This window comes from Arachis ipaensis, chromosome B5 (assembly GCF_059453495.1).
Source record: "Arachis ipaensis isolate K30076 ecotype BB chromosome B5, ASM5945349v1, whole genome shotgun sequence".
Taxonomy (NCBI): Eukaryota; Viridiplantae; Streptophyta; class Magnoliopsida; order Fabales; family Fabaceae; genus Arachis; species Arachis ipaensis.
Genome location: NC_142440.1, coordinates 45,960,720 through 46,032,808, shown reverse-complemented (window position 1 = coordinate 46,032,808; position 72,089 = coordinate 45,960,720). Strand labels below are relative to the sequence as shown.

At 37.4% G+C, this 72,089-nt stretch overlaps 2 non-coding genes across 2 annotated transcripts; both read right to left on the bottom strand.

Moving 5' to 3' along the window:
• Positions 1-22,107: 22,107 nt before the first annotated feature.
• Positions 22,108-22,216, bottom strand: LOC148564058 (small nucleolar RNA R71). Its single transcript, XR_015884703.1, has one exon. It is a non-coding gene; the product is annotated as a small nucleolar RNA R71 (small nucleolar RNA).
• A 13,109-nt stretch (positions 22,217-35,325) lies between these two features.
• Positions 35,326-35,433, bottom strand: LOC148564057 (small nucleolar RNA R71). The gene has a single exon (XR_015885522.1). It is a non-coding gene; the product is annotated as a small nucleolar RNA R71 (small nucleolar RNA).
• Positions 35,434-72,089: the final 36,656 nt, after the last annotated feature.

The following is a 72,089-nucleotide window of genomic DNA, read 5'->3' as shown; positions in this document are numbered from 1 at the left end:
AAGCACCCTAATGATTCTGAAGGGTGTATGAAAATAGATGTCATTGAACCACTTGTTCAAGAGGTACTAAAAGCGGAAGTACTTAATGACATTCTGGATCCTATTTCTGAGTATGAATTAGTGCATTCACCACCCCAGAAGGCTATGGTTCACACGCCTAAAGTAGAGGAGGAAGCCCCCAAGCTTGAGCTCAAACCTTTACCTACTTCTCTGAAATATGTGTTCTTGGGTGAAAATGATTCATATCCGGTGATTATTAGCTCTTCCCTGAAGCCTGAAGAGGAAGAAGCACTTATTTCAGTGCTCAGGAGCCATAAAATAGCTATTGGGTGGACCATTAGTGACTTGAAGGGAATTAGTCCAACCAAGTGTATGCACAAGATCCTCCTTGAAGATGATGCTAAACCAGTTGTGCAACCACAAAGGAGACTCAATCCAACTATGAAAGAGGTGGTCCAAAAAAAGGTAATGAAATTATGGGAAGCAGGTATTATTTACCCTATTTTTGACAGTCCTTGGGGAAGTCCTGTGCAGGTAGTTCCCAAGAAAGGAGGGATGACAATGATCAAGAATGAATAGAATGAGCTTATTCCTATAAGAACAGTTACAGGTTGGAGAATGTGTATAGACTATAGGAGGCTCAACACTGCTACAAGGAAGGATCACTTCCCCCTGCCTTTCATTGATCAGATGCTTAAGAAGTTAGCTGGTCATGCTTTTTACTGTTTTCTAGATGGATATTCTGGATATAATCAAATTACAGTGGACCCTCAAGACCAAGAGAAGACAGCATTCACATGCCCCTTTGGAGTATTAGCCTATAGGAAAATGCCTTTTGGACTTTGTAATGCTCCAGCAACTTTTCAGAGGTATATGCTTTCAATTTTTCTGATATGGTTGAAAAGTTTATTGAGGTATTTATGGATGACTGATGAGCGGATAATTTATACGCTTTTTGGCATTGTTTTTAGTATGTTTTTAGTAGAATCTAGTTACTTTTAGGGATGTTTTCATTAGTTTTTATGTTAAATTCACATTTCTGGACTTTACTATGAGTTTGTGTGTTTTTCTGTGATTTCAGGTATTTTCTGGCTGAAATTGAGGGACTTGAGCAAAAATTAGATTCAGAGGTTGAAGAAGGACTGCTGATGCTGTTGGATTCTGACCTCCCTGCACTCAAAATGGATTTTCTGGAGATACAAAACTCAAAATGGCGCGCTTCCAATTGTGTTGGAAAGTAGACATCCAGGGCTTTCCATCAATATATAATAGTCCATACTTTGCCCAAGTTTAGAGGACGAAAACTGGCGTTCAACGCCAGCTCTTTGCCCAATTCTGGCGTCCAGCGCCGGAAACAAGCTGCAAAGTGGAGTTCAACGCCCAAACTGGCACAAAAGCTGACGTTCAACTCCAAGAATGACCTCTGCACGTGTAACATTCAAGCTCAGCCCAAGCACACACCAAGTGGGCCCCGGAAGTGGATTTATGCATCAATTACTTACTTCTGTAAACCCTAGTAGCTAGTTTATTATAAATAGGACTTTTTACTATTGTATTAGACATCTTTTGATCATTTTTAGATCTCTAGACCTCCATGGGAGGCTGGCCACTCGGCCATGCTTACCCTATGTTCACTTATGTATTTTTCAACGGTAGAGTTTCTACACTCCATAGATTAAGGTGTGAAGCTCTGCTGTTCCTCAAAGATTAATGCAAAGTACTACTGTTTTCTATTCAACTCAACTTATTCCGCTTCTAAGATATTCATTCGCACTTCAACCTGAATGTGATGAATGTGACAATCATCATCATTCCCTATGAACGCGTGCCTGACAACCACTTCCATTCTACATTAGATTGAATGAGTATCTCTTAGATCTCTTAATCAGAATCTTCGTGGTGTAAGCTAGATTGATGGCGGCATTCAAGAGAATCCGGAAAGTCTAAACCTTGTCTGTGGTATTCCGAGTAGGATTCAATGATTGAATGACTGTGACGAGCTTCAAACTCGCGAGTGCTGGGCGTAATGACAGACGCAAAAGGAGGGTGAATCCTATTCCAGCATGATCGGGAACCTCAGATGATTAGCCGTGCCGTGACAGGGCATCTTGGACCATTTTCACAAGAGGAGGGGATGTAGCCACTGACAACGGTGATGCCCTTGCATAAAGCCAGCCATGGAAAGGAGTAAGACTGATTGGATGAAGACAGTAGGAAAGCAGAGGTTCAGAGGAACGAATGCATCTCCATACGCTTATCTGAAATTCTCACCAATGATTTACATAAGTGTTTCTATCCTTATTTTACTATTAAAATTCGAAAACCCCATTACTATTTTATATCCGCCTGACTGAGATTTACAAGGTGACCATAGCTTGCTTCATACCAACAATCTCTGTGGGATCGACCCTTACTCACGTAAGGTTTATTACTTGGACAACCCAGTGCACTTGCTGGTTAGTTGTATCGAAGTTGTGACAAATTATGAATTGAGATTAGAGCACCAAGTTTTTGGAGCCATTTCCAGAGATCACAATTTCGTGCACCAAGTTTTTTGGCGCCGTTGCCGGGGATTGTTCGAGTTTGGACAACTGACGGTTCATCTTGTTGCTCAGATTGGGTAACTTCCTTTTGTTTTGTTTTCAAAAATTTCTCATCTGTTTTTGAAAAAAATAAAAAAATATTTTAAAATAAAAATGTTTTCAAAAATATATTTTTCTTCAGAATTTTTAAGAATGAATTCTAGTGTTTCATGAAGCATGGCTGGCTGTAAAGCCATGTCTAATTCCTCTGTAGGGCATGTCAGGCGTGTCATGTCTGAGTTACATACTAAAGCTTGGCTAGCTATTAAGCCATGCCTGACCCTTTGATTGGAGCTTTAGACTAAAGAGCATAAGATTCCTGGAATTCATATTAAAAATTTTGGAATCCTTATTTTTCTTTTTCAAAATGATTTTCGAAAAAAAATTAAAAGAAAATACAAAAAAATTTCATAAAATCATAAAAATAAAAAATATTGTTCATGTTTCTTGTTTGAGTCTTGAGTCAGATTTAAAGTTTGGTGTCAATTGCATATTCATCTTGCATTTTTCGAAAAATTCATGCATTCATAGTGTTCTTCATGATCTTCAAGCTGTTCTTGGTAAGTCTTCTTGTTTGATCTTGATGTTTTCTTGTTTTGCATCTTTTCTTGTTTTTCATGTGCATTTTTGCATCCATATAGTCTAAACATGAAAGATTTCTAAGTTTGGTGTCTTGCATATTTTCTTTGCATATAAAAATTTTCAAAAATAAGTCTTGATGTTCATCATGACATTCAAAGTGTTCTTGGTGTTCATCTTGACATTCATAGCATTCTTGCATGAATTCATTGTTTTGATCCAAAATTTCCATCCATTGAGCATTTTTAGTGTTTTTCTCTCTCATCATAAAAATTCAAAAAATCAAAAAAATATCTTTCCCTTTTTCTCTCTTAAAATTTCGAAAATTAGATTTGACTTTTTCAAAAAATTTTTAAAATCTAGTTGTTTTTATGAGTCAAATCAAATTTTCAATTTAAAAATCTTATCTTTTTCAAAATCTTTTTTAAAATTCAAATCTTTTTCATTTTTCTTAGTTATTTTCGAAAATTTTAAAAAATATTTTTCAAAAATATTTTTCTTATCTTTATCTCATAATTTTCGAAAATAACATCATCAATTAATGTTTTGATTCAAAAAATTTCAAGTTTGTTACTTGCTTGTTAAGAAAGATTCAAACTTTGAGTTCTAGAATCATATCTTGTGATTTCTTGTGAATCAAGTCATTAATTGTGATTTTAAAAATCAAATCTTTTTTTTTCAAAAACTAATTTCAATCATATCTTTTCAAAAATATCTTCTTATCTTATCTTTTTCAAAAATTTGATTTCAAAAATATCTTTTCTAACTTCCTAACTTCTTATCTTTTCAAAATTTGTTTCAACTAACTAACTAACTTTTTGTTTGTTTCTTATCTTTTTCAAAACTACCTAACTCACTCTCTCTCTCTAATTTTCGAAAATATCTTCCCTCTTTTTCAAAATTTCTTTTTAATTAACTAATTATTTTCATTTTTTATTTTAATTTTCGAAAATTACTAACACTTTTCAAAAAATTATTTTCGAAAATCACTAACTCTTTTTCAAAAATTATTTTCGAAAATCCTTCTCCCTCATCTCCTTCTAATTATTTATTCATCTACTAACACTCCTCTGCATCTCACATCACTGCTCCTATCCTTACCCTTGTGTTTGGATTCTTCATTCTTCTTCACCCCTATTCCTGTTCTTCTTCTACTAACTATAAGGAACCTCTTTACTGTGACATAGAGGATTCCTCTTCTTTTCTTGTTCTCTTCTCCTTCTTATGAGCAGGAACAAGGAAAAAGGCATTCTTGTTGAAGCTGATCCAGAACCTGAAAGGACTCTGAAGAGGAAACTAAGAGAAGCTAAGTTACAACAATCCAGAGACAACCTAATTGAAAATTTCGAACAAGTAAAGGAGATGGCAGCCGAACCCAACAACAATAATGCAAGGAGAATGCTTGGTGACTTTACTGCACCTAATTCCAATTTACATGGAAGAAGCATCTCCATTACTGACATTGGAGCAAACAACTTTGAGCTGAAATCTCAGCTAGTTTCTCTGATGCAGCAGAACTGCAAGTTTCATGGACTTCCATCTGAAGATCCTTTTCAGTTCTTAACAGAATTCTTGCAGATATGTGATACTGTTAAGACCAATGGGGTTAATCCCTAGGTCTACAGGCTTATGCTTTTCCCGTTTGCTGTAAGAGACAGAGCTAGAGTGTGGTTGGATTCCCAACCCAGAGACAGCCTGAACTCTTGGGATAAGCTGGTCACGGCTTTCTTAGCCAAGTTCTTTCCTCCTCAAAAGCTGAGCAAGCTTAGAGTGGATGTTCAAACCTTCAGACAGAAAGAAGGTGAATCCCTCTATGAAGCTTGGGAAAGATACAAGCAGCTGACCAAAAAGTGTCCTTCTGACATACTTTCAGAATGGACCATCCTGGATATATTCTATGATGGTTTATCTGAGCTATCAAAGATGTCATTGGATACTTCTGCAGGTGGATCCATTCACCTAAAGAAAATGCCTGCAGAAGCTCAAGAACTCATTGACATGGTTGCTAATAACCAGTTCATGTACACTTCTGAGAGGAATCCTGTGAATAATGGGACGCCTATGAAGAAGGGAGTTCTTGAAATTGATACTCTGAATGCCATATTGGCTCAGAATAAAATATTGACTCAGCAAGTCAATATGATTTCTCAAAGTCTGAATGGAATGCAAGCTGCATCCAACAGTACTCAAGAGGCATCTTCTGAAGAAGAAGCTTATGATCCTGAAAACCCTGCAATAGCAGAGGTAAATTACTTAGGTGAACCTTATGGGAACACCTATAATCCGTCATGGAGAAATCATCCAAATCTCTCATGGAAGGATCAACAAAAGCCTCAACAAGGCTTTAATAATGATGGAAGAAATAGGTTTAACAATAGTAAACCTTTTCCATCATTCACTCAGCAACAGACAGAGAACTCTGAACAAAATACCTCTAATTTAGCAAACCTAGTCTCTGATCTATCTAAGGCCACTGTGAGTTTCATGAATAAAACAAGGTCTTCCATTAGAAATTTGGAAGCACAAGTGGGCCAGCTGAGTAAAAGGATCACTGAAATCCCTCCTAGTACTCTCCCAAGTAATACAGAAGAAAATCCAAAAGGAGAGTGCAAGGCCATTAACATAAGCACCATGGCCGAACCTGTAAGGGAAGGAGAGGACGTAAATCCCAGTGAGAAAGACCTCCTGGGACGTCCAGTGATCAATAAGGAGTTTCCCTCTGAGGAACCAAAGGAATCTGAGGCTCATCTAGAGACCATAGAGATTCCATTAAACCTCCTTATACCATTCATGAGCTCTGATGAGTATTCCTCTTCTGAAGAGAATGAGGATGTTACTAAAGAGCAAGTTACCAAGTTTCTTGGTGCAATCATGAAGCTGAATGCCAAATTATTTGGTATTGAGACTTGGGAAGATGAACCTCCCTTGTTCACTAATGAACTGAGTGATCTGGATCAACTGACATTGCCTCAGAAGAAACAGGATCCTGGAAAGTTCTTAATACCTTGTACCATAGGCACCATGATCTTTAAGGCTCTATGTGACCTTGGGTCAGGGATAAACCTCATGCCCCTCTCTGTAATAGAGAAACTGGGAATCTATGGGGTGTAAGCTGCTAAAATCTCATTAGAGATGGCAGACAATTCAAGAAAACAGGCTTATGGACAAGTAGAGGACGTGTTAGTAAAGGTTGAAGGCCTTTACATCCCTGCTGATTTCATAGTCCTAGATACTGGGAAGTATGAGGATGAATTCATCATCCTTGGAAGACCCTTCCTAGCCACAGCAAGAGCTGTGATTGATGTGGACAGAGGAGAATTGATCCTTCAAATAAATGAGGACAACCTTGTGTTTACAACTCAAGGATCTCACTCTGCATCCATGGAGAGGAAGCATAAAAAGCTTCTCTCAAAGCAGAGTCAAACAAAGCCCCCACAGTCAAACTCTAAGTTTGGTGTTGGGAGGCCACAACCAAACTCTAAGTTTGGTGTCAAACCCCCATATCCAAACTTTAAGTTTGGTGTTGGGAGGTCTCAACAAAGCTCTGCACATCTGTGAGGCTCCATTGGTGCCCACTGTCAAGCTATTGACATTAAAGAAGCGCTTGTTGGGAGGCAACCTAATTTTTATTTAATTATATCTTTATTAGTTATATGTCTTTATAGGTACATGATCATGTGGAGTCACAAAATCACAAACAGCAGAAGAAAAATCACACCCTGGAGGAAGACCTTACTGGCATTTAAACGCCAGTAAGAAGCATGTTTTGGGCGTTCAACGCCAGAACAGAGCATGGTTCTGGCGCTGAACGCCAGAAATGGGCAGCATCTGGGCGTTTGAACGCCAGAAATGCACCCTGGAGAAGAGCTGGCGCTGAACGCCCAGAACAAGCATGGTTCTGGTGTTCAACGCCAGAAATGGGCAACAAATGGGCGTTCAACGCCCAGAACAAGCACTAATCTGGCGCTGAACGCCCAGAGTTGTGTGCAAGGACATTTTGCATGCCTAATTTGGTACAAGATTGTAAATTCTTGAACAACACTACCCTTTTTTCTCTTCTTGGCCGAAACACACCTCCCCCCTCCTCTCCATATTTTCTTCTTCTTCTTCATCTATTCTTTCTTTTCTTGCTTGAGGGAGAGCAAAATTCTAAGTTTGGTGTGGTAAAAGTATAAGCTTTTTATTTTTCCATTACCATTGATGGCACCTAAGACTGGAGAATCCTCTAGAAAAGGGAAAGGGAAGACAAAAGCTTCCACCTCCGAGTCATGGGAGATGGAAAGGTTCATCTCCAAAGCCCATCAAGACCACTTCTATGATGTTGTGGCCAAGAAGAAGGTGATCCCCGAGGTCCCTTTCAAACTCAAGAAAAATGAGTATCCGGAGATCCGATATGAAATCCAAAGAAGAGGTTGGGAAGTTCTAACAAACCCCATCCAACAAGTCGGCATCCTAATGGTTCAAGAGTTCTATGCCAATGCATGGATCACCAGGAACCATGATCAAAGTAAGAACCCGAATCCAAAGAATTATGTTACAATGGTTCGGGGGAAATACTTAGATTTTAGTCCGGAGAATGTGAGGCTGGCGTTTAACTTGCCTATGATGCAGAAGATGAGCGCCCCTACACTAGAAGGGTCAACTTTAATCAAAGGTTGGACCAAGTCCTCATGGACATATGTGTGGAAGGAGCTCAATGGAAGATTGACTCCAAAGGCAAGCCGGTTCAACTAAGAAGACTGGACCTCAAGATGGTTGGAGTTCATCCAACGCTCCATCATCCCCACTAGCAACTGATCTGAAGTTACTGTGGATCGGGCCATCATGATCCATAGCATCATGATTGGAGAGAAAGTAGAAGTTCATGAAATCATCTCCCTTGAACTCTACAAAATAGCCGAAATGCCCTCCCCTGGGGCAAGGCTAGCTTTTCCTCATCTTATTTTCCATCTATGTTACTCAGCTGGAGCTTTCATAGAAGGAGACATTCACATTGAGGAAGAGAAGCCCATCACTAAGAAAAAGATGGAGCAAGCAAGAAATCCCATTCATGGAGCTCAAGAGGCGCAGGAAGCTCATCACCATGAGATCCCGGAGATGCCTCAAATGCATTTTCCTCCACAAAACTATTGGGAGCAAATCAACACCTCCCTAGGAGAATTAAGTTCCAACATGGGACAATTAAGGGTGGAACATCAAGAGCACTCCATCATCCTTCATGAAATAAAAGAAGATCAAAAAGCAATGAGGGAGGAGCAACAAAGACAAGGAAGAGACATAGAAGAGCTCAAGGACATCATTGGTTCCTCAAGAAGAAAACGCCACCATCACTAAGGTGGACTCGTTCCTTGTTCTCACTTTCTGTTTTTCGTTTTCTATGTTAAGTGCTTATCTATGTTTGTGTCTTCATCACATGATCATTAGTAGTTAGTAACTTTGTCTTAAAGTTATTAATGTCCTATGAATCCATCACCTCTCTTAAATGAAAAATGTTTTAATTCAAAAGAACAAGAAGTACATGAGTTTTGAATTTATCCTTGAACTTAGTTTAATTATGTTGATGTGGTGACAATGCTTCTTGTTTTCTGAATGAATGCTTGAACAGTGCATATGTCTTTTGAAGTTGTTGTTTAAGAATGTTAAATATGTTGGCTCTTGAAAGAATGATGATAAGGAGACATGTTATTTGATAATCTAAAAAATCATAAAAATGATTCTTGAAGCAAGAAAAAGCAGCAAAGAACAAAGCTTGCAGAAAAAAAAATAGCGAAAAAAAAATAGAAAGAAAAAAAAAGCAAGCAGAAAAAGCCAAAAGCTCTTAAAACCAAGAGGCAAGAGCAAAAAGCCAGTAACCCTTAAAACCAAAAGGCAAGGGCAAATAAAAAGGATCCCAAGGCTTTGAGCATCAGTGGATAGGAGGGCCTAAAGGAATAAAATCCTGGTCTAAGCGGCTAAACCAAGCTGTCCCTAACCATGTGCTTGTGGCGTTAAGGTGTCAAGTGAAAACTTGAGACTGAGCGGTTAAAGTCAAGGTCCAAAGCAAAAAAAGAGTGTGCTTAAGAACCCTGAACACCTCTAATTGGGGACTTTAGCAAAGCTGAGTCATAATCTGAAAAGGTTCACCCAATTATGTGTCTATGGCATTTATGTATCCGGTGGTAATACTGGAAAACAAAGTGCTTAGGGCCACGGCCAAGACTCATAAAACAGCTGTGTTCAAGAATCATCATACTGAACTAGGAGAATCAATAACACTATCTGAACTCTGGGTTCCTATAGATGCCAATCATTCTGAACCTCAATGGATAAAGTGAGATGCCAAAACTATTCAAGAGGCAAAAAGCTACAAGTCCCGCTCATTTAATTGGAGCTATGTTTCATTGATAGTTTGGAATTTATAGTATATTCTCTTCTTTTTATCCTATTTAATTTTCAGTTGCTTGGGGACAAGCAACAATTTAAGTTTGGCGTTGTGATGAGCGGATAATTTATACGCTTTTTGGCATTGTTTTTAGTATGTTTTTAGTAGGATCTAGTTACTTTTAGGGATGTTTTCATTAGTTTTTATGTTAAATTCACATTTCTGGACTTTACTATGAGTTTGTGTGTTTTTCTGTGATTTCAGGTATTTTCTGGCTGAAATTGAGGGACTTGAGCAAAAATCAGATTCAGAGGTTGAAGAAGGACTGCTGATGCTGTTGGATTCTGACCTCCCTGCACTCAAAGTGTATTTTCTGGAGCTATAGAACTCAAAATGGTGCGCTTCCAATTGCGTTGGAAAGTAGACATCTAGGGATTTCCAGAAATGTATAATAGTCCATACTTTGAACGAGTTTAGATGACGTAAAAGGGCGTTGAACGCCAGTTCTATGCTGCTGTCTGGAGTTAAACGCCAGAAACAAGTCATAAACCAGAGTTGAACGCCAGAAATACGTTACAACCTGGCGTTCAACTCCAAAAAGAGCCTCTGCACGTGTAACATTCAAGCTCAGCCCAAGCACACACCAAGTGGGCCCCAGAAGTGGATTTATGCATCAATTACTTACTTCTGTATAAATAGTTTAGTATAAATAGGACTGTTTACTATTGTATTAGACATCCTGGATTGTATTTTTGATCCGGTGATCTCGTTTTGGGGGCTGGCCATTCGGCCATGCGTGGACCTTTCACTTATGTATCTTCAACGGTAGAGTTTCTACACTCCATAGATTAAGGTGTGGAGCTCGGCTGTTCCTCAAAGATTAATGCAAAGTACTACTGTTTTCTATTCAATTCAACTTGTTCCGCTTCTAAGATATTCATTCGCATTTCAACCTGAATGTGATGAACGTGACAATCATCATCATTCCCCATGAACGCGTGCTTGACAACCACTTCCGTTTTACTTTAGATTGAATGAGTATCTCTTGGATCTCTTAATCAGAATCTTCGTGGTGTAAGCTAGATTGATGGCAGCATTCATGAGAATCCGGAAGGTTTAAACCTTGTCTGTGGTATTCTGAGTAGGATTCTGGGATTGAATGACTGTGACGAGCTTCAAACTCGCGATTTCTGGGCGTAGTGACAGACGCAAAAGGAGGGTGAATCCTATTCCAGCATGATCGAGAACCTCAGATGATTAGCCGTGCTGTGACAGAGCATTTGGACCATTTTCACAAGAGGAGGGGATGTAACCATTGACAACGGTGATGCCCTTGCATAAAGCTAGCCATGGAAAGGAGTAAGACTGATTCGATGAAGACAGCGGGAAAGCAGAGATTCAGAGGAACGAAAGCATCTCTACACGCTTATCTGAAATTCTCACCAATGAATTACATAAGTGTTTCTATCCCTATTTTCTGTTTAATTAGTATTATTTTCGAAAACTCCATAATCAATTATTATCCGCCTGACTGAGATTTACAAGGTGACCATAGCTTGCTTCATACCAACAATCTCCGTGGGATCGACCCTTACTCACGTAAGGTTTATTACTTGGACGACCCAGTGCACTTGCTTGTTAGTTGTATCGAAGTTGTGACAAATTATGAATTGAGATTAGAGCACCAAGTTTTTGGAGCTATTACCAGAGATCACAATTTCGTGAACCAACAAGCCTAAGTGAAAAACAATAAATATCCCTTACTTTGGATCTTTGATTAGCTTAGGCTAGTGAGAGTGTTTATCATTTGATTTTGGGAAAGTTGGGAACATTGGGTAGAGATAAAAGTGTGTTTACATTTTTGTTGAAAAATCATGGGAATTGGGTACATACTCATGTATTAATCATGTGTAAACCATATGCATTGATGTTCTTGTATAAATATTTTAGTTTGAAAAGAAAAAAATTGGATGGAAAAAAAATATAATAATAAAAAAAAGAAATATATAGAAAAGAAAGAAAAAGAAAAGCAATAAAAAGGGGACAAAATGCCCTAAAACAAGGTTCAATAAAAGTCAATGCATATGGGTGGTGATCAAAAAGAGAATGCATGAGTGTGTGAAAAAGTGAAGAATGGGTAGTTAGGTTTGTTTAAAATTGTATAGGTTGTCATAGGTTAGGTGGGAAGTTTAAGTTAATCAAAGATTCAAATCTCAAGCCCACTTGACCATATGCATCCTACCTTGACCCTAGCCCCATTACAACCTATGGGAAAGCTCTCATGATATTTGTATGCATGCATAAAGTAATTTTTGATTGTTAGATGAAAAATAAATCTTGGAAAGCATGATTAGGGGAGAATTGAGTGAATCAACCCCATACACTTGAATGCCTAGAGCGGATACACATCCGGTGAGGGTTCGATTGCTCAATTACATGTTTCCACCCATAATCATCTCTTTTCTTGCAAGTTTGCAAAATATTTTTAATAATTCAATTCAATTGTGGGTTGAGTGATTGCTATTTCCTTAGCCCTTGTGTTTGTATATGTATTCTTGGAAATTGATTTATTTTGACTAAGTGGATGCATTCATATAGATAGATTGCATTTAGTTAGTTTGCATTGAATAAATGTCGATACCCCTTTGCTTATTTCTTGATTTTAGCATGAGGACATGCTTAGTTTAAGTGTGGGGAGATTTGATAAGCCCCAATTTTGTGGTTTATCTTATGCTTAATTTGGGTGGTTTTATCAACTTTTCCCACATTTATTCAATGAAATAGTAAGGTTTTGCAATTCTCCCTTGAATTGTGCTTAAATGTGAAAACATGCTTTTTAGGCCCTAACTTGAGCTACAGAGGTCCAAATGAGTCGGTTTTAGTTGTGTTGGAAAGCTAACATCCGGGGCTTCGAAATGATATAAAATTTGCCATATGTTACTTCGCGCTCAGGGGCGCGAACGCGCCATGTATGCGTGCGCACCGATGCTGCTCGTGGGTCCACTTTAGTGAAATCGCCCCCAGCGATTTCTATCTCATTTTGGGCCCAATCCAACTCATTTCTGATGCTATTGAACCCAAGGATTGAAGGGGAAACGAACCAAGTAGTCATAGTTTAGTTTTTATCATGTTTTAGGGTTAGAATTCTAGAGAGAGAGGCTCTCTCCTCTCTCTAGATTTTAGGGTAGTTTTAGTTAATTCTTCTTGGATCCAAGTTATAATTCTTGTCTTGATTTAGTTTTCCTTCTTAATTTCTTGTATTACATCTCTACTCTTCTAGTTTTACTTGTTATTTCTCTTATTTTGCCATTTTTATGTTTATGAACCATTGTTGAATCTTAATTTTCTTTAATGCAATTTTAAGTTTCCATGTTCTTTTATTGTTGATTTGAGTTGTGATCTTGTTTCCTTGCAATTTGTAGTTGGTAGATTTTACTAATTCTTTACATTTATTATGCTTTTCTTTTGTACCCACCAAGTGTTTGATAAAATGCTTGATTAGATGTTAGAGTAGATTTTGAGCATTCTTGGCTTGGAGAGAGTAATTAGGCAATCTTGAGTCATGAAAACCCAACTCATGTTGGTGATCTAGAGTTGTTAGCTAATATTGTTTCCATTGACGCTAATCTTTTGCTAATTTAATTAGTAAGTTGATTAGGACTTTTGGATTGAGATTAGCTAGTCTTATTAGACTTTCTCTCATGGAAGATAATATGATACCTTCTTCCAATGTTGGAGATGACGTAATAAGATAAATTCTTGTTTATTATTGTGGTATGATTGATTAGTCTTGTTTGACTTTCTCCCTATTTGTTGGAGTTGACTAAATAAGATGAATTAATCATTGCATGACTAGGATAGAAAGCCTATGATCTCAACACTTGCCATGAATGTCTCTCTTTATTACTTGCTTTCTTTAGTTACTTGTTTGATTTACTTTTCTTGTCACTTATTTTGTTGCCCCTCTTATCAACCAAAAACCCCCTTGCATCATTCATAGCCAATAATCATACACTTCATTGCAATTCCTTGTGAGACGACCCGGAGTCTAAATACTTCGGTTAATTCTTATTTGGGGTTTGTTACTTGTGACAACTCAAATTTAATTTGATTTGAGGATTGACTATTGGTTTGGACTATACTAACAACGGAGTTATTTTGTAGAATTCTGAACTGATATAAATCCTTGTGTCAGGATGCAGGTATTAGGTTGATACTTGCTCCAAGGTCACATAGAGCTGTCTTAGTACAAGCACCCTCTAATGTGCATGGTAACATAAAGCTTCCAGGATCTTTAAGCTTCTCTGGTAAGCTTTTCAGAATGACTGCACTGCATTCTTCAGTGAGAAAAAATTTTTCAGTTTCTCTCCAATCCTTCTTATGACTTAAGATCTCTTTCATGAACTTAGCATAAGAGGGTATTTGCTCAAGTGCCTCTGCAAACGGGATCTTTATTTCAAGAGTCTTGAGATAGTCTGCAAAGCGGGTAAATTGTTTATCCTGTTCCGCTTGGCAGAGTTTTTGAGGATAAGGCATCTTGGCTTTGTATTCCTCAACCTTAGTTGCTGCAGGTTTATTTCCTACAGAGGTGGTTAGAGAAGCCTTCTTAAGAGGGTTACAATCAGCACTTGCAGGTGTTTGATCCCTCATTGGCGTTTAAACGCCAGGATTAGGGGTTGGATGGGAGTTTAACGCCAATTTTCCACCCTTTTCTGGCGTTTGAACGCCAGAACTGGGCATGGAATAGGCGTTTAATGCCATTTTTCACCCCTTTTCTGGCGTTTGAACGCCAGTAATGGGCATCCACTGGGCGTTTGACGCCAATTTTTCACCCTTTTCTGGCGTTTGAATGCCAGAAGTATTCCTCTCTGGGCTCTTAATGTCCTCAGAGGGATTTTGAGCAGTGGTTTGGTGATCCTGTGTTAGTTGTTCCTTTCTTAGCTTTCTGCTACCTTGAGCTAAATTATTCAATGTCTTCCCACTCCTTAATTGAACAGCTTGGCATTCTTCTGTTATCTGTTTAGATAGTTACTGTCTTGCCTGATCTAATTGTGCTTCCATATTCTGGTTAGCATTTTTAGTGTCTTGGAGCATCTCCTTGAATTCTGTGAACTGTTTTGTTATAATAAGCAATTGCTGATTGAGTTCAGTAACTTGTTCTTGAGGACTAAGTTCAGTGAATACTGCTTTAGCCTCTTCTCTCATGGAGGACTCACTGCTTGAGTACAGATGTTGATTTCTAGCAACTGTATCAATGAGCTCTTGAGCCTCTTCAATTGTCTTTCTCATGTGTATAGATCCACCAGCTGAGTGGTCTAGAGACATCTGGGCTTTTTCTGTAAGCCCGTAGTAGAAGATGTCTAATTGCACCCATTCTGAAAATATTTCAGAGGGGCATTTTCTTAGCATCCCTCTGTACCTCTCCCAGGCATTGTAAAGAGATTCATTATCCTCTTGTTTAAAGCCTTGGATGTCCAGCCTTAGCTGTGTCATCCTTTTTGGAGGGTAATATTGATTCAGGACTTTATCTGATAACTGTTTCCATGTTCTTATGCTTGCTGTGGGTTGGTTATTTAACCACCTCTTAGCTTGATCTTTTACAGCAAATGGAAATAGTAGTAATCTGTAGACATCCTAATCCACTTCTATATCACATACTGTGTCAGCAATTTGTAAAAATTATGCAAGAAACTCAGTAGGTTCTTCCTGCGAAAGACCGAAATACTGGCGATTTTGCTACACCATGATAATGAACTGAGGATTTAGCTCAAAACTGCTTGCTCTGATGGGAGGTATACAGATGCTACTCCCATATGCAGCAGTAATAGGGTTAACATACGACCCTAGAGTCCTTCTGGACTGTTCATTTTCACTTTGGTCCATGATGGAAAAAAGGGAATTGATGTGAATTGCAAATAAAATATATATTTATTTTATTATATTTAATTAAAAACAACCGAATAAGTAAAAAAAAGAAATAAGATAAAATAAAATAATTAGAATCTAAAATATAAATTTTGAAAACTAAGAGAAAAAGAAAAAATAAATTCTAAAACTAAAATAATTACTTAATAAAGAAGATTTGAAAAACTTTGGATATGATTTTTGAAAGGGACTTTGAATTTTGAAATTTCAAAACTAAAATAAGATAGAATAAAAATTTCTAAAATAAAAATCTGAATTTTTAAATGAGATTTTCGAAAATTCAATTAAATAACTATGAAAGATATTTTTGAATTCAATGAGGAAAGAGAAAAACAATAAAATGACATCAAACTTAGAATTTTTAGATCAAAACAAAGGAAACAAACAGAAAAACTTTGAATATCAAGACGAACACTGAGAGCAACTTTTGAAAAATTTTTAAGAAAACAGAAACACAAAGAACACCAAACTTAAAAATTTTTATATTCTGAGCACTAATAATTTGAAAAAAATGAAAGGAAAAATAAAATTATGCAATTGACACCAAACTTAAAATATGAAACTAAACTCAAACAGAAGACTAAATTATGAAGTTATTGCTTTGAAAATTTTCGAAAATAATTAAGAAAAATAAAATAAGGATTTTAAAATTTTAACCAAAAATAGTAATAGAAGACTCTAAACCAAAAAGAAAAATTTTCCTAATCTAAGTAACAAGATAAACCGTCAGTTGTCCAAACTCGAACAATCCCCGGCAACGGCGCCAAAAAAACTTGGTGCACGAAATTGTAAATCACACTTTTCACAACGCGTACCACTAACCAGCAAGTGCACTGGGTCGTCCAAGTAATACCTTACGTGAGTAAGGGTCGATCCCACGGAGATTGTCAGCTTGAAGTAAGCTATGGTTATTTTGTAACTCTTAGTCAGGAAATTAGTAATAAAAATGGTTGGGTTTATGAAAAGTAAATAACATAAAATAAATAATACTTGTTATGCAGTAATGGAAAACAGGTTGAGGTTTTGGAGATACCCTGTCTTCTGAATCTCTGCTTTCCTACTGTCTTCTTCTTCACGCACGCAAGGCTCCTTCCATGGCAAGCTGTACGTTGGTGGATCATCGTTGTCAATGGCTACCATCCGTCCTCTCAGTGAAAATAGTCCAAATGTGCTGTCACCGCACAGCTAATCATCTGTCGGTTCTCACTCATGTTAGAATAGGATCCATTGATCCTTTTGCGTCTGTCACTACGCCCAACATTCGCGAGTTTGAAGCTCGTCACAGTCATCCCGTCCCATATCCTACTCAGAATACCACAGACAAGGTTTAGATTTTCCGAATCTCAAGAATGCTGCCAATTGATTCTAGCTTATAACACAAAGACTCTGGTCTCACATATTTGAATGCTCTGTTGTCAGGAGATGCAATCAAACGCGTGAACCAGGAATCAAAGAGATACACACTCAATCTAAGGTAAAACAAAAGTGGTTGTCAGGCACGCATTCATAGGTTGAGAATGGTGATGAGTGTCACGGATCATCACATTCATCATGTTGAAGTGCGAGTGGATATCTTAGAATAGAAACAAGCGTGATTGAATAGAAAACAGTAGTAATTGCATTAATCCATCGAGACATAGCAGAGCTCCTCACCCCTAACCATGGGGTTTAGAGACTCATGCCGTATAAAATACAAGTTCTGATGTAAAATATCATGAGGTACAAAATGAATCTCTAAAAGTGGTTTTTATAATGAACCAGTGACCTAAGTTTACAGAAAATGAGTAAGCTAAGATAGATAGTGCAGAAATCCACTTCCAGGGCCCACTTGGTATGTGTTTGGACTGAGCACTGAAGCTTCCACGTACATAGGCTCTTTCTGGCATTGAACTCCAGCTTTTGTGCCAGTTTGGGCGTTCAACTCCAACTTTTATGCCAGTTCTGGTGTTTAACGCCAGAAAAGGGTAAGAAGCTGGCGTTTAAACGCCAGTTTGCGCTACCAAATATCGGGAAAAGTATGGACTATTATATATTGCTGGAAAGCCCAGGATGTCTACTTTCCAACGCAATTAAGAGCGCACCAATTGGGCTTCTGTAGCTCAAGAAAATCCATTTAGAGTACAGGGAGGTCAGAATCCAACAGCATCTGCAGTCTTTTTTCAGCCTCTGAATCAGATTTTTGCTCAAGTCCCTCAATTTCAGCCAAAAAATACCTGAAATCACAGAAAAATACAAAAACTCATAGAAAAGTCCAGAAATGTGAATTTTGCTTAAAAACTAATAAAAATATACTAAAAGGTAGCTAGATCCTACTAGAAACTACCTAAAAATAATACCAAAAAGCGTATAAATTATCCGCTCATCAACTTGTACTGAGAGGAATTGGAAATATGAGATCACTAATTAGCTGAGATTTAGCTCTAATTACCCTGTTTGGTTTAGAAAGGACCCTAGGTTTGAACTATAGGTTGACTAAAGTATAAGATTTCCTGGTGAGTTCGGGTAGTTTTACATTATCTCTATTTGGAACTGTTACCCCTATTGAGAACCCGAAAGGATGATGCTCTCACCCGTGTTGGGAATTATTTATTTTACAGATGTAGGACATGAAGTACCTCATTGAGCATGTTGGATTCTCTTTGGGAAGCGAGGATTTCATCTTGGGACTTATATATTGTGTACTTAGCTATATATGTTCTCCACTTTTATATTTTTAAATTGTATATCCCTCTTAGATGTTAATTATAGAGAACAGGATTTATGTTTATATTTTTGTCATCCTTTTGGGCTGTATATATATTTTTAGCCAGCCTTGGCTTCGCAAGTCGAGAAGATTAGAGCTTGATATATATCTCTTTTGGATCTTATATATATATATATATATATATATATATATATATATATATATTTCACTTCTATTTGTTAATTCTTCTCTGAACTCTTTCGTGAATGATGTGGTATTTCTTTTTTGTATATCTTTTTTTTCAAGGATCCTAGTTAAATTATCCTTCAATTATATATATATATATATATATATATATATATATATATATATATATATATATATATATATACTTGTTTCGCTTTCAAAGTAGGAAAATATAAGCATTACTTTTTCTAAGAGTTAAACATTTCTGAAGCCTTTAACATCTCACTCATTAATTACTTTTTTAAATCCATAAGCTTTTTCTCGTTCAACTTCAAGACACTTGTTCACTGATGAGCGGATATTTTATACGCCTTTTGGCATAGTTTTCATATAGTTTCTAGTATGTTTTGTTTAGTTTTTATTAAGTATTCATAGGTTTTAGTGTTAAATTAACATTTTTGGATTCTACTTTGAGTTTTTGTGTTGTTGTACAATTTCAGGTATTTTCTGCCTGAAATTGAGGAGCTGGAGCAAAAGTCTGATTTAGAGACAGAGAAAGCACTACAGATGCTGTCCGGATCTGACCTCCTTGCACTCGAAGGAGCTTTTCTGGAGCTACAGAAGTCCGAATGGGGCGTTTTCAATGGCTATGAAAAGCTGACTTCTAGAGCTTTCCAGAAATGTATAATAGTTTATACTTTGCTTCAGATTAAAAGGCCCAAAACTGGCGTCCAACGTCAGCTTCCTACCCCCTTTCAGACGTCCAGCGCCCAAGGAGAAGAGACCAGTGTCCAAACGCCCAAAGAGGACCCCCTAGCCAGCGTTCAACGCCCTAGAGGCCTCGTAGCACATGGATCTCATCAAAACTTAGGCTAAATACTCACCAAGTAGGCCCTAGAAGTGGATTTTAGCACTAGAAAGACTGTTTTACCTTTACTATTCATTAGTTTAGTATTTAAAGTAGAAGATCACTCTTTGTTAAGGATCTTCAGCCACTTTTACACCATTTTTTAGTTTATCATTGTATTTTCTTATCAGCATGAGTTTCTAAACCTCCTAGGTTGAGGGGAGGAGCCCTGCTCAGTTCTATGAATTAATAAAAGTATTACTGTTCTTCTTCAATCCGTGTCTAATTCAATTCTAAGATGTATATCCGTTCTTCAACATGGTGAATGGGATGATCCGTGACAATCAGCTCCATTCATCATACTAGGATCGTGTGCCTGACAACCACTCGTGTCTACTTGGGTTCGTGTGAATACGTGACTGGAAAGCATGAACCACCAGCTTGATTATACATCTCTCAGACGGCTAATCCACGACCTCATTGGGGACTTCTCGAGACACCAGTTTAGCCGAGGTATGGGGAGATTAGGGTCTCTGTGGTAAAGGCTAGAATCCAAAGGTGCATCATTCTCTGATCCAGAAGATCCGACCTTGTATGTGGCATTTTGAGTAAGATAATTAAGGAGAATGAACTGCAGGAGCTTCACCCTCAATCAGACTGGATGCGCGCTAACCCTGGTGTTCAGATCTGGAGGAGCATTGGTGACCTCTCAAGAAAGGCATTGATCACATACAGCCTGCCATTGAAGGAATCATTCACAAGCAAAGAAGACAATAAGACCAAAGTTAATCCAGAAGGACAAAGCAACTCCAAGCCTCATCCATCTAAGTTTTAAGATTATCATTGTAAACATATTAACCTAATTCCATCTTCCAACTCAAAACCAACAACTTCTTGATTTTGCCTGACTAAGACCTGCAAGATAACCATAGCTTGCTTCAAACCACAATCCTCATGGGATCGACCCAGTGCACTTGCTGGTATAGTTGTACGAAGTTTGGGGATTCGTGCACCAAGTTTTTGGCGCCGTTGTCGGGGATTGTTCGAGTTTGGACAACTGATGGATTATCTTGTTCCCTAGATCAGGTATTTTTTTTTATTTTATTTGAGTCTTTTATTTTTCTTTTCTTCTTCTTTATTTTTGAAAAAATAAAAAACCTTTTTCAAAAACATTTTTCTTTTCTTTGTTTAATCTTTGTTTTTGGGTTTGAGTCTTTTGTTTTTGTTCTTAGTTAAAATTTTCGAAAATCTTGAGTCTTTCTTTCAAAAAAATTTTCAAAAATAGTTTCTTTGGTTAAATCTTGTGTCAATCTTTAAGTTTGGTGTCTTTTTGTGTTTTTCTTTTATATTTTTCGAAAATTTTATGTTTGGTTTTCAAAAATTTTAAGTTTTGTGTCTTTTGCATGTTCTTGTGTTCTTTGAATTTTTTGAGTCTTGTTCTTGGTGTTCTTCTCAATCTTCAAAGTGTCCTTGTGTTTTTGTTTGTTTTGATCTTAACATTTTTAAGTTTGGTGTCTCTTGGTGTATTTCTTTAAATTTTCGAAAACTAGGTCCATTTAGATCTAAAAATTTTAAGTTTTGTGTCTTTTACTTATTTTTCTCTTTCCTCATTAAATTCAAAAATAAAAAATATCTTTTCTTATCTTCTAATTAATTTTTCGAAAATTACATAAAAAAATAATCATTCAGATTTTAATTTCAAAATTTTTATCTTATCTTATCTTAGTTTTCAAATTTCAAAATTCAAATATTTTCAAAATAAAAAATCTTATCTTTTTCAAAATCTTATCTTATCTTATTTTAAAATTCAAATTTTAAATTTTAAAATCAAATCTTTTTCAAAATCAAATCTCAAATCTTATCTTTCTTTTAAATCTTTTTCAAATCTTTTCTAATCTCAAATTTTAAAATCAAATCTTTTTCAAATATTTTTAATTTCTTATCTTACCTTTCTTATTTCTAATTTCAAATTTTAATTTCAAGTCTTTTCTAATCTTATATCTTATCTTGTTTTCAAATTTTTTCTAATTAAATACTTATATTCTCTCTCTTCTTTTTCAAAACTTCTTAACTAATTCTTCTCTCTCCCAATTTTTGAAAACTCTATTCTTCTCTCTCTTCTATTTTCGAAAATTTAACATTTAAATTTTAAATATTTTTAAATTTATTAACTTTAATTTTCGAAATTAATTAATAAATAAAATAAAAATAAAAATATTTTAATTCTTTTTTGTCTTTTCTATTTCTAATTCTTCTCCTATTTACTTCTATTTATTCGAACTCTTCTCCTCTCTCATCTCTCATCTTCACTTTTCTATCTTCATCTTCTTTCTTCACATCTCACTGGGAGCTTTCTATACTCAAATCAGACATAGAAGCTTCCTTTCTTTCTTTTCTTCTTTTCTTGTTTATGGCCAGGAACAGGGATAAAGAACCCCTCTTTAATCCTGATCCTAAACCTGAAAGGACTTTAAGGAGGAGCTTACAACAGGCTATAGCACAACACTCCGGAAGAAACCTTTCAGAAAATTTTGAATAAGAAATTGGAGACATGGTCGAACCTGAAGGAAATGCAAGAAAGGTTCTTGGTGACTTCACGATGCCTACCTCTGACCTTTATGGCAGAAGTATCTCTGTACCTGCCATTGGAGCTAACAATTTTGAGTTTAAGCCTCAGTTAGTCTTTCTTCTGCAACAGAATTGCAAGTTCCATGGACTTCTAATGGAAGATTCACATCAGTTCTTAGCTGAATTCTTGCAAATCTGTGATACTGTTAAGACCAATGGAATGAATCCTGAAGTCTACAAGCTTATGCTCTTTTCCTTTGCTGTACGAGACAGAGCTAAGATATAGTTGGACTCCCAACCAAAAGAGAGCCTAGACTCTTGGAAAAAGCTGGTTAATGCTTTTCTGGCTAAATTCTTTCCCCATCAAAAGATGAGTAAAATCAGAGTGGAAGTTCACACCTTCAAACAAAGAGAAGGTGAATCCCTCTATGAAGCTTGGGAAAGATACAAGTAATTGATCAGGAGATATCCTCCTGACATGCTCTCAGAATGGTCTATCATAGGCGTGTTCTATGATGGTCTATCTGAGATGTCCAAAATCTCATTGGACAACTCTGCAAGAGGATCACTCCACTTGAAGAAAATGCCTACAGAAGCAAGAGAACTCATTGAGATAGTTGCAAACAACCAATTCATGTACACCTCTGAGAGAAATCATGTGAACCATGGGATCCCTCAGAAAAAAGGAGTTCTTGAAGTTGATACTCTGAATGCCATAGTGGCTCAGAATAAGATCTTGACCCAGTAGGTCAATATGATCTCTCAACATTTGATTGGAATGCAAGCTGCAGCTGGCAGTAACCAAGAAGTATCTCCTGATGTAGATGCTTATGATCCTGATCAACCCACCATGGAAGAGGTAAATTACATGGGAGAACCATATGGAAACACCTACAGTCCTTCATAGAGGAATCATCCTAACCTTTCCTAGAAGGATCAACAGAAGCCTCAGCAAGGCTTCAATAATAATCAAGGTGGAAGGAACCAGAATAGGTTCAACAACAGACCACCATTCCCATCATCTCAAGGAAATATGGAAACCCCTAAGCAGAGCCTCTCTGACTTAGTCACTCTGGTCTCCAGCCTCTCTAAGACCACTCATAGTTTCATGAATGAAATAAGGTCCTCCATTAGAAACTTGGAGGTACAAGTTGGTCAACTGAGCAAGAGGATCCCTGAACTCATCCTGACACTCTTCCCAGCAACACTGAAGTGAACCCAAGAGAAGAGTGCAAGGCCATCACCTCTAAGGAAGAGACCGAATTTGGAGAAATTGGGAAGGCATTGAACGTTAGTGAAGGGCATATAACTGGGCGTTCAACGCCCAACCTGGCAGCAAGAGTGGTGCTTAACGCCAGTGAGAAAACCCTCACTGGACGTTCAACGCCTATCCTGGCAGCAGAGCTAGCATTGAACGACAGCCAGTTCCCTGGCTAGGCGTTCAATGCCCAACCAGACAGGGAAGCTGGCATTGAACGCTAGCCAAGATACCCCTGCTGGGTGTTCAACACCCAAAATGGTAAGAGAACTGGTGTTTAACGCCAATAAAGGTGCACAGCATGGGCGTTTAACACCCATAGAGCCATCAAAGCTGGCGTTAAATGCCAGTAAAGGCACACCCTCTGAGTGCTCAATAGCCACTCAAGAAAGCCCTACCTAAGAACCAAAGGAAGCCAATGCTCACATAAAGACCATAGAGGTTCCTTTGCATGCACTTCTACAATGCATGAGTTCTGATGAATACTCATCCTCTGATGAGGATGAAGACACTAGGGAAGAGCAAGTTGCTCGGTACCTAGGAGCTCTCATGAAGTTGAATGACAAGCTATTTGGCACAAAGCCTTTGGAGGAAGAACCTCCATTGCTTTCCAAAGAACTCAATGCTTTGGTTCAGCAGAAGCTACCTCAGAAGCTTTCAGATCCTGGACGCTTTCTGATTCCTTGCACCATAGGCACCATGACCTTTGAGAAGGCTCTGTGTGACCTAGGGTCAAGCATCAACCTCATGCCACTCTCTGTAATGGTGAAGCTGGGAATCCTTAAGGTACAAGCTGCAAACATCTCATTAGAGATGGAAGACAAGTCAATGAAGAAGCCATATGGCTTAGTAGAGAATGTCTTGGTGAAGGTTGAAGACCACTACATCCCTGCAAACTTCATAGTCTTGGACATAGGAGAGGATGAGGATGACTCTATCATTCTTGGAAGACCTTTCCTAGCCACTTCAAATGCCATGATTAATGTGGCAAAGGGAGAAATGGTTTTCCAACTAGGAGAGGACTACATCTTGTTCAAGATGTCCAATCCCAATTCTCCCTCTGATAAGAAAGAGATAGTGGTACAATACCTAATGTTCCAACCCTCTTTTTCTATGCAGAGCTTTGTAGAAACCCCAAACATCAATTCCAAGTTTAGTTTTGGGCAACCATCAACAAGTTCTGAGAATAAAGGTACTAAGAAGAAAGTACCTAAAGGCTAGAGGGACAAGAAAGTCCCAACTGAAGGCCTCTCACCTGGCATGAGAGTTGTCTTCACTAAAAAACCAGTCATACCACATACAGTGAGTCGTGTCTTGTCTCTAGAGCATGTGGAGCTCATTAATGAGAAGACAGGAAGAAAATTCATTATAAGGGATGAAAATTTGAGCCCATTCTCACCTTTGTAAAAAGCTAACCATCAAGCTAATGACGTTAAAGAAGCGCTTGTTGGGAAGCAAACCAATCTTAATTAATTATTTTTATTTTCTTTCATTTTGTTTTTCTTTCAGTTATTTTTAAGGTCATGATCATATGCAGCAGTCAGAATAGAGACAGAAATGTTCAGTAGAGAAAATAGAACACTCTGGATGGAGTGTTACTGGTGTTGAATGCCAGGCAGAGAGCACTGGCTAGGCGTCTAATGCCCCAAATGGGCAGCATTGCTAGCATTGAACACCAACCAGGGAGCAGACCCTAGGCATTCAAACGCCAGTGCAGAGGGTAGCGAATCTAAATTCCCTAACCTCTCAGGACTAGTGGGTCCCACAACATCTTCACCTACCCCACTTCTCCCTTCTTACTTTCACACTTCCCCATAAACTCTTCCCTATAAACCCTAGCCCAATCACATCCATATCACTTTCCCAAAACCATCATAACTCTCACAACCCCCACCCACTTCAAAATCAAATTTCCCTCCCAATTACCCACCCATGGCCAAACCTAACCCTACCCCAATCCTATAAATACCCTTCATTCTAACCCTTCATAAACACACACTTCATTACCCATTCGGCCGAACCCTCTCTCTTCCTCTATCTCCTTCTATTTTCTTCTTCCTCTACTCCATTCTTCTCTTTTCTTTATTGTTACTCGAGGACGAGCAAATCTTTTAATTTTAGTGTGGAAAAAGTGTTGCTTTTTTGCTTTCCATTACCACTTATGGCACCCAAGGTTGGAGAATCCTCTAGAAAGAGGAAAAGAAAGGCAGTAGCCACCACATCTGAATCTTGGAAGATGGACAGATTCATCACCAAAGCCCACCAAGACCACTTCTATGAAGTAGTGGCAGAGAAGAAAGTGATCCTTGAGGTCCCTTTCAAGCTCAAGAAGAATGAGTATACAGAAAGCCGAAGAGAGATCCGGAGAAGAGGTTGGGAAGTCCTAACCAATCCTATTCAAGATGCTGGGATTCTAATGGTGCAAGAGTTCTATGCTAATGCATAGGTTACTAAAAACCATGACACTAGTGTGAACCCAAATCCAAAGAGTTAGAGCACCATGGTCCGAGGGAGAATCTTAGATTTCAGCCCGGAAAGTGTGAAGTTGGCGTTCAGCTTGCCTTTGATGCAAGGAGATCTACATCCTTATACTAGAAGAGTCAACTTTGATCAGAGATTGGATCAAGTGCTCTCAGATATCTGTGTGGAAGGAGCGCATTGGAAAAGGGATTCCCAAGGCAAGCCCATTCAACTAAGAAGGCTTGACCTCAAGCCCAGAACTAGAGGATGGTTGGAACTCATCCAACGTTCCATCATCCCTACTAGTAATTGGTCAGAAGAGAACACTGATAGAGCTATCATGATCCATTGCATCATGATTGGAAGTGAGGTGGAAGTACATGAGGTGATTCCTCAAGAATTGTACAAGATAGCTGAGAAGCCTTCCACCAATGCAAGGTTGGCATTCCCACACCTCATCTGTCATCTATACAATTCAGCTGGAATTGTCATAAAAAGAGACATCTTCATTGGGGAGGACAAGCCCATCACTAAGAAGATGATGGAGCAAACTAGAGAGCATGCACAAGAGCCTGTGCAGCCGCCTTAGCATGAAATTCCTGAGATGCCTCAAGGGATGTATTTTCCTCCTCAAAGCTATTGGAATCAATGGCAGACTTCTCTTGGAGAACTAAGCACTAACATGGAGCAATTGAGGGTGGAGCATCAAGAGTATTCCACCACCCTCAATGAAATAAGAGAAGATCAAAGAGTCATAAGGGAAGATCAAAGGGCTATGAGGGAAGAACAACAAAGGCAAAGGAGTGACATTCAAGAGATCAAGTACCACATTGGATCCTCAAGGAGGAGTACTAGCCGCCACCATTAAAGGTGGATTCGTTCTCTTTACCTCCTTTCCTTTTGTATTTTTCTATTTTCTGTTATATTGTCTGTTCTCTTGTTCTTGTTGCATGATCATTTGCATTTATATCTTAAAGTTATAAAATGTTCCATATATCTCTCACCTTACTTAAAAAGAAAAATTTTATTTGAAAAGAATTGAGAGATACATGAATTTAAAGTTTAAAATAAAAATAGTTCAATTATTTTGTTGTGGTGGCATTGCTTTTGTTTTCTGAATGTATGAATAAATAGTGCATATTTGAAGTTAGAATTTTAGAATGTTGGCTCTTGAAAGAATGATGAAAAAGGAAAAATATTATTGGTAATCTAAAAAATCCAAAAATTGATTCTTGAAGCAAGAAAAAGCAGCAAAAAGAAAAAGAAAAAGCATGTTACAAAAGAAAAAAATTTAATGCATGCGAAAAAGAAAGAAAAAATGGTGGAAAAAAAAGAGAGAAAAATCCATTACTGCCCAAAAATGCAGGAAAAGGAGGGCAGATTGAAAAAGTCAATAACTCTTTAAACCAAAAGGCAAGGGTAAAAGGATCCAAGGCTTTGAGCATCAATGGATAAGAGGGCATACAAGGAATAACATCCTGGCCTAAGCAACTCATCCAAGCTGTCCTTTGATGAGGGAAAAACGATTCCACACAAACTCACCGGCAAGTGTAGCGGGTCGCATCAAGTAGTAATAACTCACAGGAGTGAGGTCGATCCCACAGGGATTGATGGATTGAGCAACTTTAGTTTGGTGACGAATTTAGTTAAGCAAATAGTTGATGATTTGAGTAAAATTTGGTTAACAGAAGTGAATTTGCAAGTAAACTAAAGAGCAGAAAGGAAATTTGCAGAATCTTAAATGCAGAAGAAGTAAAATTGCAGAAACTTAAAGTGCAAGAAATTAAAAGAGCTAAAACTTAAATTGCAAGAAAAGTAAATAATTGAAACTTAAAGTGCAAGTAATGTAAATTGCTGAATCTAAACTGCTAGAAAACTTAAATTGCATGAATAGTAAAGGGATTTGGGTGTTGGGAATCAAAACAGAACTGGAAAAAGTAAATTGCAGTAAACTATAGAATGCTCAGATGAAGAAATTCAGAAAACAGATCAGTTAGAATTTTAGTACCAAAATAGAAATGGAAACAGAAGAGTCAAAGCAGAATGAAAACTTAGATCAATTCTAAAATCTTAAAAGAGAAATTGACAATTGCAAAAAAATAACAAAAGAAAATTTAGATCTCAATTGCTCTCTTAACAAAATAGAAAACAGGAAATTGCAAATGAAATAAAAGTGGAAGGAAAGCTAAGATCAGATCTCCAATTCTTCAAAATACAAAAAGGAAAAGTAAAAGATAACTTCAAATTGAAAGAATTCAGAAGAATTCTCCAATCCAAGTTCTCAGATCCAAAATAGAAAGTAAAAGGTTACAGAAGAGAAAACGAAAACGGAAAGGAAAATTCAGATCTGATCTCAATTCTAAAATTCTAAAATGAAAACTAAAAGAGAGAGCCTTCTAGGAAATCAAATTCCTATCTATTTATACACTTTCCAATTGTGGCATCCAGTACTTGGAGTGGGCTTTTTGGCCTATGAAGAAGTGGATCAAAATGGCTCCTGATTAGCTCCCAGTGGAACGTTGCGTTCTCTAAGTGAGCGCAGCGTTCATTCATCCACGCGTGCGCGTGTCAGACGCGTGCGCGTCTTTTTGCCTCTTTGCTCACCGATGCTTGTGCGTCATGTACGCGTGCGCGTCACTATCAGTCTTCAGCTCCAGCATGCTCGCGTGCTTTCTTCCACGCGTACGCGTCGTTGATAGCGTTAACTTAGTGAGCGCTACATTGGCTTAGTGAACGCTGCCCACATGTGCGCGTCCTCTGCGCATGCGCGTGGGTAGCAAAATCTCAATTCAGGCTTCAGCGCCAGCCTCGCGTGCGCGTGCTTCGTCCCAGGTGACCCATTGCACGTGCGCGTCGATTTCAAAACTTTGCCTCTAATTTTGAATTTTGCCCGAAAACGCTGAGTAAGTGAACGTAGTGCTCTCTTTTGAAACGAGCGCCAAACACTTCCACGCGTCATGCACGCGTACGCATGGGTCTTCGAGTTTTGCCCCTAACGCGTAAGCGTCCAATACGCGTGCACGTCGCAAGTGAGCGTGGCGTTCATTATTTGAACGCAACGCTATACTGTATGGCTTCTTCTTTTCTTCATTTTCTCACCTGAAATTAACCAAACAAGCAATCAAAGTTTCACCAAAATCACAAGAATTTGCATCAATCATAAAAATCACTTAGTTCTTGCATAAATCTCATGATTTTGAATAAAATAAATGATGTTTGATTGAATCACAATAATCATGAAATTCCACTCCAACCACTTACTTGTTGTGCAAGAAAGTGCATAAAACCTAATGAAACAAATGAAAAATGCTTGTGAAACTAGCATAAGATGACTTGTCATCACAACACCAAACTTAAATCTTACTTGTCCCCAAGCAAGCACTAAAACATGAGAAGAAATGAAAGAAATCAGAGAAGCATATATGTTCTTATTTAGCAGGTAATTGAATTTGGTTCATGGGGTTTTATGCAGATGCAATTGAAGCTCTTCTTTTATTAGATTTCATGCTTGAAATGTCCCTTCAAATGATAACCAAAGTTGCTACTGTGAGCCTTGTTATTCATCCATCCTTGGTGTTTTGATTTTCTTTTGTCTTTCCTACTGAGAAGCTTATATATTTTTATTCAAAGCTAAGTGTTATGTGTTGCAGCAGCTTTTTAGCTTTGTTTTTTAGTCAACACATCTCCACCACAGACACTCGGCTCACAATTCATCCTAAGACATTGATGCCCAGCACCTCTTTGGGCTACTAAATGCTTTGTAATTAGGTTGCTCTTGATGGTGGATTTTCGGTTGGTAATCCCTGATTAGTTAATCCAAGTTACCAAGTTTGAAAATACTCCTCAGAACCTACTAATCCAAGAAGATCCTAATACAATAGCATCACAGGCATATATCCTAAGGTCCAAGCTATTGGAGTCTTAGCATTTTCATTTGTTTCTTTCATTTTTGTTGCCAATTATTGGCTTTTCTTCCTTCCTTTTCTTGCTCTTTATTTTTCCAAGGATAATTATTAATTGAAGGTTTTACAACAGCAACTAGGTTCACACTACAAGGGATCATCCTAACCTTTATCTTTTATTAATGAGCTTGCTTTAGCAATGATACATACCACCACTGAACTCTATTACTATTCCTACCACATTGGACATTTACTTCCTGTTTCGACATTTTTCTCTTATTTATTCAGAGGAAACAAGACATATATTCAAGTAGGATGAGTGATGCAGACACTTATACTAGATCATTTATTTGAATGATAACAGGATAGTAAACCAACAGAGTGCAGATAAGGGTAAACTTATCAACAAGGAGAACAATTAAACTTTCAACTAAAGCGCAGCAGATATAAATAGTTGAGTAACCATACAACCTTTTGGTATCCTCTTGCTTAGTCTTTCATCCTCCTTCTTAGCTTTTAAGCTTTTCTTGCTGATGATGTATAGTTCTTCCAAAAAGTTGAACGTTTTTCTGCACTGGTAGTGAAAGTTGCTTGTCTCCCAAGCACTTGAAAAACGGTTAATATGCATAGATGTTTGTAGGCTTTTGAACTTACTTTGGTGTGTGAACACCAAAATTAGTTCCTTGCCATTACGTTTTATGCAACAGCTCAACCATATATATGAAACCTTGTGCTTTTGCTAAAGAGAATAAAACTAAAGACTAGAAAGCAGACAATGGTCAAGTAGTTTTCCTGATTGTTTGGAGCTAATTACCCTTTATACAGAGGGTTGAAACATGTTTTTAATTAGAATTTTTGGTGGGACACCAAACTTAGCATCCTTCATTTACCCTTAAATTGTTTTGGTGTGTAACACCAAACTTAGCCCCTTGCAATACAGATAAATCTACTTAACCCTTTTATTGAAATAGTTAAGAAAAAAAACTACCTTTGGTTGGGTTGCCTCCCAACAAGCGCTTGTTTATCGTCAGTAGCTTGACGTCTTCCTTCTTTGTTCACCCCAGCTCCTGAACACTCTCTTCCTTGTTCCAAGATCCTCCCAGATAATGCTTAGCTCTTTGGCCATTTGCTGTGATTATCTCTTTTGTGGTTTCATTCAGCAGTTCAAGGCTTCCATGTGGGAAAACCTTGGTTATCAGATACGGGCCAGTCCATTTAGATTTGAGTTTGCTAGGGAAAACCTTGAGCCTAGAATTGTACAGGAGCACTTGTTGCCCTGGTTTGAACTCCCTTTTCAGGATTTTCTTATCATGCCACTTCTTAGCTTTCTCTTTGTATATTTTTGCATTTTCATAAGCTTCTAATCTGAATTTCTCTAACTCATTAAGTTACAGCAGCCTCTTCTCTCCTGCTACTAGAGGGTCAAGATTGAGGAGCTTAGTAGCCTAGTAAGCTTTATGTTCTAGCTCCACAGGAAGGTGACATGATTTCCCATAGATTAGCTGGAAGGGTGACTTTCCAATTGGAGTTTTGAATGCTGTTCTATATGCCCACAGAGCATCTTCCAATTTTCTTGCCCAATCCTTCCTTGTGATCCCCACTGTCTTCTCCAAGATTTTCTTTAACTCCCTGTTTGCTAATTCAGCCTGGCCATTAGTTTGAGGGTAATATGGTGTAGCTACTTTATGAATTACTCCATATTTGTAAAGCAGTTTTTCCATCTGTCTATTGCAAAAGTGGCTGCCACCATCACTAATAAGGCCTTTAGGCACCCCATATCTAGTGAAGATGTGTTTCTTAAGAAATTGAAGAACAATTGATGCATCACAGGTAGTTGTTGCAATGGCTTCCACCTATTTGGAGACTGATGAGCGGATAATTTATACGCTTTTTGGCATTGTTTTTAGTATGTTTTTAGTAGGATCTAGTTACTTTTAGGGATGTTTTTATTAGTTTTTATGTTAAATTCACATTTCTGGACTTTACTATGAGTTTATGTGTTTTTCTGTGATTTCAGGTATTTTCTGGCTGAAATTGAGGGACTTGAGTAAAAATCATATTCAGAGGTAGAAGAAGGACTGCTGATGCTGTTGAATTCTGACCTCCCTGCACTCAAAGTGGATTTTCTGGAGCTACAGAACTTAAAATGGCGCGCTTCCAATTGCGTTGGAAAGTAGACATCCAGGGCTTTCCAGCAATATATAATAGTCTATACTTTGGCCGAGTTTAGACGACGCAAAAGGGCGTTGAACGCCAGTTCTACGCTGCAGTCTGGAGTTAAACGCCAGAAACACGTCACGAACCAGAGTTGAACGCCAAAAACACGTTACAACTTGGCGTTCAACTCCAGAAGAAGCCTCTGCACGTGTAAACTTCAAGCTCAGCCCAAGCACACACCAAGTGGGCCCTGGAAGTGGATTTATGCATCAATTACTTACTTCTGTAAACCCTAGTAACTAGTTTAGTATAAATAGGACTTTTTACTATTGTATTAGACATCTTATGATTTTAGTTTGTCTTTGGATCATATTGATCACGTTTGGGGGCTGGCCATTCGGCCATGCCTGAACCTTTCACTTATGTATTTTTCAACGGTAGAGTTTCTACACTCCATAGATTAAGGTGTGGAGCTCTGCTGTTCCTTATGAATTAATGCAAAGTACTACTGTTTCTTTATTCAATTTAACCTATTCCGCTTCTAAAATATTCATTTGCACTTCAATATGAATGTGATGAACGTGACAATCATCATCATTCCCTTACGAACGCGTGCCTGACAACCACTTCTGTTCCACCTTAGATTGAATGAATATCTCTTGGATCTCTTAATCAGAATCTTCGTGGTATAAGCTAGATTGATGGCGGCATTCATGAGAGTCCGGAAAGTCTAAACCTTGTCTGTGGTATTTCGAGTAGGATTCAGGGATTGAATGACTGTGACGAACTTCAAACTCACGAGTGCTGGGCGTAGTGACAGACACAAAAGGAGGGTGAATCCTATTCCAGTATGATCGAGAACCTCAGATGATTAGCCGTGCTGTGACAGAGCATTTGGACCTTTTTCACAAGAGGATGGGATGTAGCCATTGACAACGGTGATGCCCTTACATAAAGCTTGCCATGGAAAGGAGTAGGACTGATTGGATGAAGACAGCAGGAAAGCAGAAGTTCAGAAGAACGAAAGTATCTCTATACGCTTATCTGAAATTCTCACCAATGAATTACATAAGTATTTCTATCTTTATTTTCTATTTATTTCTCTTATTTATTTTCGAAAACTCCATAACCATTTGATATCCGCCTGACTGAGATTTACAAGGTGACCATAGCTTGCTTCATACCGACAATCTCCATGGGATCGACCTTTACTCAAGTAAGGTTTTATTACTTGGACGACCCAGTGCACTTGCTGGTTAGTTGTGCGAAGTTGTGAAGTTATGTTTGGACCATGGTATTGTGCACCAGTTATTGGCGCCATGCCAGGGAGAGAACGAACAACAAATTTTACAACCTCAGAGTAACAATTTCGCATACCAAGTTTTTGGCGCCGTTGCCGGGGATTGTTCGAGTTTGGACAACTGATGGTTCATCTTGTTGCTCAGATTAGGTAATTTTCTTTTTGTTTTATTTTCAAAAAATTTTCAAAAATCTTTCAAAAATTTCTCATCTGTTTTCGAAAATTATTCTAAATTTTTAAGAATAAATTCTAGTGTTTCATGAAGCATGTTGAAGCCTGGCTGGCGGTGAAGCCTGGCTGGCTGTAAAGCCAGGTCTAATTCTTTTGGATAGGGGCTTCCAACCATCAGCATAGAGGCAAGTTAATTTGAATATCAGTTGTTGCATGCCTGATTTATATCCTAAAGCTGGCTGGCTATTAAGCCATGTCCAACCCTTTGATTGGAGCTTTGGGCTAATATTGAAAGATTCCTGGAATTCTTCTTAAAAATTTTGGAATCCTTAATTTTCTTTTTCACATTAATTTTCGAAAAATCCAAAAAAAAAATCATAAAATCATAAAAATCAAAAATATTTTGTGTTTCTTGTTTGAGTCTTGAGTCAATTTCAAGTTTGGTGTCAATTGCATTTTTTCTAAAAATTCTTTGCATTTTTCAAAAATTCATGCATTCATAGTGTTCTTCATGATCTTCAAGTTGTTCTTGGCCAGTCTTCTTGTTTGATCTTCATATTTTCTTGTTTTGTGTCTTTTCTTGTTTTTCATATGCATTCTTGCATTCATAGTGTCTATACATGAAAAATTTCTAAGTTTGGTATCTTGCATGTTTTCTTTGCATCAAAAATTTTTCAAAAATATGTTCTTGATGTTCATCATGATCTTCAAAGTGTTCTTGGTGTTCATCTTGATATTCATAGTGTTCTTGCATGCATCATGTGTTTTGATTCATAATTTTCATGTTGTGAGTCATTTTTTTATGTTTTTCTCTCTCATCATTAAAAATTCAAAAATAAAAAAATATCTTTCCCTTTCTCACTCATAAATTTCGAAAATTTGGATTGACTTCTTCCAAACTTTTTAAAATTAGTTGTTTCTTATGAGTCAAATCAAATTTTCAATTTAAAAATCTTATCTTTTTCAAAATCTTTTTCAAAAATCAAATCTTTTTCATTTTTCTTATTTATTTTCGAAACTTTTAAAAATATTTTTCAAAAATCTTTTTCTTAATTTTATCTCATAATTTTCGAAAATATCCTCAACAATTAATGTTTTGATTCAAAAATTTCAAGTTTGTTACTTACTTGTTAAGAAAGATTCAAAGTTTAAGTTCTAGAATCATATCTTGTGAATCAAGTCATTAATTGTGATTTTAAAAATCAAATCTTTTTCAAAACTAATTTCAATCATATCTTTTCAAAAAGATCTTTTTATCTTATCTTTTTCAAAATCATATCCTTTTAATCATATCTTTTTAAAACATATCTTTTTTTCAAAAATTTGATTTTAAAATATCTTTTCTAACTTCTTATCTTCTTATCTTTTCAAATTTGATTTTCAAATTTGTTTCAACTAACTAATTAACTTTTTGTTTGTTTCTTATCTTTTTCAAAACTACCTAACTAACTCTCTCCCTCTAATTTTCGAAAATCTCTTCCCTCTTTTTCAAAAATTCTTTTTAATTAACTAATTGTTTCAATTTTTAATTTTAATTTGATTTCATTCCTAATTTTTGAAAATCACTAACCCCTTTTCAAAATTTTATTTTCGAAAATCCTCATTCTCTCTCATCTCCTTCTATTTATTTATTCACCTACTAACACTCCATCTCACCCAAATTTGAACCCCCTCTTCCATATGTGTTCGAATTTTCTTTTCTTCCCTTCTTTACATTACATTCTTTTCTTCTTCTACTCACACAGGGGAACCTCTATACCTGGGTGAAAAGGATCCCTATTATTATTATTTTTCTATTCCTTTCTTTTTCATATGAGTAGGAGCAAGGACAAGAACATTCTTGTTGAAGCAGACCCTGAACCTGAAAGGACTCTGAAGAGGAAACTAAGAGAAGCTAAAATACAACAATCCAGAGATAACCTTACAGAAATTTTCGAACAGGAAGAGGAGATGGCAGCCGAAAATAATAATAATGCAAGGAGGATGCTTGGTGACTTTACTGCACCTAATTCCAATTTTCATGGAAGAAGCATCTCCATCCCTACCATTGGAGCAAACAATTTTGAGCTGAAACCTCAATTAGTTTCTCTGATGCAGCAAAACTGCAAGTTTCATGGACTTCCATCTGAAGATCCCTTTCAGTTCTTAACTGAATTCTTGCAGATATGTGATACTGTTAAGACTAATGGAGTAGATCCTGAAGTCTACAGGCTCATGCTTTTCCCATTTACTGTAAGAGACAGAGCTAGAGTGTGGTTAGACTCTCAACCCAAAGATAGCCTGAACTCTTGTGATAAGCTGGTCACGGCTTTCTTAGCCAAGTTCTTTCCTCCTCAAAAGCTGAGTAAGCTTAGAGTGGATGTTCAAATCTTCAGACAAAAGGAAGGTGAATCCCTCTATGAAGCTTGGGAGAGATACAAGCAATTGACCAAAAAGTGTCCTTCTGACATGCTTTCAGAATGGACCATCCTGGATATATTCTATGATGGTCTGTCTGAATTAGCTAAGATGTCATTGGATACTTCTGCAGGTGGATCCATTCACCTAAAGAAAACGCCTGCAGAAGCTCAAGAACTCATTGACATGGTTGCTAATAACCAGTTCATGTACACTTCTGAGAGGAATCCTGTGAGTAATGGGACGCCTCAGAAGAAGGGAGTTCTTGAAATTGATACTCTGAATGCCATATTGGCTCAGAATAAAATATTGACTCAACAAGTCAATATGATTTCTCAGAGTCTGAATGGAATGCAAGCTGCATCCAACAGTACTCAAGAGGCATCTTCTGAAGAAGAAGCTTATGATCCTGAGAATCTTGCAATTGCAGAGGTGAATTACATGGGTGAACCATATGGAAACACCTATAATCCCTCATGGAGAAATCACCCAAATCTCTCATGGAAAGATCAACAAAAGCCTCAACAAGGCTTTAATAATGGTGGAAGAAACAGGTTTAGCAATAGCATGCCTTTTCCATCATCCACTCAGCAACAGACAGAAAACTCTGAACAAAATACCTCTAATTTAGCAAACTTAGTCTCTGATCTATCTAAGGCCACTGTGAGTTTCATGAATGAAACAAGGTCCTCCATTAGAAATTTGGAAGTACAAGTGGGCCAGCTGAGTAAAAGAATCACTGAAACCCCTCCTAGTACTCTCCCAAGCAATACAGAAGAGAATCCAAAAGGAGAGTGCAAGGCCATTGATATAACCATCATGGCCGAATCCAAGAGGGAAGGGGAGGACGTGAATCCCAAGGAGGAAGACCTCCTGGGACGTCCAGTGATCAATAAGGAGTTTCCCTTTGAGGAACCAAAGGACTCTGAGGCTCATCTAGAGACCATAGAGATTCCATTAAACCTCCTTACGCCCTTCATGAGCTCTGATGAGTATTCCTCTTCAGAAGAGAATGAGGATGTCACTGAAGAACAAGTCACCAAGTTCCTTGGTGCAATCATGAAGCTGAATGCCAATCTATTTGGTAATAAGACTTGGGGAGATGAACCTCCCCTGTTCACCAATGAACTAAATGCATTGGATCAACTGAGATTGCCTCAGAAGAAACAGGATCCTGGAAAGTTTCTAATACCTTGTACCATAGGCACCATAACCTTTGAGAAGGCTCTATGTGACCTAGGGTCAGGAATAAACCTCATGCCACTCTCTGTAATAGAGAAATTGGGAATCTTTGAGGTGCAAGCTGCTAAAATCTCATTAGAGATGGCAGACAATTCCAGAAAATAGGCTTATGGACAAGTAGAGGACATATTAGTAGAGGTTGAAGGCCTTTACATTCCTGCTGATTTCATAATCCTAGATAGTAGGAAGGATGAGGATGAATCCATCATCCTTGGAAGACCCTTCCTAGCCACAGCAAGAGCTGTGATTGATGTTAACAGAGGTGAACTAGTCCTTCAATTGAATGAGGACTCCCTTGAGTTTAAAACTCAAGGACATCCTTCTGTAAACATGGAAAAGAGGCACAATAAGCTTCTCTCAAAACAGAGTCAACCAGAGCCCCCACAGTCAAACTCTAAGTTTGGTGTTGGGAGGCCACAACCAAACTCTAAGTTTCGTGTTGAACTCCCATATCCAAACTCTAAGTTTGGTGTTGGGAAATCTCAACAATGCTTTGAACATCTATGAGGCTCCATGAGAGCCCACTCAAGCTATTGACATTAAAGAAGCGCTTGTTGGGAGGCAACCCAATTTTTATTTAATTATATTTTTTATTAGTTATATGTCTTCATAGGTTCATGATCATGTGGAGTCACAAAAACAACTAAAAAAATTGAAGAAAAATCAAAAAGAGCACACCTTGGAACAGGAGCTTACTGGCGTTTAAACGCCAGTAAGAAGCATCTGGTTGGCGTTCAACGCCAGAATAGAGCATGGATCTGGCATTGAACGCCAGAAACAAGCAGCATCCTGGCGTTCAGACGCCAGGAATGCAAACTGAGGAAAGCTGGCGCTGAATGCCAGAAACAAGCATAGAACTGGCATTCAACGCCAGAAACATGCTGTATCTAGGCGCTGAACGCCCAGAACAAGCATCAATTCGGCGTTTAAACGCCAGAATTGCATGCAAAGGCATTTTACATGCCTAATTGGTGCAGGGATGCAATTCCTTGACACCTCAGGATCTGTGGACCCCACAGGATCATCTCAGCATCTGTGGACCCCACAGGATCCCCATCTACCACCACTCACTATCTTCCCTCTTCTCAATGTTCATCCTCTCTTCCCAATAAACACTCTTCCCCAAAACTCTTCACCAATCACCTCAATCTCTCTTCCCTATTACCACTTCACCACTCACATCCATCCACTCTTCCCCATAAACCTACCTCATAAATTCCACCTACCTTCAAAATTCAAAATCAATTATCCACCCAAACCCACCCTATATGGCCGAAACTAAACCCCCTCCCCTCCCTATATAAAGCCCTCCATTCTTCCTCATTTTCACACAACACAACCCTCTTTTCCCCTTCTTGGCCGAACCCTCCTCTCCCTCCTCTCCTCCATATTTTCTTCTTCTTCTTCATCTATTCTTTCTTCTCTTGCTCGAGGGCGAGCAATATTCTAAGTTTGGTGTGGTAAAAGTATAAGCTTTTTGTTTTTCCATTACCATTGATGGCACCCAAGACCGGAGAATCCTCTAGAAAAGGGAAAGGGAAGACAAAAGCTTCTACCTCCGAGTCATGGGAGATGGAAAGATTCATCTCCAAAGCTCATCAAGACCACTTCTATGATGTTGTGGCCAAGAAGAAGGTGATCCCCGAGGTCCCTTTCAAGCTCAAGAGAAATAAGTATCCGGAGATCCGACATGAAATCCAAAGAAGAGGTTGGGAAGTTCTAACAAACCCCATCCAACAAGTCGGCATCCTAATGGTTCAAGAGTTCTATGCCAATGCATGGATCACTAAGAACCATGATCAAAGTAAGAACCCGAACCCAAGGAATTATCTCACCATGGTTCGGGGGAAATACTTAGATTTTAGTCCGGAAAATGTGAGGTTGGCGTTTGACTTGCCTATAATGCAAGGAGATGCACGCCCCTACACTAGAAGGGTCAACTTTGATCAAAGGTTGGACCAAGTCCTCATGGACATATGTGTGGAAGGAGCTCAACGGAAGATTGACTCAAAAGGCAAACCGGTTCAACTGAGAAGACTGGACCTTAAGCCTGTAGCTAAAGGATGGTTGGAGTTCATCCAACGCTCCATCATCCCCACTAGCAACCGATCTGAAGTTACTGTGGATCGGGCCATCATGATTCATAGCATCATGATTGGTGAGGAAGTAGAAGTTCATGAAGTCATCTCCCTTGAACTCTACAAAATAGCCAAAAAGTCCTCCCCTTTGGCAAGGCTAGCTTTCCCTCATCTTATTTGCCATCTATGTTACTCAGCTGGAGCTTTCATAGAAGGAGACATTCCCATTGAGGAAGAGAAGCCCATCACTAAGAAAAGGATGGAGCAAACAAGAGAGCCCACTCATGGAGCTCAAGAAACGCATGAGGAAGCTCACCATCAAGAAATCCCTGAGATACCTCAAGGGATGCACTTTCCTCCACAGAATTTTTGGGAGTAAATCAACACCTCCCTAGGGGAATTAAGTTCCAACATGGGACAATTAAGGGTGGAACATCAAGAGCACTCCATCATCCTTCATGAAATTAGAGAAGATCAAAAAGCAATGAGGGAGGAGCAACAAAGACAAGGAAGAGACATAGAAGAGCTCAAGGACATCATTGGTTCCTCAAGAAGAAAACGCCACCATCACTAAGGTGGACTCATTCCTTGTTCTTAAATTCTCTGTTTTTCGTTTTCTTTATGTTAAGTGCTTATCCATGTTTGTGTCTTATTACATGATCATTAGTATTTAGTAACTTTGTCTTAAAGTTATGAATGTCCTATGAATCCATCACCTCTCTTAAATGAAAAATGTTTTAATTCAAAAGAACAAGAAGTACATGAGTTTCGAATTTATCCTTGAACTTAGTTTAATTATATTGATGTGGTGACAATACTTTTTATTTTCTGAATGAATGCTTGAACAGTGCATATGTCTTTTGAAGTTGTTGTTTAAGAATATTAAATATGTTGGCTCTTGAAAGAATGATGACAAGGAGACATGTTATTTAATAATCTGAAAAATCATAAAAGTGATTCTTGAAGCAAGAAAAAGCAGTGAATACAAAGCTTGCAGAAAAAAAATGGCGAAAAAAAATAGAAAAAGAAAAAGCAAGCAGAAAAAGCCAAAAGATCTTAAAACCAAAAGGCAAGAGCAAAAAGCCAATAACCCTTAAAACCAAAAGGCAAGGGTAAATAAAAAGGATCCCAAGGCTTTGAGCATCAGTGGATAGGAGGGCCTAAAGGAATAAAATGCTGGCCTAAGCGGCTAAACCAAGCTGTCCCTAACCATGTGCTTGTGGCGTGAAGGTGTCAAGTGAAAACATGAGACTGAGCGGTTAAAGTCAAGGTCCAAAGCAAAAATAGAGTGTGCTTAAGAACCCTGGACACCTCTAATTGGGGACTTTAGCAAAGCTGAGTCACAATCTGAAAAGGTTCACCCAGTTATGTGTCTGTGGCATTTATGTATCCGGTGGTAATACTGGAAAACAAAGTGCTTAGGGCCATGGCCAAGACTCATAAAGTAGCTGTGTTCAAGAATCAACATACTGAACTAGGAGAATCAATAACACTATCTGAATTCTGAGTTCCTATAGATGCCAATCATTCTGAACCTCAATGGATAAAGTGAGATGCCAAAACTATTCAAGAAAAAAGCTACAAGTCCCGCTCATCTAATTGGAGCTATGTTTCATTGATAGTTTGGAATTTATAGTATATTCTCTTCTTTTTATCCTATTTGATTTTCAGTTTCTTGGGGACAAGCAACAATTTAAGTTTGGTGTTGTGATGAGCGGATAATTTATACGCTTTTTGGCATTGTTTTTAGTATGTTTTTAGTAGGATCTAGTTACTTTTAGGGATGTTTTTATTAGTTTTTATGTTAAATTCACATTTCTGGACTTTGAGTTTGTGTGTTTTTCTGTGATTTCAGGTATTTTCTGGCTGAAATTGAGGGACTTGAGCAAAAATCAGATTCAGAGGTACAAGAAGGACTGCTGATGCTGTTGAATTCTGACCTCCCTACACTCAAAGTGGATTTTCTGGAGCTACAGAACTCAAAATGGCGCGCTTCCAATTGCGTTGAAACGTAGACATCCAGGGCTTTCCAGCAATATATAATATTCCATACTTTGGCCGAGTTTAGATGACGCAAAAGGGCGTTCAACGCCAGTTCTACGCTGCAGTCTGGAGTTAAACGCCAGAAACACATCACGAACCAGAGTTGAACGCCAAAAACACGTTACAACTTGGCGTTCAACTCCAGAAGAAGCCTCTGCACGTGTAAACTTCAAGCTCAGCCCAAGCACACACCAAGTGGGCCCCGGAAGTGGATTTATGCATCAATTACTTACTTCTGTAAACCCTAGTAACTAGTTTAGTATAAATAGGACTTTTTACTATTGTATTAGACATCTTATGATTTTAGTTCGTCTTTGGATCATATTGATCACGTTTGGGGGCTGGCCATTCGGCCATGCCTGAACCTTTCACTTATGTATTTTTCAACGGTAGAGTTTCTACACTCCATAGATTAAGGTGTGGAGCTCTGCTGTTCCTTATGAATTAATGCAAAGTACTGCTATTTCTTTATTCAATTCAACCTATTCTGCTTCTAAGATATTCATTTGCACTTCAATATGAATGTGATGAACATGACAATCATCATCATTTCCTTACGAACGCATGCCTGACAACCACTTCCATTCCACCTTAGATTGAATGAATATCTCTTGGATCTCTTAATCAGAATCTTTGTGGTATAAGCTAGATTGATGGCGGCATTCATGAGAGTCCGGAAAGACTAAACCTTGTCTGTGGTATTCCGAGTAGGATTCATGGATTGAATGACTGTGAAAAACTTCAAACTCGCGAGTGCTGGGCGTAGTGACAGACGCAAAAGGAGGGTGAATCCTATTCCAGTATGACCGAGAACCTCAGATGATTAGCCGTGCTGTGATAGAGCATTTGGACCTTTTTCACAAGAGGATGGGATGTAGCCATTGACAACGGTGATGCCCTTACATAAAGCTTGCCATGGAAAGGAGTAAGACTGATTGGATGAAGACAGCAGGAAAGCAGAAGTTCAGAAGAACGAAAGTATCTCTATACGCTTATCTGAAATTCTCACCAATGAATTACATAAGTATTTCTATCTTTATTTTCTATTTATTTCTCTTATTTATTTTCGAAAACTCCATAACCATTTGATATCTGCCTGACTGAGATTTACAAGGTGACCATAGCTTGCTTCATACCGACAATCTCCGTGGGATCGACCCTTACTCACGTAAGGTTTTATTACTTGGACGACCCAGTGCACTTGCTGGTTAGTTGTGTGAAGTTGTGAAGTTATGTTTGGACCATGGTATTGTGCACCAATTATTGGCGCCATGCCAGGGAGAGAACGAACAACAAATTTTACAACCTCAGAGTAACAATTTCGCATACCAGAGACATATTCCACTGCTACCAGAATGTATCTGAAGGAATAGGATGAGGGAAAGGGGCCCATGAAATCTACCCCCCATAGATCAAACAGTTCTACTTCCAAGATGAAGTTTTGAGGCATTTCATTCCTCTTTGTCAACCCCCCAGCTCTTTGACATTCATTGCATTGGTGCACAAACTCTCTGGTATCCTTGAATATAGTTTGCCAATAAAATCCACTTTGAAGCACTTTAGCTGCTATTCTTTCTGGCCCAAAATGTCCACCATAAGCTGAACCATGACAGTGCCACAATATGTCTCTCATCTCATTTTCAGGAATGCACCTTCTAATCATCCCATATGGACACCTCTTGAACAAGAATGGCTCATCCCACAAGAATTTCTTGGCTTCATTACACAGCTTCTTCACTTGTTGCTTGGTAAACTCTTTGAGGGACCTTCCTTCCCACCTTGTAATTTGCAATGTCAGCAAACCAAGGTGCTTGCTGGATTTGCAAAAGGTATTCATCTGGGAATTTTTCATTTACTGGTTGTGGTGTGTCTTGGTTGGATTCTGATGAGCGGATAATTTATACCCTTTTTGGCACTGTTTTTACATAGTTTTTAGTATTTTTATTTACTTTTTATTATATTTTTATTAGTTTTTATGCAAAAATCACATTTCTGGACTTTACTATGAGTTTGTGTGTTTTACTTTAATTTCAGGTATTTTCTAGATGAAATTGAGGGACCTGAGCAAAAATCTGATTCAGAGGTTGAGAAATGACTGCAGATGCTGTTGGATTCTGACCCTTCTGCACTCGAAGTGGATTTTCTGGAGCTACAGAAGCCCAATTGGCGCTCTCTCAATTATGTTAGAAATTAGACATCTTGGGATTTCAAGAAATATATAATAGTCCATACTTTGCCCGAGATTTGATGGCCCAAACTGGCGTTAAAAGCCAGCCAAAAACTTTCTGGCGTAAAACGCCAGAACTGGCATAATTCTTGGCGTTAAACGCCCAATTTGGCACCCAGGGTGGCGTTTAACTCCAACTTGAGGCATATGCACGTGAAAGTTTGAAAGCTCAGTCCAAACACTCACAAAGTGGGTCCCGGAAGTGGATTTCTTCACTATCTGCACTTAGTTACTCATTTTCTATAAACCTAAGTTACTAGTCTAGTATAAAAACTACTTTTAGAGATTTATTTTGTACCGAATGACATTACACACTTCATATTGTATCTTCTACGGCATGAGTCTCTAAACCCCATAGGTGGGGGTGAGGAGCTCTGCTGTGTTTCAATAGATTAATGCAATTACTACTGTTTTCTATTCAATCACGCTTGATTCTATTCTAAGATACTCATTCGTACTTCAATATAGAGAATCTGATGATCCGTGATACTCATCATTATTCTCAATTCTATGAACGCGTGCCTGACAACCACTCCCGTTCTATCTGAGCTCAATGCAGTCATTGGGTGACAGCTTGAGTGTGTATCTCTTGGATCTCTGATCCACGGACCGAGTCTGTGAAATTAGAAACTTCGTGGTAGAGGCCAGAACCAATTGGCAGCATTCCTGGGATCCGAAAAGCCTAAACCTTGTCTGTGGTATTCCAAGTAGGATCTAGAAAGGGATGACTGTGACGAGCTTCAAACTCACGAATTTTGGGCACAGTGACATTGTGCAAAAGGATAAGGGTCCTATTCCGTCACTAGTGAGAACCGACAGATAATTAGCCGTGCGGTAGCTGTACATGGTATTTTTCATCCGAGACGAGAAATCCGACAGTTGATTAGCCGTGCAAAGATTGTACCTGGTAGTTTTCATCCGAGAGTATCATACAGCTTGCCATTGAAGGAAACCATGCGTGCTTGGAGACGAAGACAGTAGGAAAGCAGAGATTCAGATGATAGAGCATCTCCGGAACCTCAACCTGTTTCTCATTACTGAATCCCAAGTACCATTTATTTCATGTTATTTATTTTTCATAAACAAAATCATCTTTATCATTAATCTCTTGACTAAGATTTAGAAGGTAACCATAGCTTGCATCAAGCCAACAATCTCCGTGGGATCGACTCTTACTCACGTAAGGTATTACTTGGACGACCCAGTGCACTTGCTGGTTAGTTGTGCGGATTTGTGAAAAGTGTGATCACAATTTCTTGCACCATATTTTTGGCGCCGTTGCCGGGGATTGTTCGAGTTTGAACAACTGATGGTTTATCTTGTTGCTTAGATTAGGAAAAAATTATCTTTTTTATTTAGAGTCACTAAAATTGTGTCTTCTATTATTGTTTTTGTTAAAATTTTAAAATCCTTGTTTTCCTTTTTCTAGAATTTTTTTTCGAAATTTTCCATATAAATAAATAAAAACCAATTAACTGATAATTGAGTCTTTTGTTTTAGTATAGTTTCATGTTTTAAGTTTGGTGTTAATTGCATGTTTTTATTTTTATTCATATCTTTTTAATTACATGTCCTTAGTACTTTATTGATCTTCAAATTGTTCTTGATAGTTTTCCTTATTTGATCTTTAAATTTTCTTGTTTGGTATCTGTTGCTGTTTATCTTATACATTTTCGAATTATTAGTGTCTAGAGTATAAAAATTTTTAAGTTTGGTGTCCTTTGTGTTTTTATTTTTCTTAAAAATTTCCAAAATTTGTTCTTGGTGTTCATCTTGATCTTCAAAGTGTTCTTGGTGTTCATCTTGACATTCAAAGTTTTCTTGTTTGTTTTCTTTGTTTTGATCTAAAAATCTAAGTTTGGTGTCATTTTATTATTTTTCTCTTTCCTTATTAAATTCAAAAAAATATATTTTCCTTTAATTACTTATCATTTTCGAATTACCTAGGTTGACTTAGTCAAAAAAATTTAAAATTTGGTAGTTTCTTGTTAGTCAAGTTAGAATTTCAATTTTAAAATTTATCTTTTTTTTAAATCTTTTTCAATTCTCTTTTTTTATATATATTTTTCGAAAATCCTTTATAAATTTTTTTTTCAAAATCTTTTTCTTTTCTTATTCATAATTTTCGAATTACTTATACTATTTTATTATTTTGATTGAAAAATTTTAAGTTTGGTGTTTCCTTGTTGAGAAAGTCTCGATCTTCAAATTTTAAAATCATATCTTTTTCGAATCTTTTCTTTTATTTATTTATTTTTACAAGTATCTTTAAGTTTAAGACATATCTTTTTCAACACTCCCTAACCACTTTCTCTTTCTCCAATTTTCGAGAATTATATCTTAATTAATTAGCCTTTTTAGTATTTGAATTTTTTCTTATTTCATTTTATTTTATTTTACTTTATTTAGTTTTTGAAACTTATATTCCATTTTCCAAATTATATTATTTTATCTTATTTCCTTTTATTCGGTTTACCCTTAAATAAAATAAAAACAAAAATATATTTTATTTGCAATCCACATCATCTCCCTTTCTCCATCATGGACCTAAGTGGAAATGAACAGTCCAGAAGGACTCTGGGGTCATATGCTAACCCCACTATTACTGCATATGGGAGTAGTATCTGTATACCCCCCATAAAAGCCAACAAATTTGAGCTAAACCCTCATCTCATTATCATGGTGCAGCAAAATTGCCAGTATTCCGGTCTTCCACAGGAAGAACCTACTGAGTTTCTGGCACAGTTCTTACAAATTGCTGACACAGTACGTGATAAGGAAGTAGATCAAGATGTCAACAGATTATTACTATTTTCATTTGCTGTAAAAGATCAAGCTAAGAGGGGGTTAAATAACCAACCCACAGCAAGCATAAGAACATGGAAACAGTTATCAGACAAATTCCTGAATCAGTATTTCCCTCCAAAAAGGATGACACAGCTGAGGCTGGACATCCAAAGCTTTAAACAAGAAGATAATGAATCTCTTTATAATGCCTGGGAGAGGTACAGAGTGATGCTAAAGAAATGCCCCTCTGAAATGTTTTCAGAATGGGTACAGTTAGACATCTTCTACTACGGGCTTATAGAAAAGGCCCAGATGTCTCTAAACCACTCAGCTGGTGGATCTATACACATGAGAAAGATAATTGAAGAGGGTCAAGAGCTCATTGATACAGTTGCTAGAAATCAGCATCTGTACTTAAGTAGTGAGTCCTCCATAAAAGAAGAGGCTAAAGCACTATCCACTGAACTTAGTCCTCCAGAACAAGTTGTTGAACTTAATCAGTAATTACTTCTTATAACAAAACAGTTAGCAGAATTTAAAGTGATGCTACAAGACACTAAAAATGCCAACAAGAATATGGAAGCAAAATTGAACCAGATAAGACAGTAGCTATCTAAACAGATAACAGAAGAGTGCCAAGCTGTTCAGTTAAGGAGTGGGAAGACATTGAATGTTTCAACTCAAGGTAGCAGAAAGCCAAGAAAGGAATAACTGATAGAGGATGACCAATCCACTACCCGAAATCCCTCTGAGGACAGTAAGAGCCCAGAGAGGAATGATTCTGGCGTTCAAACGCCAGAAAATGGTGAAAAGGTGGCGTTAAATGCCCATACAGCACACAATGCTAGCGTTCAAATGCCAGTAAGGTGTCAGACACCTACAAGTGCTGATAACAACCCCCTTAAGCAGGCTTCTCCAACCACTTCTATAGGAAGTAAACCTGCAGCAACTAAGATTGAAGAATATAAAGCCAAGATGCCTTATCCTCAGAAACTCCACCAAGCGGAACAGGATAAATAATTTGCCCGCTTTGCAGATTATCTCAGGACTCTTGAAATAAAGATTCCATTTGCAGAGGCACTTGAGAAAATACCCTCTTATGCCAAGTTCATGAAAGAGATCTTAAGTCATAAGAAGGATTGGAGAGAAACTGAAAAGGTTTTCCTCACTGAAGAATGCAGTGCAGTCATTCTGAAAAGCTTACCAGTGAAGTTTAAAGATCCTGGAAGCTTTATGATACCATGCACATTAGAGGGTGCTTGTACCAAAACAACTCTATGTGATCTTGGGGCAAGTATCAACCTAATAACTGCATCCACTATCAAAAAGCTTGGTTTGACTGATGAAGTTAAACCAACCCGGATATGCCTCCAACTTGCTGATGGCTCCATTAAGATTCCATCAGGCGTAATTGAGGACATGATTGTCAAGGTTGGGCCATTTGCCTTACCCACTGACTTTGTAGTGCTGGAAATAGAGGAGCACAAGAGTGCAACTCTTATTCTAGGAAGACCTTTTCTAGCAACTGGACGAACCCTCATTGACGTCCAAAAAGGGGAAATAACCTTGAGAGTCAATGAGGATGAGTTCAAGTTGAATGCTGTCAAAGCTATGCAGCATCCAGACACATCAAAAGACTGTATGAGCACTGATATTATTGACTCCCTGGTGGAGGAGGTCAATATGACTGAGAGTCTCGAATCAGAGCTAGAGGACATTTTTAAAGATGTTCAGCCTGATCTGGAGGAACCAGAGAAACTCTGAAAATTTCTCAGGAAGAGGAGAAGCCTCCTAAACCCGAGCTCAAGCCACTACCACCATCCCTGAAATATGTATTTCTGGGAGAAGATGACACTTTTCCTGTGATCATAAGCTCTACTTTAGAGCCACAGAAAGAGAAAGCACTAATTCATGTGCTAAGAACACACAAGACAGCTCTTGGATGGTCCATAAGTGATCGTAAGGGCATTAGCCCAGCCAGATGCATGCACAAGATTCTATTAGAGGATGATGCTAAGCCAGTGGTTCAACTACAGAGGCGGCTGAATCGAGCCATGAAGGAGGTGGTGCAGAAAGAGGTCACTAAGTTACTAGAGGCTGGGATTATTTATCCCATTTCTGATAGCCCCTGGGTGAGCCTTGTCCAAGTTGTCCCCAAGAAGGGAAGCATGACAGTGGTTCATAATGAAAAGAATGAACTGGTTCCTACAAGAACAGTTACAGGGTGGCGTATGTGTATTGACTACAGAAGGCTCAATACAGCCACCAGGAAGGATCATTTTCCTTTACCATTCATAGATCAGATGCTAGAGAGACTAGCAGGTCATGAATACTACTGCTTTTTGGATGGCTATTTAGGTTACAACCAAATTACAATAGATCTTCAGGACCAAGAAAAAACAGCATTCACATGTCCTTCTGTAGTATTTGCTTACAGAAGGATGCCATTTGGTCTGTGCAATGCACCTGCAACTTTTCAGAGGTGCATGCTCTCTATCTTCTCTGATATGGTAGAGAAATTCCTGGAAGTCTTCATGGATGACTTCTCAGTATTTGGAGACTCATTCAGCTCCTGTCTTGACCATCTAGCACTTGTTTTGAAAAGGTGCCAAGAGACTAATCTGGTTTTAAACTGGGAGAAATGTCACTTTATGGTGACTGAAGGAATTGTCCTTGGGCACAAAATTTCGAACAAGGGAATAGAGGCGGATCAAGCTAAGGTAGAGGTAATTGAAAAATTACCACTACCTACCAATGTTAAGGCAATCAGAAGCTTTCTGGGGCATGCAGGATTCTATAGGAGGTTTATAAAAGATTTTTCAAAAATTGCAAAACCTCTGAGCAATCTACTAGCTGCTGACATACCATTTGTATTTGACACAGAGTGTCTACAGGCGTTTGAAACTCTGAAAGCTAAGCTGGTCACAACACCATTCATTTTTTCACCAGACTGGACATTACCATTCGAACTAATGTGAGATGCCAGTGACCATGCCATTGGTGCTGTACTGGGACAGATGCATGATAAGCTTCTGCACGTTATTTACTATGCTAGCCGTGTTTTGAATGATGTACAGAAGAATTACACAACCACGGAAAAGGAGCTGCTTGTAGTGGTTTATTCCATTGACAAGTTCAGATCTTACTTAGTAGGATCAAAAGTGATTGTGTACATTGACCATGCTGCTCTAAAATATCTCCTCACAAAGCAGGATTCAAAACCCAGACTCATAAGATAGGTGTTGCTTCTGCAAGAGTTTGATATAGAAATAAGAGACAGAAAATGGACAGAGAACCAAGTAGCTGATCACCTGTCCCGAATAGAACCAGTAGCAGGAGCGTCCCTCCCTTCTACTGAGATCTCTGAAACCTTTTCGAATGAGTAACTCTTTGCCATTCAGGAAGTACCATGGTTTACAGACATTACAAACTATAAAGCTGTGAGATTCATACCCAAGGAGTACAGTAAGCAGCAAACGAAAAAATTGGTTACTGATGCAAAGTACTACTTGTGGGATGAACCATATCTCTTTAAGAGGTGTGCAGACAGAATGATCTGTAGATGCGTGCCTAGAGAAGAGGCACAGAAGATCCTATAGCGTTGCCATGGATCACAATATGGAGGACATTTTGGAGGTGAGCGAACAGCCACAAAGGTTCTCCAATGTGGCTTCTACTGGCCTACTCTCTATAGAGACTCCCGAGAGTTTGTACATAACTGTGACAGTTGCTAGAGAGCTGGTAATCTGCCTCACGGTTATGCCATGCCTCAGTAAGAGATCTTAGAGATTGAGTTGTTTGATGTATGGGGTATTGACTTCATGGGGCCCTTCCCACCATCATATTCAAACATTTATATTCTAGTGGCAGTAGACTATGTATCCAAATGGGTAGAGGCAATTGCAACATCCACTAATGATACCAAGACAGTGATGAAGTTCCTCCAGAAGTATATCTTCAGCAGGTTCGGTGTCCCTAGGATACTTATCAGTGATGGAGGCACTCATTTCTGTAATAAACAGCTTGACTCTACTCTGGTCCGATATGGAATTAACCATAAAGTGGCAACTCCATATCGTCCACAGATAAATGGGCAGGCTAAAGTCTCAAATAGAAAACTAAAACGGATCCTGGAATGGACAGTAAGTACCCGTAGAAAGTATTGGGCAAGAAGTCTGGATGATGCTCTGTGGGCATATAGAACAGCATTCAAGACTCCTATAGGGACCTCTCCATACCAACTTGTGTATGGAAAAGCCTGTCATCTGCCAGTGGAACTGGAACACAAGGCCTACTGGGCAACCAGGTTCCTAAACCTTGACGCTAAGATAGTTGGAGAGAAAAGATTACTCCAGTTGAATGAGCTAGAGGAGTTCAGACTCAATGCTTTCGAAAATGCTAAAATCTATAAAGAAAAAGCAAAAAAATGGCATGATAAAAGGCTGTCATCTAAAGTCTTTGAGCTAGGACAGAAGGTCCTGCTGTTTAACTCTAGGCTCAGATTGTTCCCTGTGAAATTGAAATCCCCGTGGAGGTGACCATATGTGATTACAAGTGTGTCACCATATGGTTAGGTAGAGCTTCAAGATATTGATTCTGACAAAAAATTCATTGTTAATGGACAGAGAATCAAACATTATCTTGAAGGTAATGTTGAGCAAGATTGCTCAAAATTGAGACTAAATTAAAAACTCAGCAAAAGTCCAGCTAAAGACAATAAAGAAGCGCTTGCTGGGAGGCAACCCAGCCATTATCGAAAATTAGATGTTTATAACAATTATATAAGTATTTAATTTTGGTCCTAATGTTAGCTAATGCATTTCAGTAAATAAGTTAGGAAAATGGAGGTTCAAGACATAAAACAGAGAAATAACAGAAAAAAGGAGCTCACTGGCATCAAAACACCAGTAAAGAGGCAATTTGGGCGTTAAACGCCAGAATGGCTACCATTCTGGGCGTTTAACGCCAGTAAAGGTATCATTCTAGGCGTTCAGAAAAACGCTCAGTAAAGAAAGATTTCTGGCGTTTAACGCCAGCTAGGGTACCTGGCTGGGCGTTAAACGCCCAAAATGGCCACCAGATGGGCGTTAAACGCCAGAATGAGTATCATTTTGGGCGTTTAACGCCAGAACAGCTAGGGGAGAGGTAATTTCATTTCCAATTCAATTTTTTTTCGAATTTTCATGTTTTAATTCAAAATTTTCTGCATCCAAACATTACAAACATTCATTTTCTAATTTCCATTAACAAAAATTCATAATCTTATAAATTCTTTTTAATTCTCTTTCGATTCTTTTCAATTCTTTTTCAAAAACTCATTCATCCTTCCAAATTCTTTTCAAATCTTTTTAATTCATTTATATTATCTTTTTATTTCTTAGATGCATAAACAAAAATTCAGATTTAACTTCCTCATATCTTTTTCATATCTCTTAAATTTTGAAAAGAATATTCTCTTTTTCACATCATGTTTATCTTTTATCAATCTTATCTTTCAAATCATATCTTTTTCTAAAAAAATTTGAACCCATTCCCTCCCTCCCCTTTATTTGTACATTCGGCCATCCCCTCTACTCCATCATTCGAATCCTTCTCTCCATCTATTCATCTTCTTTCTTTTTATCTTGCTTGAGGGCAAGCAAATCTCTAAGTTTGGTGTGATTTCCGTGATCCCTGAGTTAAAACAAACCAATCTCATGGCACCCAAAGGAAGACAAATCGCTTCAAGAGAGAAGGAAGAAAGCAATCCAAAACCACGTTGGATGCATGAGAGCTTCTGCACCAAAGAACATGCAGACCATTATTTCAAAATTGTGTGCAGAAGATCAGTGATCCCAGAAGTTAGGTTCAATCTGAAAGAAGATGAATACCCGGAGATCCAAGAGCAGATTCAAAACAGGGGCTGGGAAGTCCTGGCTAATCCTGATATACATGTTGGAAGAAACATGGTCCAGAAATTTTATGCAAATATGTGGATGACAGAAAAGCAAAGATTAGAGGGAACTTCTTTCTACTCCTTTTGGACTATGGTCAGAGGGAAGATTATTTACTTCCATTTTGACAAAGTGAGAGAAGTTCTCAAACTTCCTCAACTACCAGATGATCCAGAGTCCTTTAATAGGAGAATGGCCAAAGATAAAAGGCTAGATCAAGTTCAATAGGACATATGCCTCCCTGGAACCAAGTGGATTACTAATTCAAAAGGTGTCCCAAACCAACTAAAGAGAGGTGATCTCAAACCAGTTGCTAGAGGTTGACTGGATTTCATTGGGCGTTCTATACTCCCAACCAGCAACCGATCTGAAGTCACTGTCAAAAGGGCAATGATGATTCACTGTATTATGCTGAGGAAGGAGGTAGAGATTCATCAGCTGATCCCTGTTGAAATTTACATGTTTGCAAACAAGGAATCCACTGAGGCCAAATTGGCCTACCCAAGCTTGATTAGTCTGTTATGTAAAGATGCGGGGGTACAGATGGGTGTGGATGAATATATCACAGTTGAACGCCCAATCACAAAAAAAGTGATGGATGGACCTCAAATTCAAGATAACCTCATCAAGAGGGGGCGCATGAGCTCCTCCCAGAAATTCTTCAATTTGACTATTGGGCCCGTTTAGAAGCATCTGTCACCAAGCTGCAAGAAGCTGTGAATCAACTCAAAGAAGAGCAGCAAAATCAAAACAGCATGCTCAGCAAAATGCTCATAGAACAAGAGAAACAAGGGCGTGAAATACAGGAGCTAAAGCATCAGAAGCTGTCCCTTGAAGAATTGGACGTCCCACAGATTGAAGGAGCACCTCCCCCTCAAAATCAAGGTTGTTGAGTCCTAACTCTGTGATAACTTTTATTATTAGAAACCTATTTTAAGAGTTACATAAGCATTAGTATTAGAGTCATTTATTTTTATGTCTTTAATTTCCTTTCTTTTATTATTATTTGTCTGCTTTTATGTTTGTTTTATGTCTTATTTTTATTCCATGATCAATAAAGTTTAGAGTCTATGTCTTAAAGCTATGAATGATTCCATGAATCCCTCACCTTTCTTAAATGAAAAATATTTTTTTTATTTGCAAAAGAACAAGAAGTGCATAGTTTCAAAATTTATCTTGAAATTTAGTCTAATTATTTTGATGTGGTGGCAATACTTTTTGTTTTCTGAATGAATGCTTGAACAGTGCATATTTTTTATAGTGAAGTTTATGAATGTTAAAATTGTTGGTTCTTGAAAGAATAATGAAAAAAGAGAAATGTTATTGATAATCTGAAAAATCATAAAATTGATTCTTGAAGCAAGAAAAATCAGTGGAAAACAAAGCTTGCGAAAAAAAAGCCAGTAACCCTTTAAACTAAAAGGCAAGGGTAAAAAGGATCCAAGGCTTTGAGCACTAATGGATAGGAGGGCCCAAAGAAATAAAATCCTGGTCTAAGCAGCTAAATCAACATGTCCCTAACCATGTGCTTGTGTCATAAAGGTCCAAGTGAAAAGCTTGAGATTGAGTGGTTAAAGTCGTAGTCCAAAGTAAAAAGAGTGTGCTTAAGAGCTCTGGGTACCTCTAAGTGGGGACTCTAGCAAAGCTGAGTCACAATCTGAAAAGGTTCACCCAATCATGTGTCTGTGGCATTTATGTATCTGGTGGTAATACTGGAAAACAAAATGCTTAGGGTCACGGCCAAGACTCATAAAGTAGCTGTGTTCAAGAATCAACATACTGAACTAGGAGAATCAATAACACTATCTGAATTCTGAGTTCCTATAGATGCCAATCATTCTGAACTTCAAAGGATAAAGTGAGATGACAAAACTGTTCATAAGCAAAAAGGCTACTAGTCCCGCTCATCTAATTGAAACTAAGCTTCATTGATATTTTGGAATTTATTGTATATTCTCTTCTTTTTATCCTATTTTGTTTTTAGTTGCTTGGGGACAAGCAACAATTTAAGTTTGGTGTTGTGATGAGCGGATAATTTATACCCTTTTTTGCACTGTTTTTACATAATTTTTAGTATGTTTTATTTACTTTTTATTATATTTTTATTAGTTTTTAGCAAAAATCACATTTCTGGACTTTACTATGAGTTTGTGTGTTTTTCTATAATTTCATGTATTTTCTGGCTGAAATTGAGGGACCTGAGCAAAACTCTGATTCAGAGGCTGAGAAAGGACTGCAGATGCTGTTGGATTCTGACCCTCCTGCACTTGAAGTGGATTTTCTATAGCTACAGAAGCTCAATTGGTGCGATCTCAATTGCGTTGGAAAATAGACATCTTGCACTTTCCAGCAATATATAATAGTCTATACTTTACCCGAGATTTGATGGCCCAAACTGGCATTAAAAGCCAGCCAAAAACTTTTTGGCGTAAAACGCCAGAACTGGCATAATTCTTGGCGTTAAATGCCCATTTTGGCACCCAGGGTGGCGTTTAACTCCAACTTGAGGCATATGCACGTGAAAACTTGAAAGCTCAGCCCAAACACTCACCAAGTGGGTCCCAGAAGTGGATTTCTGTACTATCTGCACTTAGTTACTCATTTTCTGTAAACCTAAGTTACTAGTCTAGTATAAAAACTACTTTTAGAGATTTATTTTGTACCGAATGACATTACACACTTCATATTGTATCTTCTATGGCATGAGTCTCTAAACCCCATAGGTAGGGGTGAGGAGCTCTGCTGTGTTTCAATGGATTAATGCAATTACTACTGTTTTCTATTCCATCACGCTTGATTCTATTCTAAGATACTCATTCGTACTTCAATATAGAGAATCTGATGATCCGTGACACTTATCATTATTCTCAATTCTATGAACGCGTGCCTGACAACCACTCCTGTTCTATCTAAGCTCAACGTAGTCATTGGGCGACAGCTTGAGTGCGTATCTCTTGGGTCTCTGATCCACGGACCGAGTCTGTGAAATTAGAACCTTCGTGGTAGAGGCTAGAACCAATTGGCAGCATTCCTGGGATCCGGAAAGTCTAAACTTTATCTGTGGTATTCCGAGTAGGATCTGGGAAGGGATGACTATGACGAGCTTCAAACTCACGAATGTTGGGCGCAGTGATAGTGTGCAAAAGGATAAGGGTCCTATTCCGACGCTAGTGAGAACCGACAGATGATTAACCGTGCGGTAGTTGTACATGGTATTTTTCATCCGAGATGAGAAATCCGACAGTTGATTAGCCGTGCAGAGATCGTACCTAGTATTTTTCATCCGAGAGGATCATACAGCTTGCCATTGAAGGAAACCATGCGTGCTTGGAGTGGAAGACAGTAGGAAAGCAGAGATTCAGATGACAGAGCATCTCCAGAACCTCAACCTGTTTCTCATTACTGAATCACAAGTACCATTTATTTCATGTTATTTATTTTTCATAAACAAAATCATCTTTATCATTAATCTCCTGACTAAGATTTACAAGGTAACTATAGCTTGCTTCAAGCCAACAATCTCCGTGGGATCGACCCTTACTCACGTAAAGTATTACTTGGACGACCCAGTGCACTTGCTGGTTAGTTGTGCGGAGTTGTGAAAAGTGTAATCACAATTTTGTGCACCAGCTTCTTGTGAGAGTCTTGACAAATGGTCTGCCACTTGGTTCTCGTTTCCTTTTCTATCTCTCACTTCAATGTCAAATTCTTGTAGCAGCAACACCCACCTAATGAGCCTTGGCTTTGAATCCTGTTTAGACATGAGATACTTGAGAGCAGCATGATCAATATATACTATAACTTTTGAACCAATCAAGTATTGTCTAAATTTATCAAATGCATATACAATTGCCAAGAGCTCTTTCTCAGTGGTGGTATAATTTTTCTGTGCCTCATTCAACACCTTACTTGCATAGTATATAACATGATGCAGCTTGTCTTTCTTTTACCGCAATACAGCACCAATTGCAAAGTCACTTGCGTCACACATGAGTTCAAAAGGCAATCCCCAATCTGGGGTTGTAATCATTGGTGCTGTAGTGAGTTTTCTTTTCAAAGTTTCAAAAGCATGCTTACAATTATCATCAAAGATGAAAGGATTGTCAATCACTAGCAGATTGCTCAATGGTTTGGTTATTTTTGAAAAGTCTTTGATGAATCTCCTGTAAAAACTAGCATGTCCAAGAAAACTTCTTACTGCTTTCACATTAACAGGTATATGAAGCTTTTCTATGATCTCTATTTTAGCCTTATCAAATTCTATACCTTTGCTTGAAACTTTATGCCCAAGAACTATCCCTTCAGGAACCATGAAATGGCATTTCTCCCAATTTAAGACAAGATTAGTTTCTTGGCATCTTTTCAATACAAGAGTTAAATGATGCAAGTATGTATCAAATGAATTTTCAAAGACAGAAAAATCATCCATTAAGACTTCTAAAAATTTTTCCACCATGTCAGAAAATATAGAAAGCATACACCTTTGAAAGGTTGCAGGGGCATTGCATAACCCAAAAGGCATCCTTCTGTAAGCAAAGATTCCGAATGGACATGTGAAGGAAGTCTTCTCTTGATCCTTGGGATCCACCACTATTTGATTGTACCCAGAGTACCCATCCAGGAAGCAGTAATATGCATGGCCAGCCAATCTTTCCAGCATTTGGTCAATGAAGGGGAGAGGGAAGTGATCTTTTCTTGTGACATCATTTAGCCTTCTATAGTCAATGCACATTATCCACCCTGTCACTGTCCTTGTGGGAATGAGCTCATTCTTCTCATTGAAGATAACAGTCATGCCACCTTTCTTAGGCACCACTTGGACTGGGCTTACCCAAGAGCTGTCAGAGATTAGGTATATGATTCCAGCGTTCCATAGCTTCATCACCTCTTTTTGAACCACTTCCTTCATGGTTGGGTTGAGCCTTCTTTGAGGTTGCACTACAGGTCTTGAGTCTGTAGAACCTATGCACAATTACTCAAGAGGGGGGGTGAATTGAGTATTGCAACAACAATGAATCTTTTTGCGAAAGTTAAAGACAATATACAAAAGTGTTATTGTACTAGTATTTTTCCAAGAGCTTAACTCAATTGCTAAGCATTTATAAGGAGCTTTTACTTTCCAATAGACACCAACTCAAATAAATTGATCAAGCTTTTCACCAATCGGACTTAAGCTATTCCTTAAGTACTTACGAAGCTACTTTTCGATCACAATTTATTTGCTCAAAGGTAAAAGACAATAATATTGAAGAGATGAGTTTGGAGAGATGCAAACGCTATTTAGAGTGGTTCGGCACAATCCTTGTCCTACGTCCACTTTCTTTCTCAATCGCTATTGAGAAGTTCCACTATTGCCAAGCTTCAAGGTGCTCGCGCAAAACCTTTTACAATCCGAGTCCTTAGTTTCTAACACCTCACGGTATATGATCACCACTCGTATACTAACCTACTCCACTTAGAGATACCTTCTCTAAGATTTGCCTTGAGTACTTAGTATACTTCTTTGGTATCCTCACCGACTATAGTGTTTATAACTCTTGACTCAACCTTGGAGATCACACTCCAATTTACAAAGTGTACAAGAAAACAATTCTCAAAGAATTGTTGAGACGAAATGAGTACTCTCTAGAAGAGTGTATGATTACAATTTTAGCACTATTGAACCAATTGATATTGCTCTCTCAAATTGTGTATTATAACACCTTAAAAATGTGTAGAATAAAAGAATATGAACAAGATAGTTTGCAAATACTCACGTATGTGAAATAAGGCTTCAATCCATCTATTTATAGACTTCCCAAACCTTAGAAACGTTGGGGAGTTAATGGGATGGAGCCGTTTTGTTAAAACTAGCCGTTTTTTATGTTTTTGAATCATTTGCATCGATGCATAACACTTTGCATCGATGCAAATGTGTCTTTGAAGCTGAAATTTGAATTTTCAGCTAGGTTGCATCGATGCAAGATGAGTGTGCATCGATGCAAACCTTAAAGAATGGCTTAAAATCACTTCAAAATACTTAGAATTGATCTCAAACTTGTTGGAGTCAATTCCTATGCTTTTGTACCTTTGAAAACAAGTTTTTAAACCATTTGGCTAGCATCGAATTGCAAGATGTGCATCAAAACATTTTGTGAGTGTGTGTTGAGAGATTTAGCAATTAGTTCTTAACAAGAAGTTACCTAAGTCCTAAGACACTATACTTGTCTTCAAATGTTGTGGACTTGAGTTTCTTGTTGTTGTTGTGTTGCTTTCAACTCTTCATTCCTCAACGTTGAATGTTGGTTGATCTTTCAATATGCTTGTTCATTCAAGTTGTTTGTTGGTTTGTCTTTCATGTCGTTTGTTGGTTTGTCATTCATCAAAACCTACGAATACAAACTTCGCATACAAGCAACATGATTTACAATTTCCCCCTTTTTGATAATGACAAACCAATTTTGAGGATATGCATTTATAAATGATTTTGAAAGCAACAATAATGCACTTTGTTTTATAGAAAGCTTTGGAGAAGACTTCACAAAAAAATTTTGCAGGAGTTTCCCCTAAATATGTGCATTTGTTCCCTTAAAGGGCGTTTATCAAAGAAAATGATTTAGATATCAAAGTTTTTGCTTAGCGGAAGTCTTTTTGAAAACATTGTTTCGCAAACTTATTTCTTCTTTTCAAATCCTCAAACTTCTTCTTTTTCAAGAGTTCAAAATTTCAAATATCCTCAAACTTCTCTCTTCCCCCTTTTGACATTATCAAAAAGAAAGGAGCTTGAAATGTGTCATAGAAGCATGCATAAAATAATGTATTTTTTTAAGTTCAATTTCTCTATTAATTTCAAGGATGAGATATTCCCCCTTTCATAAAGAATTTGATTTCCTCTCTTTTTTTTTATATATATATAAAAAGCATGCATAATTCCCCCTAAATAAGTGAAATATATTAAAGCATGCACATTAACTTAAAATAGGGGTACCAAGCCTATTTTGAGTTATTCACCAAATAAGCATACAAGCATTAATCATTAAACAAAATTATGAAGGAAATATCAAAGTATTTAAACCATTATAGAAATCCTTAGCTTACTAGGAGTTAGTTTAACAATTCATATAATCAAATAAATATAAATTTGTTGATCCTCCATTGTTTATAATCTTCAAATTCTTCAATCTACCTCAAGATTAATCACTCATTCATCAACTCATAAACCTACAAAACAATGGCTAATTGGATATCTCCAATGCTTAAGTTAGTAAGAGATACAAAAATAGCAATATAAATACAATGAATTCAAACAAATCATATTAGATTAGAATCCAAGATACCAAGTTCATTTCGGATGTTAAAAAAAACTTTCTTTACATAAAGGTTTAGTGAAGATGTCCGCTAGTTGTTTACTAGTTTCGACAAATTCAATAACCACATCACCCTTTTCAACATGGTCTCTTATGAAGTGATGTCTAATCTCAATATGCTTGGTTCTTGAATGTTGAACCGGATTCTTGGTTAAATTTATTGCACTAGTATTATCACATTTGATAGGAATGTGATCAAGCATGAGTCCATAGTCCACAAGTTGTTGTTTCATCCATAAAATTTGGGCGCAACAACTACCGGCGGCTACATACTCGGCTTCGGCGGTAGACAAGGCTACACTTACTTGTTTCTTACTATGCCATGAAACAAGAGAGTTTCCTAGCAAGTGACAAGTGCCGCTAGTGCTTTTCCTATCCAATTTGCAACCGGCAAAATCGGAATCGGAATAACCAATCAAATCACAAGTGGATCCTTTTGGATACCACAATCCAACATTTAATGTTCCTATGAGATACTTCATAATCCTTTTCACCGCACTTAAGTGAGATTCCTTAGGATTAGCTTGGTATCTCGCACACATGCATACACTAAACATGATATCTGGCCTACTTGCCGTTAGATAAAGTAATGATCCTATCATGCCTCTATACTTCTTTACATCTATGTTTTTACCTTGTTCATCTTTGTCAAGGTAGCAAGTAGTGCTCATTGGTGTGTCCATTGCCTTAGCATTGTCCATTCCAAATCTTTTGAGCAATTCCTTGCAATATTTGGTTTGGCCAACGAAAGTTCCTTCTTTTCCTTGTTTGATTTGAAGACCAAGGAAGAAGTTGAGTTCGCCCATCATGGACATTTCAAATTCACTTTGCATGAGGTTTGAGAAAAACTTGCAAAGTGATTCGTTAGTTGAACCAAATATTATGTCATCGACGTAAACTTGTACCAAAAGGATATTTTTGTTTTCAATCATGATAAATAAAGTTGTATCAACCTTCCCTCTTCTAAAACCCTTTTTTATTAAAAATTTGCTCAAACGTTCATACCAAGCTCTTGGAGCTTGTTTAAGACCATAAAGAGCTTTCTTGAGTTTAAAAACATGATTAGGATTTTCATAATCCTCAAAATCGGGAGGTTGTTCAACATATACTTCTTCTTGAATGAAACCATTAAGAAAGGCACTTTTAACATCCATTTGATAAAGTTTGAAGTTATAAGAGGATGCAAAAGCAAGTAACATCCTAATAGCTTCTAATCTAGCTACGGGAGCATAAGTTTCGTCATAATCAATGCCTTCCTCTTGATTATAACCTTTAGCTACCAATCTAGCTTTGTTTCTAACAATTGTACCATTTTCATCGAGTTTATTTCTAAAAACCCATTTTGTTCCTACAATTGTTTGATTACTTGGTTTAGGCACCAATTCCCAAACGTCATTTCGTTTGAATTGGTTAAGCTCCTCTTGCATTGCCATAGCCCAATGTTCATCACCAATTGCGGACTCAATGGTAGATGGTTCAATTTGAGAAACAAAAGCACTATATGCAAATAAATTTCTAAAAGTGGATCGAGTTGTTACCCCTTTCGAAACATTACCAATGACGTTGTCTAGAGGATGATCCTTTGAAGTACGCCAGTCCTTTGGAAGTGCATTTATTTGTGCTTGTGATGGTTCAATTTCTTCAACTTGAACACTATCCTTTGTTGTAGAGGCTTCATTTAAATCTTTTTCTTTGTCTTCACCATTCAAATTTAGTGAATCAAAGTTTTCTACATTTTCATCAAAATCTTTTCTAGCACAACAACGGTTAGTTTCATCAAAAGCTACATGAATACTTTCTTCCATAGTCATGATGCGTTTATTATATACTCTAAAAGCTTTGCTAGTTAAAGAGTAGCCTAAGAAGATTCCTTCATCAGCCTTAGCATCAAATTTGCCTAAGTTATCTTTTCCATTATTTAGAATAAAGCATTTACAGCCAAAGACGTGAAGGTGGGAAATATTTGGCTTTCTTCCTTTGTACAATTCGTACGGTGTTTTCTTAAGAATAGGTCGAATGATAATCCTATTCATAACATAACACGCGGTACTAACCGCATCCGCCCAAAAGTACTTAGGAATATTAGCCTCATTGAGCGTAGTTCTCGCCATTTCTTCTAAATGACGATTTTTCCTTTCAACCACACCATTTTGTTGTGGTGTTCTAGGAGAGGAAAAATTATGCTCAATGCCATTTTCTTCACAAAAAGTTTCAAAAAGATTGTTTTCAAATTCTCCACCATGATCACTTCTAATAGATGATATATGCAAATTCTTTTCATTTTTAATAACTTTGGCTAATCTTTTGAATGCTCGAAATGCATCACTCTTGTTTGCTAAGAACAAGGTCCATGTAAATCGAGAGTAATCATCAACAATAACTAAAGCATAGTAATTGCCACCAAAGCTCATAGTCCTGGAAGGACCAAATAAATCCATGTGCAAAAGTTGTAATGGCCTTGTTGTTGAAACAATGTTTTTGGATTTAAAAGAGGCCTTTACTTGTTTTCCCTTTTGACATGCGTCGCAAAGGACGTCTTTTTCAAAACGTAGCTTTGGTAAGCCAATTACTAACTCTTTAGAGACCAACTTGCTAAGATGGTCCATGTTAGCATGAGCTACTCTACGATGCCATAACCAAGTTTCATCATTTTTACTAACAAGGCATTTCACATCATTTGAGGAAACTTCATCTAGATTAATCATGTATACATTGTCAACACGGTGTCCAATTAGCACAATTTCATTAGTGTCTTGCCTTTTTATCAAACAACATTTTGAATCAAAGGTGACTAAGTTTCCTTTGTCACAAAGTTGGCTAACACTAATGAGATTATGTTTGAGACCTTTGACAAGTATAACATTATCTATGGAGGTAGAAGAATTTTTACCAACTTTTCCAACGCCGATTACTTTGCCGGTGTTGTTGTCTCCATAGATCACGTTTCCTCCGTTTGTAGGCTCTATTGCGGTGAACTTTGATTCATCGCCGGTCATGTGTTTGGAGCATCCACTATCAACATACCAATTTGTATCCTTAGCTCCAACACGTACCTTTTCTTCGCTTGCCATTAAACAAAGATTTGCAACCTCGTCGTCATCGGAGTCGGATTCATCCTCGTTCTCCCATGATATGTATGCTTTCTCCTTCTTCTTAAATTTCTTGTTTTTGTCCTCCTTTTGAAGTTTTGGACAATTGGGTTTAATGTGTCCAACTTCTCCACACTCATAGCATTTTGGTACCTTTGTTTTGCTCTTGAAGTTTTTCTTCATTGCAAACTTATTGAATCTTTTTAATAAGAGTGCAAATTCTTCATCTCCTTCTTCTTCATTATCATCACTCTCTTCTTGTAGTGATGTTGTTTTAAGGGCGAGACTTTTCTTCTTGCTTTCTTCACCTTTTTGTCTATTTAGCATAGTCATTTCATAGGTGAGAAGATTACCTCGTAGTTGATCAAATGTAAGTTGATCATAGAGCCTTCCTTCCACAATGGCGTTCACTTTGGAGTTCCATTTTGGTGTAAGGCTTGTAAGCACCTTGGTCACAATTTGTTTATCATTGTATTTTGTGCCAAGCATGCTTAGGTTGTTGAAGATCTTGGAGAGTCTTTCAAGAGCTTCTTCAATGCTCTCTTCATCTTTCATTTTAAAATTTTCCCATTCATGAACCAACATAAATACCTTTGATTCTTTAACGTGGTCGGTTCCTTCGTAAGTGATTTGGAGTTTATCCCAAATCTCTTTAGCGGTTTCACATGTAGAGATCTTCATATAATCATGCTCGTTAAGTGCACAATGAATGAAGTTGATGGCTTTATCATTCATTGCCACTTTCTTCCAATCATCGTCACTATATTCATTTTCTCCTTTTGGTACTTGCTTTAAGACGGAGACTTCTCCTTCTTTAGCGCTTGTTGTCTTTGTTGGAATGTGATTTCCATTCTCAATCACTTTCCAAATTCTCACATCTTGAGAACGGATCCAAATTCTCATCTTATTTTTCCAATAAGAGTAATTTGTTCCGCTAAAAAGAGGAGGTCTAGCGGTTGAGTTACCTTCACTAGTGTTGTTGTTGTTAAAGCTTGTGCTTGCCATGATCTTTTCCCTTAAACGGTTAAGTCTTTCAAAGGGTTAAGCTCTGATACCACTTGTAGAACCTATGCACAATTACTCAAGAGGGGGGGTGAATTGAGTATTGCAACAACAATGAATCTTTTTGCGAAAGTTAAAGACAATATACAAAAGTGTTATTGTACTAGTATTTTTCCAAGAGCTTAACTCAATTGCTAAGCATTTATAAGGAGCTTTTACTTTCCAATAGACACCAACTCAAATAAATTGATCAAGCTTTTCACCAATCGGACTTAAGCTATTCCTTAAGTACTTACGAAGCTACTTTTCGATCACAATTTATTTGCTCAAAGGTAAAAGACAATAATGAAGAGATGAGTTTGGAGAGATGCAAACGCTATTTAGAGTGGTTCGGCACAATCCTTGTCCTACGTCCACTTTCTTTCTCAATCGCTATTGAGAAGTTCCACTATTGCCAAGCTTCAAGGTGCTCGCGCAAAACCTTTTACAATCTGAGTCCTTAGTTTCTAACACCTCACGGTATATGATCACCACTCGTATACTAACCTACTCCACTTAGAGATACCTTCTCTAAGATTTGCCTTGAGTACTTAGTATACTTCTTTGGTATCCTCACCGACTATAGTGTTTATAACTCTTGACTCAACCTTGGAGATCACACTCCAATTTACAAAGTGTACAAGAAAACAATTCTCAAAGAATTGTTGAGACGAAATGAGTACTCTCTAGAAGAGTGTATGATTACAATTTTAGCACTATTGAACCAATTGATATTGCTCTCTCAAATTGTGTATTATAACACCTTAAAAATGTGTAGAATGAAAGAATATGAACAAGATAGTTTGCAAATACTCACGTATGTGAAATAAGGCTTCAATCCATCTATTTATAGACTTCCCAAACCTTAGAAACGTTGGGGAGTTAATGGGATGGAGCCGTTTTGTTAAAACTAGCCGTTTTTTATGTTTTTGAATCATTTGCATCGATGCATAACACTTTGCATCGATGCAAATGTGTCTTTGAAGCTAAAATTTGAATTTTCAGCTAGGTTGCATCGATGCAAACATCTTTGCATCGATGCAACAAGTCGTTGCATGCTTTGCATCGATGCAAGATGAGTGTGCATCGATGCAAACCTTAAAGAATGGCTTAAAATCACTTCAAAATACTTAGAATTGATCTCAAACTTGTTGGAGTCAATTCCTATGCTTTTGTACCTTTGAAAACAAGTTTTTAAACCATTTGGCTAGCATCGAATTGCAAGATGTGCATCAAAACATTTTGTGAGTGTGTGTTGAGAGATTTAGCAATTGGTTCTTAACAAGAAGTTACCTAAGTCCTAAGACACTATACTTGTCTTCAAATGTTGTGGACTTGAGTTTCTTGTTGTTGTTGTGTTGCTTTTAACTCTTCATTCCTCAACGTTGAATGTTGGTTGATCTTTCAATATGCTTGTTCATTCAAGTTGTTTGTTGGTTTGTCTTTCATGTCGTTTGTTGGTTTGTCATTCATCAAAACCTACAAATACAAACTTCGCATACAAGCAACATGATTTACAGAGTCCTCCTCTAGCAAGATTTTATGCATACAGATGGCAGGGCTTATACCCTTGATGTCTTCAATTGTCCATCCTAAAGCTGTCTTGTGAACTTTTAGCACTTCAATCAGCTTTGTTTCATCTTCTTTGTTCAGTGAAGAATTGATGATTACTGGCAAGGTTTCTTTTTCTCCAATGAATGCATACTTGAGGTGTGGTAGGAGAGCTTTCAATTCTTGTTTTGGTACCTCTTCTGTCTTGCCTTCAAGTGAGATTTCAAAAGCTTGTTCCTCTGTGACATCTTGATCACTCCTCACTTCTTCTTCTTGTTCTTTCTGAACGTTGGTATCAAACACTTCTTCCACCAAATCTTCTACCATTTCCACCCTCATGTGCTTTTCCTTCTCAAGAGGATATTGCATGGCTTTAAAGTCATTGATGATCATTTTTCATCATGCACTCTAAGAGTCATTTCACCTTTCTCCATGATGCGGGTGGAAATTGGCCGATTAAGAAATTATAGTAAGAAATACGTTGTGAGTATAGTTCTTAACCAGCAAAAATCCGCTTATCAATTTAGAAAGGTTGTCACAAAATTAGAATAAAAATACTAGGAGTATGAATCCCAGGTCGTCTCCCAACGAGTTGACAAAAGGGTGCTATCTTATTAATTAGGAGTTTTCCGATAAATTTTGAGAGTTGAAAGACAGGAATATAAAGGATTGTGAATTAAAGCAATGCAAATTAAAAGAGATTTATGTATTCGGAATAAAAAAGGCCTTGACCGGGGGTATGATTAATTGGAAGTTCTATCCTTGTTGGATTTTCTCAAGTGTAGTGTCAAGAGGTTGTTATTTTCACTTAGTTAACCCTTACTAAATAAAGAAAAGTCAAGTGATTGAGCTAACTCTTTTCGCAAATCCTAATCCTCTCCCTTGGGAAGGACTAGCGTTAGTAAATAGAGAATTAGCCAACAACTTCCAATTTAACTAATCACTTGATCATTCCAACTCTAGGGTCTCCATTTAATCAACCCCCAAGTCAAGTTGGGAGTCTACTCTGTCAACATGAATACCATCTTCGTGGTCTTATAAGAGAGGTAAAAAGGGAACATGGTAATTAAAACCACTTGGAAGCAATTAAACAAATAATAAAATTTAAATGGAAAATACTTCTTGCATTAATGAATTCTAAAAATAATCCAATTGTAACTCTGAACAAAGATTAAGGATATGGAAGAGTAAGGGAATAAGAAAACAAACTAGAATAGCAATTTCAACGGAGGTAATGACTCTTCTCAATATCCAAAGCAAAAGCATAAGCTATAAAACTATGAATGTGTAGAAAACCTAGAGGAAGTGTGATTTTTCTCTAAGATTCCCATCTAAAATTCTAAAACTATGCTAAATGAGAATGTTTCTTGAGTCTCTGCTAGTCCCCTGGCTCTAGTCTGTATTTCTGGGCCGGAAACTGGATCCAAAATCTGCCCAAAATTGCCCCCATCATTTTCTGCAATTTCTGCAGATCGCGCATGTCACGCGTACGCGTCAGTCATGTGTGCGCGTCGTTTGGCGATTTTCCTTGTCACGCTTACGTGTCAGGCATGCGCACGTGTCGTTGTGCGAACTCCAATTCACGCGCACGCGTGAGCCATGTGTATGCATCGCTCTTTGCTGATTGTCTCCTTTATTTCTTGTGCTCCTTCCATTTTTGCAAGCTTTCTCTCCATCCTCTAATCCATTCCTGCCCTATAAAGCCTAAAAACACTGAACACACAGATCACGGCATCGAATGGTATAAAGAGGGATTAAAATACATAAATTAAAGGTTTAGGAAGCAAGTTTTTAACCATAGAACAAAACTAGGAAGGAATTGTAAAACTATGCAATTTGTATGAATAAGCGTGCAAAGACTTGATGAAACCACTCAATTGACCACAAGATAAACCATAAAATAGTGTTTTATCAAACTCCCCACACTTAAACATTAGCATATCCTCATGCTAAGCTCAAGGAGATCAAAAGAATAAATAGGAAAAAGTAAGACTCATGAAATGCAACTTATATATGAATGCAACTATATGCTAAGATGATTCTGTCTACTTGGTTTAAAGTAAATAAGTTCTTCAAGACAAACATAAATCAGATATCACTAATTAAAATCATACAGTAAAGAAAAGTAGACTTGTAAGAAGACAGCTCATGAAAGCAGGGAACATAGAATCAAGCATTGAACCCTCACTGGTAGTGTATATGCACTCTAATCTCTCAAGTGTATAGGGTAGTCCACTCTAGTCTTCTCTAGTCATGCTTTCTAAACTTTGTTCTTCACCTAACCAATCAACAAATACTTAATGTACCAATGCAAACATCATGAGGTCTTTTCAAGGTTGTAATGGGGCTAAGGTAAGGGTGAGGATATATGTATGGCTAAGTGAGCTATAAATTGAATCCTTGACTAACCTAAGTTCTCATCTAAACACACACACACTCTCTATATAACTCTAAAATTATGCCTAGCTACCTAAAATTCCCACTTTTGCATCACATACTCATGTATCAACTTGTCTTTAATTTTTTTTTATCACATATGCATTGATCTTTCATTAACTTAACATTGGGGTAATTTTGTCCCCTTATTTACTTATTTATTTATTGAATATTTTTGGGTTTTTTTTTTTATAAAAATAAACATAACATATCAATGCACATGGTTTTTAATTTTTCTGGTCTCACATGAGTAGGTACCCAAATTCCTAATATTTTATCAAAGTAGAAACATAACACATTCCCTATTAACCCATGTTCCCATAGTTTTCCCACTCTTATTTGATACACAATCTCTATCTTAAGCTAACCAAAGATTTAATTGGGGTAATTAATTGTTTTTTTCCGCTTAAGGCTAGTGATGTGGTAAAATATAGAACAAATGGGGATTCAAAGGCTCAAGGTGGCTAACAAAGGTATTTGAAGGGGTAGGCTATTTGGGATAAGTGAACTAATAACAAATGATGGCCTCAATCATATGCATGCATATAAATACACTAAACATTGGACATATAGAGTAGAATAAACTATAGATTACAATTATAGAGAAGAAAACACACAAGAATAAAATGTTATGGTTAAATAGTGTAACCATGTAATTAAGCTCAAATCTCACAGGTTGTGTGTTCTTAACTCAAAAATCATGTTCCAATTTACAGTCTTCAAACAAGTTTAACACAAATTTTTCAATTTACATTAGTGAAATATTATGAAATAGAGTCTTGAAAAGAAATTTATTACTTTAACCAAGCAAACATACATGTGATGAACCACTATTTTATGGTTTATCTTATGCTTAATTGAGTGGTTTTTATCAACTCTTTACCCATTTATTCATACTAATCGCATGCTTTATGTTTTCCTTCCTGATTTTGTGCTATGATTGAAAACATGCTTCTTTGGCCTTTATATTGCTAATATTAATCCTCTCTTATCACCATTAGATGCCTTGATATGTGTGTTAAGTGTTTTCAGAGATTACAGGGCAGGAATGGCTTAGAGGATGGAAAGGAAGCATGCAAAAGTGGAAGGAATACAAGAAACTGAAGGAACTGCTAAAGCTGTCCAGCCTGACCTTTCTGCACTCAAACGGTCATAACTTGAGCTACAGAGGTCCAAATGATGCGGTTTCAGTTGCGTTGGAAAGCTAATATCTGGAACTTCGATTTGATATATAATTTGCAATAGCTGCCCCAACGTTAGGCAACGCGAACGCGTGAATGACGTGCCTGCGTCGTATCTGCAAATTACAATCTGCGCGAACGCGTGGACGACGCCTCCGCGTCACTTTCCCGCGACCTGAACGTAACAGAAACCACTGGGAGTGATTTTTGGGCTGTTTTTAACCTAGTTTTCAGCCCAGAACACAGATTAGATGCTATAAAGTGGGGGAATGCATCCATTCATAATTATGGTTTTCATAATTCACTTTTCATAATTTAGATGTAGTTTTTAGAGAGAGAGGTTCTCTCCTCTCTCTTAGGTTTTAGGATTAGGATTCCTCTTAAAGGATTTAGGATTCAACTCTTCATCAGGTTCAAAATTTTTTTTACTTTATATTTATCTCTTATTTTCAGATCCTTTAATGCTTGTATTAGTTATGTTGCCTAATTGGCTTATAAACTTTTTCATGTTAAGATTTGAATATTTTATTTAATATAATTGAGGTATTTCAGATTTATCACTTCTTCTATTGTTTGTTATTAATTAATGTTCTAAGTTGGATCCTAACTTGATTTTAGAGTTGATTAATATTCGGAGACCCTTGAGTTGAATTACTCAAGAGTTAAATTGTAATTGGGTTTATCGTTGGCTGGCTCTCTAGTCACTAACACTAATCCTTCCCAAGGGAGAGGATTAGAACTTGTGAATAGAAGTAGACTTCCAACTTACTTGACTTTTACTTTACTTGGTAAAGGATAACTAAGTAGAAGCAACCTTCAATTATCAATTGATCTTGAGAAAAATCCAACAAGGATAGAACTTCCGATTAATCTTCTCCGGATCAAGGTTTTTAATTTAATTACAATAAAATTTCTTATTTATTTTTATTGCTTTAATTTATAAATATACCTGTGCCCATTGCCCAAACTCCAAAACCCCAATTTACAAACTCATAACCAATAATAAGAACATACTTCCCTGCAGTTCCTTGAGAAGACGACCCGAGGTTAAATACTTCGGTTATCAATTTATTTAGGGGTTTGTTACTTGTGACAACCAAAACGTTTGTAAGAAAGGTTGATTTCTTGGTTTAGAAACTATACTTGCAACGAGGATTTATTCTGAATTCTAAACCATCAATCTTCAGTTCTTCAAAATGGTGCCGTTGCCGGGGTATTGCAAACGTGTGCCTTATTATTGGTTATTGTAAATATTTGCTTTTTGCTTGTTTATTTGTTTTTATTTTTGTTTTTATTTTTGATTTTTCGTAAATTAAGAGGTTATTGGTTTTTATTTAGTTATTAAAAAATTTTTCAAAAAAAAATTTTGTTCTTGGTGTTCATCTTGATCTTCAAGTTGTTCTTCGTGTTCATCTTGACCTTCAAGTTGTTCTTAATTGTTTTCTTCGTTTTGATCTAAAAATTTTAAGTTTGGTGTCATTTTATTGTTTTTCTCTTTCCTCATTAAATTCAAAAATTCAAAATTTAAAACTCAAATTTTGAATTTCAAATTTCAATTTTCAAAATTCAAATTTTAAAAACTTAAAATTCAAATTCCAAATTTAAAAAATTTTTTAAAATTTTCAAAATTTAAATTTCAAAATTCAAATCTTTTTCAAAAATCATATCTTTTTCAAAAAACTTATCTTATCTTATTTCAAAAATCAAATTTCAAAATTCAATATTTAAAATTTCAAAATTCAAATCTCAAATTTCAAAATTCAAAATTCAAAAATTTAAATTTCAAAATTTAAATTTCAAAATTTCAAAATTTAATTTTCAAATTCAAAATTTAAATTTCAATAACCTTTTAATTTAAATTTGTTTTTATTTTCATTTTTAATTTTTATTAGCTACCATGAATTCTCACCCCTCTCGCTTTGAGTTCGGTTCTAAATCTGTTGAAAGGAGTGGAAGCTATAACAAGAATATGCATCAAGGTCTAAGCAATCAAAGATGGATGGAGCCAAGAGGATCTGATCAACCCTTTAGGCAACAACACCCTCCAAGATATCATGGGCAAGGACCACTCTACACTGCATACTATGCTGATAGATATGATGGACTCCCATCATATGCTTATGAACCACCTTCCCAACATACATTTGAACCACCAAACTCACAAGCCCCTTTACACCATTTACCTCCATATGACCCTAACCCACATCCACCATACCAACCACCCTATGAACCGAATGAGCCATACATAGATCCACCTCAACCTCCATTGGATAACAATACACTCATCTCTAATATCATTGGTCTCACCTCTACACTCCAAAATCATATATCCCGCATGAACCAACTTTCTACCTCCAATATTCAACCCTCAAGCTCTAGTGCACTTCCTTTTCAACCACATAATGATCTTTTCATCCCATCACCACCCTCCATGTAAGAGCACCCACATCCATCAATCCAAGAGTAAGATGATCCCAATTATGCTATTGATATGGAACAGGAAAGAAGGAATCATCTTCGCGAATCCATACTTCATAAAGAGCTAGAGGAGGCCCTACGGGTAAAGGTAGGAGAGACCCTTGAAGATGAAAGAGTAGTTGAAAGGAGTTGTTATGGAAAGAAAATTATCGAGGATGAGTACGATTTTATACTTAAACAACTGGACAAAGCAGTGATTATTAAGAAAGAAGTGGTTGTAGACTTAAGAGATGCTATACCTCCATTGGAAAGTCCAGTCACAGAGCCTCCTTCCACGGTGTTAGATGTTGATGTTAAGGAGAGCATACAACCTCCAAGGCAGATCATGGTTGAAGACTTTGTAGAGGTTGATCAAGAGATGGAGATTAAAGAAGAAGAAGCACAACCTCCCATTCCCTTGGTGAGCAATAAAGAAGAGATTGAATTGAAGGAAAGCTACCAAGAGGACAAGGTTAAAACTGAAGAAGCTTGCAAGGAGGTGGAAATTGTCAAGGAAGAGCTTAAGGGAATGGAGCTTGAAATCTCTGTGCCAAACTTGTTAGAGACCTCTCCCCCAAAGCTATTACCATCCAATACAACATTCAAGTGGGTAAAACTCTTATCCTTAACTTTTACTTTTCCACTTGAATATGGTTTACTTGAGACAGATGGTCAACTTAGAGCTCTTTGTGGCATTAAGAGTAAGAGGAAGATGGTCAGTGGTAAATTTTGTCCTGCAAGATTCATTATGGTTGGAAGCTTTAAGTTTAAATGCAAAGGTTGGTGTAAAGCTCAACTGAATGGGTCTAGGAAGTTGTTTGGCCGCTTTAGTGAGAATTCAGATTGCTTGCTACCCGGATGGAATCATAATGATCAACAAGAAGACGGGTGCAAAAGCAAGATTTGGGACCCCAGAATTCATTCTGGCAATCAACACTCTTGGGGCCTTGTCACTTGCTTTAACTTACTTGAAGGCTTTCTGCGCCTAGTTTGGGATCTCGGAGGCTGTTGGCATTCCAAACATTGGTGGAGATTTCTGGATGAATTCAAGCACAAGCCACCATAACATGAAGCTCATCAAATGTCCAACTTAAGGACTTTAACTAAAAGTGCTAGGTGGGAGACAACCGACCATGGTATGATCGTTTCTTTTTCAATTTTATTTCATGTTGTTTGTTTTTATTTTATTTTAATTTTATTGAACCTGGAATTATTCATAGCATCTACATTAGCATTTCATACTGCATAATTGCATAATTGCATATAAAAAAAATACGCACGCGACGCGGCAGCGTCGCTGAC